The sequence below is a fragment of the Macaca thibetana genome, chromosome 2 (genome assembly GCF_024542745.1).
Source record: "Macaca thibetana thibetana isolate TM-01 chromosome 2, ASM2454274v1, whole genome shotgun sequence".
Classification (NCBI taxonomy): Eukaryota; Metazoa; Chordata; class Mammalia; order Primates; family Cercopithecidae; genus Macaca; species Macaca thibetana.
Window position 1 is genome coordinate 186,617,893 of NC_065579.1, and position 72,089 is coordinate 186,689,981.

The 72,089-nt window shown below is 34.6% G+C and overlaps 1 protein-coding gene and 1 long non-coding RNA gene across 3 annotated transcripts; one reads left to right on the forward strand and one right to left on the reverse strand.

Moving 5' to 3' along the window:
- Window positions 1–6,742: 6,742 nt before the first annotated feature.
- Window positions 6,743–8,197, reverse strand: LOC126947903 (60S ribosomal protein L21-like). The gene has a single exon (XM_050779008.1). The coding sequence runs from the start codon at window positions 8,161–8,163 to the stop codon at window positions 7,678–7,680; it is 486 nt and encodes a 161-aa protein (XP_050634965.1). The 5' UTR covers window positions 8,164–8,197; the 3' UTR covers window positions 6,743–7,677.
- A 5,975-nt stretch (window positions 8,198–14,172) lies between these two features.
- LOC126947904 (uncharacterized) lies at window positions 14,173–16,597 on the forward strand. 2 transcript variants are annotated; one of them, XR_007723244.1, is made up of 3 exons: window positions 14,173–14,371; window positions 14,562–14,699; window positions 15,176–16,597. It is a non-coding gene; the product is annotated as an uncharacterized LOC126947904 (long non-coding RNA). The 2 variants fall into 2 exon arrangements; XR_007723245.1 differs by having other exon boundaries at window positions 14,173–14,304.
- Window positions 16,598–72,089: the final 55,492 nt, after the last annotated feature.

Here is a 72,089-nt window from a genome sequence, read left to right on the forward strand (position 1 = left end):
GAACAAAAAATAGTAAATGATTACTGGACAATGTTTGTAGTTTGTATATATGCAAACACTCACATACACATAAACAGACACATATACACATACATAAACACAAATTTAAATACAGTGCTTGATGCTTACGACTTTCCAATTTTAGGACAGTCAGGGTCATAGCCTGGTTTAGTTTTATAGAATAAACAAATACATATATGCTTACATATATACATGCATTATAGAAAAATAGAATATATAGAGACAGTAGATAGTAGAATAGATATCAAAAACATTCTCATATTAACAATCATTAATAACTCTTAGTACATATTTTGCATGGAAAGAAGTATTTTCCCCCATTATAAAAATGTATTTACTTACTTTTTTATTCTTTTTACTTTTAGAGACATGGTCCTTCTCTCTCACCCAGGCTAAAGGGCAGGGGTGTAATTATAGCTCAGGTAACCTTGAACTCCTGGGCTCAAGCAATCTTCCAGCCTCGGCCTCTCTAGCAGCTAAGACTACACCTTACTTGGCTAGTTCATTGTTATGCTTTGTAGAGACAGGGTCTCTCTATGAGGCCTAGGCTCATTTCAAACTCCTGGCCTCAAGCACTCTTGCTGCCCCAGCCTCCCAAAGTGCTGGGATTACAGGCGTGAGCTACTACACCCAGCTTTTCTCACTTTTTTTTTCTTTAGACGGAGCCTTGCCCCGTCACTAAGGCTGGAGTGCAACGGTACAATCTAGGCTCACTGCAACCTGTGCCTCCCAGGTTCAAGCAATTCTCCTGCCTCAGTCTCCAGAGTAGCTGGGATTACAGGCGCGCGCACCACCACGACCCGCTAATTTTTTGTGTCTTTAGTAGAGACAGGGTTTCACCATGTTGGCCAGACTGGTCTCAAACTCCTTACCTCGTGATCAGCCCGCCTCAGCATCCCAAAGTGCTGGGATTACAGGAGTGAACCAACTTGCCTGGCCTCACCTGTTTTAAAATAATATAGAAACAAACATTAGAAATGGTTATAGTGTCTTAAATTAATAAAAACCTGCATAATAAATCTAAAATGCTCTGTTTTATCATTGATTGGAATTATCAGTCACTTTTGATATATTAAGAAACCTAAGTTGATTTCTGCTCTCCCCTACATTTATTTTCTGCATATTTAGAGACCAGAACTGATTGACAGGTGTGCAGGTACACTGACAAACACTGTGATCTTTGTGGAATAAGTTTTTGAAACCCAGGAGGTATGACTATGCAAATACTAGCAGATGGCTATGTGACTGTAAATGTGATTGTTCTACTAAAGCTTGACATAATAATACATTTAATTGATTTTAAATATATTAATTTTTTTCTAGAAAGTTTATATTAAGAAATGTTTTATCCATTGCAGATTTTTTCTTACCTGTTAGTCAAGCTGATGGGCATTCTGAAATCTTGGCAGAACATTTTATAGTTGAAAGATTTCAATCTCTGAAAGGATTACAAAGCAGATGGCAAAGTAAAGGAACTAGTCAACTATCTGAGTGCTATGTTTATGTAGCCATCTGCTGGATATTCATTCCCCTGGGTTTCAAAATTTACTTGGAGGCTAGAAAGTGTGTCTACAGATTCAAATTGTTCTTGGTCTAAGCACTATATATGTATACATATGTAAAAAATGTATACATGAAAACGTTTTTCTGCTATGTAGCTGGTCCCCAATTTTAAATGGTTTCATAAGACATTTTACTAAATATTTTAAATAGATCTATCTCCAATGTCTCATTTTTCAACTGAAAAGGTAAACTAGAAGGTACTGATATTTAACCTTAGTCCAGTTAACTTTTCTGTGATGTATTTAAGACTATATTGGAATAGTAATGCTTTATAGATGAATATATTATTAAATGCATATTTTATAGATGAATAAATTTAAATAGCATAATAAAATAATTTACACTGAAAAATTAAGCCAAGAAGTATTAGAAACATAATTCAAAAATTATGTTTTTTGATTTGCTATATTTTTGTTTTTTATTTTCTTTTCTTATTGAGTAATATCCAAATTATCAACTATGCTTTTGACTTTGACATTATTTATATTGAAAAATCTTTATTCAAATACATATATTCTGGGAAATAAAAAATCCTTAATTGTTCATTTTCCTTTGTACTAAAGTCATACTCAAAACTGTGACTCTTGTTAAAATTATACAAATTTGTATTTATGATAATTAAGTAACAGTTATTTGTTATCACTGTATTGAGCTTTTTAAAAGTATACTTTAATTTCTAGGGTGCATGTGCACAACGTGCAGGTTTGTTACATAGGCATACATATGCCATGTTGGCTTGCTGCACCCATAAACTCTTCATTTACATTAGGTATTTCTCCTAACGCTATCCCTCCCCCAGCCGCTCACCTCCCGACAGGCCCTGGTATGTGATGTTCCCTGCTCCATGTCCATGTGTTCTCATTGCTCAATTCCAACTTATGAGTGAGAACATGAGGTGTTTGGTTTTCTGTTCCTGTGTTAGTTTGCTGAGAATGATGGTTTCCAGCTTCATCCATGTCCCTGCAAAGGACATGAACTCATCCATTTTTATGGCTGCATAGTACTCCATGGTGTATATGTGCCACATTTTCTTTATCCCGTCTATCATTGATGGACATTTGGGTTGTTTCCAAGTCTCTGTTACTGTGAATAGTGCTGCAATAAACATACGTGTGCATATGTCTTTATAGCAGAATGATTTATAATCCTTTGGGTATATACCCAGTAATGGGATTGCTGGATCAAATGGTATTTCCAGTTCTAGATCCTTGAGGAATTGCCACACTGTCTTCCACAATGGTTGAACTAATTTGCACTCCCACCTACAGTGTAAAAGCATTCCTATTTGTCCACATCCTCTCCCGCATCTGTTGTTCCCTGATTTTTTAATGATCGCCATTCTAACTGGCATGAGATGATCTCTCATTGTGGTTCTGATAAGGATACAAAATCAATGTGCAAAAATCACAAGTATTTCTATACACTAATAACAGACAAATAGCCAAATCTTGAGTGAACTCCCATTCACAATTGCTGCAAAGATAATAAAATACCTAGGAATGAAACTTACAAGGGATGTGAAGGATCTCTTCAAGGAGAACTACAAACCACTGCTCAACAAAATAAAAGAGGACACAAACAAATGGAAGAACATTCCATTCTCATGGATAGGAAGAATCAATATCATGAAAATCCCATACTGCCCAAGGTAATTTCCAGATTCAATGCCATCCCCATCAAGCTACCCATGACTTTCTTCACAGAATTGGAACAAACTTCTCTAAAGTTCATATGGAACCAAAAAAGAGCCTGCATAGCCAACACAATCCTACATTGAGATTTTAAATATATAAGTTTGCCTCCTTTACCATGGAGAATCTGATGCTATTAATGTAAGATTGGAAAGTTATTTTGAATTCTACAAATTACTTTAAAAGTGTTATAGCTCAAATTATCATCTAACTAAATCAAAACAGGGTTTTGTAGGATATGCTGTATTTTAAGACAGACAATTTCCACAACAATAAATATCTAGAACAACAAACTCTCACAGAAGAAAATTAGACATGTGCTCTGTGCTATTCGTAATAGTAACTCCTCCAACTCTCCAATATCGTGGTCAATTGAGATGCCCAGAGAATCACCCAGACCTTACTTATTTCCATGGTACATTTGAGATGAGTTGTATGCAGAATTATCCTGAGTAAAATGAACACCTAAAATTAATAACTGATATAAAAGTACTAGTTTATGAATTGCAAACAGCCTGCTCCTCTGTAGGCTAAATTGAATAATACCATCCTAGAAAAATTTTACTTAGATACTTTGTATTAACAATTCTTGATGTATGCAATGTCTAAGCCTATTTTTCTGATAGAAAATAATCTCACTGAAGCTCCTGGAATGCTTTCACAGATTTTTTTTCCAGGGTAAGGATATCTCTGAGGATCAAAATCCCCTAGCTTAGCCATTTGTGCCAAATAATTAATGTCTTCTGATCCTTGGTAAAGAATTAGTTCCATTTGGTGGCTTAGGGAATCCAAAAATAATTAATCCAAATAATATTATTTGTCTGAATATGAAGCTGTCTGATCTCATAACATAATACAGCTGGGGAAAATAGAATTGTTTATTTGCCATGGTGATTGGTTGCAGGGGACAGTAAATATGTTAACATGTAGCAAACATAGATGTTTTTTTTTATTCCTGCTGTACTTGAAATGCAGGAAATGAATGTGCTTTAAAATAAATTATCTTATTGTTCATTAAGCTGTGAAGTAAGAAAGACATGTAGTTATTATTCTAAATTAGATACCTGGTGTGCCAATTCAGAAGACTCCACTGGTTTTTAGTATTCTTTGATTAACACATTTAATCAGAGTTTCAGAAATGTTGAGAAATATTTTCTAAGAAATTTGCTTTTCACATTATATAGAAGCTTCAGTGTGTTTCAAATGTCTTTGTAAGACATTTTATATAATTTATTTATAGATATATCCTAAGTCAACTCAAGCGACTTACTTGTTCAATCATTATGCTAGAAAAGTGGAACTAGAAATTAGCAATTTTTAACCTAAGCTAAATTTCATGCAATTGCATTTAAATGTTTAAGAGTATGTTTTGAAAATTCCTATTATAGAGATTAATATTTCTATTCATTTATAATAAGAAATAAAATAATTTATATGGGAGCACTAAGCCAGAAGATGTAAGGTCCATATATTGCCTTAATTCCTTTGTTTATTTACTTTTTAATTTATGTGACACCTAGGATAGATTTCTTTCAGTAACTCCAAATTTGTTATAATTTACTCAGGGCCTGGCTACATTATTAATATTATATGATAATATTGTCAATAGTGTGTTGATATTTTAATATTGAATATAATATCATTAATATTAACATGCCTTCTTTCTTGACTCCTATGAGACTTTTACAGATGCACAGTCAACTAGTTTTCCAACCTTCAGTGTAAGTCTGGAAATACAGTATGTCTTTAATAAAGTATTTATGGAACTGAATTGTTCGAGATAGGTAATAAAGGAGACCTTTCTCTCAAGAATTTCAAAATTCCACAAATGCTCAAGTAATTAAATCAAAGAGAATAAACAAACATAATAAAACAGGTTTGGTTTCACAGCATGGCCATTATTGTGTCTAATCTTTGGCAAGGGGACAGTCTAGACTCCAGGTACTCTAAGCAAGCCACATTGTGCCAGCAGTACCCATGAAATGGAAAGTCCCTCCATCCTAATTCATTCTACTTATGCCCACCAACTGTTGAAATGCTCAGGGACCCTACAGAGATCTCTTCAAAGTTTTTTTTTATTATTATTTTGTAATTTTTAAGCTTCCCTGAATATATAGTGATTCTTGAATATCAAAGTAACTGTTATAATTGAAAGATGACACTCTGGATATGTAACTTATTTGAGAAGACAAATAAGGCAAAGGGAGTAAGTTATTTAGTGCCATAAGCACCAGACACTACCTCATTAATTTCCAATACTCCATTTGAGGAAGCAAACAGGATTCAGGATAGAAGTAAATTACTGATCCATTAAAATGTTTAACTCGATATTAAAATAGAAAGAAATGTCTGTATATTATGTACACATTCCTGGAACTTAGCGCCTGATGATTTGCTATTCATTTGGAATTCTAATTCTTGTATAGTCATTTTTATACTTATTCTTTTAACCAAAAATATATATTGAGGAAGAAAAGACATGCCTATGAGTTTTAAATGATCTGATTAAATTTGTTCGGTATTAGTGAATGTCATGCGTTTGCTTTTTATATTATTCATCTGAAATGTATACAGTAGTATATGCCTTTTCAAAGATGATTTAGAAACCAGAACTGTTTATAATTCCATTATGTGAATTTCTCCATTATCAAATGCCCATTTATAGAAATTTCTTTTCAGAGATAATTGAACCTGACTCTGATATGTGACATTTTCATTTCTGAGATGATATAACCTTTATCCTTTACACTAAGGTAGGTTGAATGTGATATATGTGACAGCCTTATTTCTTATCTGAGATAAAATAGAAAAGTACAAGTTCAATTTCTAGGTGACTGTGTATTAAAGAATATTGCACTCTGTTGGGGAGCAGAGAAATTAGTTATTGAATACAATAAAAAAAGGCCCATCTGGCCTTGTTTTTTGAATTTTGGTGCACATGTTAACAAGTGAAAGTTTTACTAAAAGCACATAGTATAAAATAAATTTTAGCTACAGATAAGCTGAAATTAACATTTTTAAAAGTTCTTACTAACAGAGGTAATTTCAGGTTTGGGGATATTCCCTTTAAAAAATAATAAAGAATTTAAGTTACCCAAATTAAATATGAGTGTGACTATTTGTAATGAAACGATGTATCATGAAAAATTATACATTTTTTAAAGTTTTATAAATACCACGAACCTCATGAAATCCATAAAAATAATATATTTGTTTTACTTAATAAGTTTACATATTTTTAAAAGATTTTTTGCTATTTTAATTAAATGTTATTAGAGGTATTATTTTCCAAGTAGAGGAAAAAAGCATAGCTTATATTGTCATCCAGAATAATTGATCAAACTGTATTTTTTCTTAGTAAATCAGAAAATTGTTTTTAAATAACACTTTATTAGTAATTGAATACAAATTGCTAAGATTTATGCAAATTTAAAAAATATTCTCCAAAGTTGTTTTCATGTGTGTAATATTTGTAAAGTTTTCCATAGCCTACTTTTTGACCTCCTCTATTTCAAGCCTCATTGCTCTTTCACAAACTTCCATCTTTATTCCTGTGTAGTAACATTAGCGATTTTATATTTTGCTGAGTAGTAAAAACTAACTTGTCCGAAATTCATCCTCTATAGATTCAACTTCAAGGAAAGGGAACGGTTACTTATAGTGCTCCAAGAAAATCATCTAGTCCTTGTCAAACATGACACATTGATGCTGGTACGTCCATCCCACACTTTATATCCAATTACACCAGAAGATGGAGAGAGGTAGTAAATTCTACCACTACTATGTCAGGTTGTCCACAAGGCTCCAACCCCTGAGCACAACATGAGAAGGGTGGTGCTATTGCCCACCACAACAGTGAGTTATCAGGACACAGGTCAGACCATATTGTTCTTATATCCATAACCTGCACTCAACAGGTAGAATGGTGATGATTTCTGGGTCTGATTTGCTGGATTTTTATGGTAAAGCCAAGAGTAGGTCACCTGCTACTGATTCTATGTCCATAGTTTCTCTAGTGAACACCACTCCAGGTGGCCAAGTGTTTGTGTGTGCTGCTTGGCCATCTGTCCTTGTTGGCACAATATTCACTGAGAAACTAATAATAAAGGACACCCTTTGTTGTAATACAGTTGATTATTCAACAAGTTATGAAAGATACGTTGTTCATTTTTCATGTCTTCTTTTTAGATCCTGCCTATTAATTTAACATTGTCTTGGATGGCTTGAAAATAGAGCAAATCCTTCAAAGTTAGTAGTAAATCACAGTTTTGCATACAAAATAAACTTTGTTTTATGAGGAGTCCATTATTTTTGTAAAAAATATTATAATCTGAAGTAATTGTTAGGTAATTTTTTTTCAGCCCAGAGGTCTTTTGTTTTATTATTTTATTTTTTTTAACACCTAGTATGCCATGAATTCATAGGGAATAGTTTCCAGCAGCTCAGGCTTCTTCCCATTGGTTCTCACAAAGTGTGCTTCTCTGGGTGGAGCAGGCTGGCACTTCAGTTGAACCCAGGTACCTTTCTCTTCAGCTTCTTTCTTTATCTGATCATTTTCCTTCACGTGTTTCAGGAAGCTGTCTCGGCTCTTAGAGTGCCTAATGTGCTCAATACCCACATTAATTCTCTTGGCAAGAATCTTGCCCTTAACTTGTTTGTTTACAACAATGCCAACAGCATGCTGGGTAACAATGTAGACTCTTCCAGTTTTGCTATGGTAACACTTGTGGGGCATTCCTTTTTGAACAGTACCCATTCCCTTGATGTCTACGATATCACCTTTCTTATAGATTCGCATATATGTGGCCAAAGGAACAACTCCATGTTTTCTAAAAGGCCTAGAGAACATATATCGGGTGCCTCTCCTCTTTCCCTTTGTGTTCATCATTTTGGCGAATTACTGGAAGATGGCGGTTCTGGCCCGTTAGGTAATATTTTTTAAGTAAATATTGACTCCCAAATGAACTGTTTCGACCAGGGAAGGGATTCAAATATTATTATTTTTCGGGCACCCATGATAGATACAGTACTTATAAACAAATTTCCTGCTTTCTTGAACTTAAATTTCCTGGAGGGATACAGAAATTAAATAAACATACAATATATTTTGATGTAAAGATAAACGAAGCAGTAAATGGAAGAATAGGTTAGACCAGTTAGCGAAGTTTTTATGAACTGATGATAATACTGAAGGTAACGTTCATGTTTTAAGGTGAATGATCAAATGGTAAATATAAAATTAACAGTTCCAGTTAAAGTTGCTAGTTTTTCCACTGGCAAAGATAGTGTTTCATGAAGTAAACTCTGTTTCCCTAAATTGATTTTAATTGCATATTCAAATCAGCAGCTTTCAAATATAGAAATGTATTTTGGGAAAATACCTTTAACATCAAGAATAGAAAGTATAATTGAATATATGATTTCTTACTATACACACAGCATTTCCATAAAATTTCTAATGTAATTTTAAAATATCTGTAAAAGAAAAAGTGAAAATATCAAAATGATCTTAGAAGGAATTTTCAAGTCTGTAATAGAAGAGTTCTATTATTTGGTCTTTTTCTGTTTTATTTCAAAGTGGCCTAATGCATTCAACTAGTTTCTGGATACTCTATGTCTTTCTCATATCATTGCTCTACAGCTACTGCTGAGAAGTAGCATTACAATATCAGCTTGCACTGAGAGGCTATTCACACCACTGGAAACTATGAAAATTTGGAATTAGTGACAGGTGTTTCTAAAAACTCTTTTGAATTGCCATGTTTACTTATTTGGTAATGTTTTCCAAAGACAGTGCCCTTAGTTTTCATAATATATTAAAATAAGTATTAAATGATTTGTTAGACCCATGCTATCCACTGAAATACAATCTACCAAATGCTAATATCCATTAACATTGGGGAATGAGTATGGGAAAATACGTTTCTAATGTGCACGAAAAATACAATCTTAGGGCCCCACAGTTGCTATGCCAAAGGGAAAGTTAAGTCTGAGAGATGAGTCACCAATACTTCTTACTTTTGTTCCCAGATAGCTGTCATTTCACCTGCTTATTTCATCTTATGTAAAATGTAGATTTATTGGGCGTGAGACAATGCTTAATTGACTTTTTCTTCTACTCCCTCTTTTAACATATTTACTTTATCTTAGGTAATATGTAACTTTACTTAGCAGGAGACAATGCATAATTGACCTTTTCTTCTACTCTGCTTTTTCATGTGTAAAAAAAAAAAAGGTAGATTTAATGAGGCTAAGCAGGGTCTCACAAGAATGTAACCATTTGTTTCACTGCCTACCCTCCCTCTGTTTTTCTTCCCTCCTGCTTGCTCTTTCTCCTTTAAATGCTGAAGTTCCCACAACCTGCTTTGGAAAAAGCACAGGTCACAGACACCCCTGTGATATGGTTTGGCTGTGTCCCTACGCAAATCTCATCTGGATTCCCACATGTTTTGGGAGGGACTTGGTGGAGGTAATTGAATGATAGGGGCAGGTCTTTCTCATGCTGTTCTTGTGATAGTGAATAATTCTCATGAGATCTGATGGCTTTATAAGGCAGAGTTTTCCTGCACAAATTCTCTTTTTGCCTGCTGCCATCCACTTAAGATGTGACTTGCTCCTCCTTGCCTTCCACCATGATTGTGAGGCTTCCCCAGCCACGAGGAACTGTAAGTCCATTAAACCTATTTCCTTTTGAATCTGCCCAGCCTTGGGTATGTCTTTATTAGCAGCGTGAAAATGGACTAATACACCTTGTGATTTGTGCTTTTTTTTTTTCCCCCAGGGGTGTTCTCAACATTAGCTAAATAAACCTCTAATTGCTTGAGACTTGCTGCAGACACTTTCTGTTTTACACTAGTAAGTTGAAATTGCAATTTCAGAAATGAGATGGTCTGAGAAAATAGTGATGCTGTTAACTTAGTAATTGGCACAAAAGGATTTTTTTTTTGGTAATATATACATACTAAAACTCAGCTTTTAATATTATGATTCACTTACATCAAAAACAGGTAGTACCTAATGGTTCAGAAATACGTCACTTACATGTACTTGCTTGGGTTTACATTATTAATTTCATGTTTTTATATATCTATTATAGAAGAAAGGAAATAGCAATAATTATAACTGAAGAAGAGTAATTCTTAGAAGAAACTGTTCACTTACCAAAAAGTTGTTTTCTCTAAAAAAGTGAATTTGGGCAATGTAAGGAATATCAATCTATTTAAATGCCCCTAGTAAGTGATAAAAGAAGACAACAACACAGTGAAGTCTATGGTCTTAAATAAACAGAATATAAAAGCATGGCCAGTGATGTACATCCAGAGTCACTGATAAGATTATTACAACCTCAGATCACAAACATATCTAAAGTCTTACTTCACCCAGAATTATAGTACTTTATTAGGTTGGTGTAAAAGTCGTTGTAGTTTTTGCCATTAAAAGTAATGACAACAACTTATATATTGCCCAATATCAATGGAAAATTTCTGAAAAGTGAGAAGAGTTTGTAAGCCACTCAAATTTCATAAATGCAGCATTATTCAAGTAAGGGTGTTGCTACATATATAATAATTATCTGAAATTTGTGAATTTTGTAGATAACATTGTAGAATGATTAGTATGTAAAAAGCGTAGCAGAATCTCACAACAAGCAATGCTTACTTATTTAATTGTGGCATTTCAGTGTCCCATAAATCAAAAGATAAGCCTTCAGTGTTCCTGAGATCATGAAGTTTGTCAAGTGAGTAAATTGAATTAGCATGATCAACATGCATGGTCCAGAAGTTACACATTTCAGCTTAGATATTAAATTCGAATGGGTCAGATCAGCGTCAACTTATAATTTTACAGATTCATAGATTCAACTACAGGAAGAAAAACCTTGACAGACTATGCAGTTCAAAACTGATTAGGATAATATTTAGGAAGTCTCACAGAAGTTCTTAGGATCTGACATCAAGTGTGCATGAGTACTTACCTCCAGGACAAAGAGATTTTTAATTGATTTTGAAAATTAGAAAATTAGACATATATTTGTGACCTTATGGTCTGTCCATTTTTCTGTGATGCTTGGTTTTGTTGAAGGAAGTATTGGCTTTTTGACCTAGACCAACCTTCTTATATTTCATCATATGCTTGTCAGAAAAAATTTGTCAGGCTCTGCAACTGTTTATCTTTCTCTCAGGCTGTATTGCAGATGCTCTAATTCCCTGGGAGAATATGTATTCATTTCTTTTTTGCTATCAATCTATGTCTAATAAATGCTATCTTTCTAGAAGATGCTATGCTGGGCATTTTGTGACTTTCACTTAGCATGAAACATTGTAATGCACTGTTCAGGACAGTATTCCTTTGCATACCCTGGCAGAAATATTATTTTCAGTTCTAAGTATGCTAGATTCCTTAATAAAAAACTTTTTAAAGCAGTGTGTTTAAATTAGAGTAAGATAAGCTGTTTAAATGCTTAATATGTAAGAAACAAACTTTGGACTTAAAAGAAAACCTTGAAGTAAATTGAAATTTTATTTTAAGTGTTTTTTTTAGCAAGCCAAAATGGATTTGATTGACTAGTCCTACATTTCACAGTGAATACCTTAGGGACATGAATTCGTTTATTACTTGTGAGATTTTATTTTTACTTTCTGACAGCTCTCACTCCCTTGCTTTTCAAAGCTACAATTAAGACTCATTTCTATTAGCACACATGTCCTCTTGTCAGCCTTGTATTTTACTTTTCCCATATATATGATTTATCTAGTAATAAACTGCTACAAAGACTGGCATGAACATCTGTATGTCTGAATATATTGGTCAGTTGATTTATTATTATCCTACTGTACTAATGATCAAATGGATTATGTGCGGAACCAAGTTAAAACAGTTTCTGGCCAGCCATCCTTTCACATGATATTTTTATGAAAAGCTTCCCTCTTTATGGTGGCCGTAAATGTATATGAAGTGGTCTATGAGCTGGCCCTTGACTGATTATACTAGCATTCTTTCCTTTAAAAAATATTCAAATGCATATAATTAATATTTACTGCATTTCAACCCCATCATTGGAAAGGTCTCTAGTCTGGTACAAAACAGAAATGACTTTAAAAAAATGGTTCCAGTGCTTTGATGGTTGATAAAGAATAATTCAAGGACTAACTTCAAAATACAGTTACAAACTCCTCAAACTCAGAATTTCACATTAGCACCAAAATTTAAATGACACTTTTTCCCTCCAAAAGAACTCAAGCAGTTTTTACAAAGATTATAGAGGTGAGTCTTATTCAAACTCCCAGGATCTCTGTAGATATGAGTTTTCTTATTATTCCTATTTTGCAGGTAGTTGAGTTTGTTGTAGCTTGGATGGTTAAATGAAGTCTTACAGGTATCTTAGGAATATTTAAGAAATAGTTATATAATGGAGTTTAGTTTTTCAAGCCTCAGTTTTGCCTTTCCTCTACACTCCTTATTTCTTTTTGAGGAATTGAGTAGGTCTGGTTGCAAAGACATTAAAAAATAGGATGTTTCTATTACAATACAGATTTCCTGATTGTGATGTATTGTTTAACCTTATTCAGTAAAATGCAACATCTTATGGGACTTCTGTGAAACAAGTATCTGTGCCAAGAATAGTTTTTAGAAAAAAAGTAAAAAGTAAGAATAAAACAAAATGAAAACAGATTTGAAAGCTAGTGTCACAGCCTGGATGTAGAAAATTAAAAGTCAGCTCCTTTCATTGGTAAAGAAAAATAGCAATTTATCTTACCATGAATTGAATAGTCCAGAAGGTTGGCTTCCAAATAGTGGGATTATAAATCTTAGCAAAATAGTCACAGAAACTGAAAGGGACCACAAATGACTTAAATGTCATTTATATATAGTTTGTGACTCCTGTGAACTCTAATTAAAGATGCAGACAGCCTCTCGGACACAAGTGGCTTTTTAGTAACTTTACATATTTGAATTCACCTCTTTGACAAAGATAGACAATCAGTTAGTATGGTGATGAGCAATGTTTATCCAGTTCTCCATCTGTATTACTCTATACAAATAATTCCATGAAGAAATAGAGTAGTTAGAGGTGGAGCGAAGCAATCTTGGGCTGCAATGACACTAGAAGACTAGTCTGCTCCAGCTTCTAATTTCAAGGAGATAAAATAATAATAATAATAAAAGTATTACCTGAGGAAGATATGTAGCAATTTGAAGTCACTAATTTTAAACTGAGCCTTTAGTAAAAATAGTTTTACTTTTTCCACCTAACTGATATGGTTTGGATCTATGTCCCCACCCAAATCTCATGTTCAATTATGATTACTAATGTTGGAGGTGAGGCTTGATGGGATGTGACTGGGACTTGAGGGTGGATCCATTCGGTTTAGCACCATCCCCTTGGCGCTGTTCTCATAATAGAGTTCTTATGAGATCTGGTTGTTTTAAAGTGTGTGGCACTTCTCTGTCTCTCTCTTAGTCCCGACCCTCTCATGTAGATGCCTATTCCTGCTTTGCCTTTTGCCATGAGTAAAATACCCCTGAAGCCTCCCCAGAAACAGATGCTGCCACACTTGCTGTACAGCTTGTGGAACCATGAGCCAATTAAACCTCTTTGTTTATAAATTATCCAGTCTTAGGTATTTATAGCAGTGCAAGAATGGATTAGTACACTAATGGAGGGATTCTTACTTATATAACTTTTGAGTGAGAGAGATAACTCACTTGTGTACTTACAAAGTTAAAATATTTATTTTTCGCAGTTTTTAAAATAGTGTGTAAAGGTATATAAAAATGATTAAAATTTAAGACAAAAATAAAATAATTTTAGTTAACCAAACCAAATTCAAAAACATATATTTGGAAATAATACCAGTTTTTACTTTGTTTTGTTCTTTGCTTTATTCCCAGAATACAGAAGAGGCACATATTCAATATATTTTTGTGAATGAAAGAACAAGGATGGAATGCTGAAATCGGCACATATTTCTTTCTTCTTTTTTGTTTTCATATTTTATGTTCTATGGTACATGTGCACAACGTGCAGGTTTGTTACATATGTATACATGTGCCATGTTGGTGTGCTGTACCCATTAACTCGTCATTTACATTAGGTATATCTCCTAGTGCTATCCCTCCCCCTTCACCCTACCCCACGACAGGCCCCGTGTGTGATGTTCCCCTTCCTGGAAATCGACACATATTTCTAAACAATGAAATACTGCCTGTAGTGGGCTAAGTGTTGTGCATGATCCTCATTATGCTTGTTTTGAGAAATACTAAAAATTACTTTTTTTTTTTCAGAAAGAAACAACAGATGTGTAGGAAATGCAATACCTGGGAAAACTGAACTGAAATTTCCATTATATGAATTCTAAAAGCCTTGAAAATTAGTTTATTTAAATAATCCAACTACAAGGAACTTATGCACTTGCAAAATAGGTATAATCAACAATATTCATTCAATTTTTATTAAATAAGTAATATTATTTTAAATTTACTTTGTTTCGAAACAGGGGAGAAGTCTTATTTCATTTTCAGGTTTGTTAATATCCTCAATATCCACATGATGTCTTATGATATGAATGAACATTTTAAGGCGTTTTTAAATGTAAAAATTTGTCATTAGATTCAATATGGGGGTCATATTTTGTTAAATTGAAATGGAAAAAAATTATTTTACCACATATGTGTCATGAAATGATGATAAAATATAGAATTCTGTGCAGATTTTATAAAAAGATGCTTTTACCTTGTGACCTAACTACATTTTCTTGAGTATTTTTTAATTATATTTTTATGAATTCATTAAAGCAAATGTTCAAATGTATACAAGCACATTTTCTGGATTTAGGATGTCCTATACTGAGTGAATTAATGGACCATAATTTTGTTGTTCATTCTCACTGTGCCTTCAGACTTAGACTTGACACTTGCTTTGGATATTGACCATTGTTCGTCTCAACACCAGAAAAAGTTTGGGAGAGCACTTGTATGTTCCTGCTTGCTTGCTTGTGCCTCTGCCACCCTGAGGTCATGCTCAGGCTAGCCTGCTGAAGGGTAAGAAATGCATGGAGCAGAGTCAAATTGTCCCAATTGTCCCAGCTAACGTCAGCTGCCAGATCCACCGACAGCCAGACGTGTGAGCAATCAGGCAAGATTAGTTCCTAGCTAACCACCCTAGATAAGTAAATGATTTATTATTATACGCCACTTTGGTCTTCCAAGAATTGTTTTTGTTGTTGTTCTTGTTATTTGGTTTTATAGTGTCAATGGATAATGAATATCAAAATATTCACACACAGAAAATGATGGTGTTAATTTTATTTGGAAACTTCTTCCTTCTTTCAGGGACCCTGTAACCTTATACCATTAAATCATGAGAACGGCATTTTTTTCTAAAGAACCTGGCAATAATTGATTCAAGCATGATTCAACTCCATTAAATTAACTTGAAAAGATCACAATAGCAGTTAGAGAATTGGCAGTGTCCTTTCTGTGTCCTGATAGTGAACCAAAATTTGACCTCATCAGCTGTTCTATTGATATCCCAGATGAATTATCTGAAGTATTTTCCCTATGGATTTCTCTTCAGTTTGTTTTCTAAGAGGTTTTAGGAATTCATTAGCAATGATTAAAGAAAAATCTGCCTATTTTCACTTACAATGTCTGACTTTATCCTAGCAATTTATGACCCCTTAAACTTAGAATTCATTGAAAAAGGCATAAGTAAAAGCTTGATTTCTCCTTTCTTCCCAAGGTTATACCATATGAAACATATTTTGTAACAGTATACTAGATCACTACAATGCCCTCCTAAAATGTATACGTATCTATCTGAGTTTCATCCTTAATACCATATTCTAATCTTTAAATTTAAAAATATATGTCAATTATCCTCAAAGGGTTCGATTCAATGCAGTGGCCCAGAAATGGGATATAAATTTTGAATAATATTTAGAGTTATTAAAATATGAACCTTTGAATTTGCACACACACACACACACCTGTTCTACGCATTGTGGTATGTATTTTGTATAGGTCTATAAGTAAGGTTGGCTAAATAATGGCTCCCAAATATATCTACATAGTAATCCCTCGAACCAGAGAATGTTACCTTTATGGTACAAAAAGGACTTTGCAAATGTGATTAAGGAATTTGAAAGGCAAATATTATGCATTATTCAGGTAGACCTGATATAGTCACAAGCCTCCTTATAAGAGGGGTGCTGGAGGAATCAGAGGCAAAGACCAAGGTGATAGAATGACTGAAGTAGAGGTTGGAGTTCCAACCTCTTCAAAGTTGTTGCAACCACTCTGAAGGTGGAATAAGAAGCTACAGAAAAGGCCGGGCGCCGTGGCTCAAGCCTGTAATCCCAGCACTTTGGGAGGCCGAGGCGGGCGGATCACAAGGTCAGGAGATCGAGACCACAGTGAAACCCCGTCTCTACTAAAAATACAAAAAATTAGCCGGGCGCGGTGGCGGGCGCCTGTAGTCCCAGCTACTCAGGAGGCTGAGGCAGGAGAATGGCGGGAACCCGGGAGGCGGAGCTTGCAGTGAGCCGAGATTGCGCCACTGCACTCCAGCCTGGGCAACAGCGTGAGACTCCGTCTCAAAAAAAAAAAAAAAAAAAAAAAAAAAAAAAAAAAAAAAAAAGAAGCTACAGAAAAATACTTATGGCCGCCAGAAGCAGAAAAGTGGCAAAAAAAATAAATTCTCTCATCAGAGCCTCTAGAAGACACCAGACTTTTTAACACCTGAACTTTAGTTGAATAATACCAGTTTTGTACTCCTGACCTTCAGAATGGTAAGAGAATACATTTGTGTTGGTTTAGACCCTTAAGTTTGCAATAATTTAATTTGTTGCAGCAGCAATAGGAACAAACACATGGTGTGGAGAGTTTGTAAATGTATCACCTGCTGTTCTAAGGTAGTGTTTAATCTTTTTTTAAAATTTTTTTTCAGGCCTTAGTTGTCTCTGGGTCTAACATTCTAGTACTGAGCTTTCAAGTGTTTAGACATGAAACTCATTTCTTTTTAGTCTTTATAATATAAACTGATAAATACGACTCAGCATATTCTGACCTGACCTGATCAGAGATTCATAAATTTGAGTCGAATCCCAACATAGTTTTTGAAGCTGCAAATATTATTGTTTAGAGTTCTTCATGAATTAGGGTCAGAGAGAGAAGTCAGCCTCCGTAGTTCTCTGGTAGTAACCTTAGAATTTAGGTTTGTCACAGGTTATCTTAGTTGAGAGATCACTGACCTATTTATTCATGATTCTCATCAAATTGTTTTTTCTATGTGCAAATGTTCTATTTATTCCATGTTTGTCATGAATTTGTCATTAATTCTACAAGTTTTCTACACACTGTATGAAGCATCATTTTTTAATGACTTTAATCTTTCTCCAAATTGCTCCCTTTGATTTTACTATGCTATTATCTAGGAAAGAAGCCTGTGTTCTTCAACGTAAAATCTTTTATGCAACTTGACCATTTTTCTACTTAGTCTTTTCTTTACTAAACCATAGCTAAAAGTTTCTTAAACTGAATTCATAAGCTTATGTCTTTCCATATACCTGTAGAGTCCTTTGTATTTCACACACACACACACACACACACACACACACACACGCAAGTTCCAACTTTATGTTTTCATTGTTAAGTACAGTGATGTTTGGACAAAACTATGCATTTGGCAAAATGTGCCTGTATTGATTTTGCATTATTTTATTAAGACATTATGTTTTTCTCTTCTAAATCTCAGGTCTCCTTTAACACCGATCATTGGCTTCATTTCAGAGTGATCCTATTGTTTGAATCAACTTTGTGTAAAGATATGAGTTTATCTCTAATAAATTATTCTGTTGGCCAAAAACCACAAGGGATCTCCAAGGAAGTCATTAGATTTTAAAGAAAAGCATTGTCATAAACTGCTTTCAAGTTGAAATAAAAATAACTTCACAACGAATCACATGTGTGAAGCAGGGTGTTTTGGATACATTTCCTCTGTCTCAAAGCCTGAAACCTCTTCAAAAGTTCATGTAACTGAACCTATTCTCTTTGTGGTAGCCTAAAATACTTTGTATGTCTGTGGGAATTCTCCAAGAATTAGCTGCATGTATATAGTGAAAGGATTTTCAGTGCACTTAACGATTAATTCAAAGTCACTGCATGAAAATGCCTTTAGGTGAAAACAAAACATTGTCCTTTATCGTGTGTGTAATACTGAGCATGTACTCAGAGTTGGCCTACTTATGAACTTACTTTACATGTTGCTCCTTGAATTATCTCTTAGTGCTTTGTTAATTTTCTCATTCAATGAATGCAGACAAGTGTATCAGGGTTTTTCAAAAAATTCCATTAGGAATTACAAATAAAAATTTCAAATACAGGTCAAAATTGAAAACTAGTATTTTTCACTTTGCAACTTTCAAATTCTTTATAACTTCTAACAAGATACTACAGAACTTTTTGTTAACAAGAGTGCCAATATCAACACATAGTAAGTTTGATGATATAGTAGGAAAATTCTTCTTGACAAATTCCAGTTCTTAAAACAAAGACACCGTAACTAATTATTTATCCTTCTGGGACTTCCCAGATCCTGAGCTCCTAATATGATGTCTTGTCCCACCAAAAAATATTAACCTAAAATCCAAGTATTTATGTTTAACACAAATTATATGCAGGGTTGGCATTTTATGAAGCTCGGTATCTTCCCTTTCATGAATTAACACCCAGTAACTTTTGGTTTTCAATTCCTCTTGGCCATTATTTTACGGAAATAAGTGCAGTCTGTTAAGAGCTTTGTTTACAGTCTCATGGTTTGGTAAGCAAAGGTTGTTACAACAGAGAACAGCTTTATATAAAGACAAAGAAGAAAGAGAAAATTGTAGATACAGGAAGAGGCTAGTTTTTATTGTTACTCTTGTGGTGGTGGTGGTTGTAATTGAAGCAGTATCAAGCTGATTCAAAAAAGGGGAGAAGAAGATTTACGGCTAGAAATAAATTCTAGAGATTACTCTTCTTATTCGTCTTCTGTTCTCTTTTGACCAAAATTCCTAGAGGATATGATCTTGCTGGTTACCAAGCTGTTCTAGCTAAATGTGTGGTTAGGTGAAATTAGAGATGAATAAATGTAAGGCCAATGATAAGAGTGAGTTAAAGAAGTGTACTATTATGGATAGAGATTATTGAGAAGGACACTATATTTTTCTTGTTACAGGATAATGTTTTTGAATTTACCAATATGCTAGTCTTCTGCCATATTGAATGATTCTAAAATAGATACACATTCAAAACACATCAAAATGTGTACTTAGACTTTTGGCACAATAATGATTTAATAATATAAATAAGTATTCTAAACCTTATGGCCTCATGGCCTTAAAACTTTAGAAGTAAGCAACTATTCCTTTTTCAGATATCATGTAATCAAGCAACTTTACAAAATAAGTTACATTTTTACCTATGAAACGTTTGTGCTAACGATTATTCTTCACTACTCACGCCAAATTTGAACATCTAGTGCACTCAGAATTTGAGTTGTACACATCGAATACACTAAATAGATTACTTCTTCAAAGAATCCATTAAAACCATAGATCACACACAATATACACATTAGTAACAAAGGCACCTATGGGGCCAACTGTGTTTACCTGTATTGGAATAAATTACAATGTTTGGCAAATATTATCTAAAGAAATATCCCTAATGATATCCTTTAAGAGTATACTGTTAAAAACAAGTTAACATGAAAAATAAATGAGCTAGAAAAGCTATTATTTTAAATTACTTCGGTTTTCAAATGCTACATAAGAAATACTGGCCTAACAATTAATATGCATATGTTTCTTTTTTCACATAGTTTTAAAAGAACAGAAATTTGCATTTAATGTGCATAACTAAAGTTGGACATTTTAACTATTTTGATGTTTTCAATAGAATCCTATAAACATGACAGAAAAGAAGCAATTTAATGTTTTAATTCAGAGCACAATCTTTGGCACCAACCTATTTAAGTTCAAGTCCTGACACTGCCACTTTCTACCAGGGTGTCTTTGTAATATTGGATAATAAAATAACTTGAGCCAAAATGTATTACAAGAAAGAAATTTGACATAAAGTACTTAGAACAGTGATGTACACTAAACTCTATGAAAGTGTTTGTTATTATTTTTGTTGGTACTTTTTTTGTAACATTTCCATGCTTAGTTTTCAGTTTTATATTCAATTTGTAAAAATTTGCAACTTAAAACACCCCAAAATATTACCTGTGTTGCTGAGATGTGCTGTTAACATTAGCTTGGTAACTATTCTCCAAACTCAAATAGTATCCATTCAGATTGTAATGTGTCGCCATTGGTTCACTAGGGAGCTGTTTGAAAAGAACAAGAGAAATACCACTGTTCACGAACCTTTGCTCATAATTGTAAACAGCAGCACCCTAGTATAGCTCTGTCTGTTAAGGAACCAGGGCTGAATTACCTGTTACATGAACAGACCGTGAATTCAAGCTCACTAATCCATTCTAATGAGGGCTCTATCCTCATTAGTTAAAACAAAAAGGAATAAGATATAACAGCACCCACAGATCTAAATAGCATTTTAAATTCTTTATAAATCTAATTTTTATCAATGTGTATGTTAAATCTAGATTGACTTGCTGAACATAACAAAAAGATACATGAGTATGACATGGATTATAAATCCTGAAAGCCCATTTGTTTTGCTTCTCCTCCCTTTTTAATAGCCTTTATAGGATTTCTACAGTCGTGTCTTTCTTATTGCTACCGTACATATATTAAACTTTCATGAATCACATGCCAAAGAGGCACTGCTTTGTAATTTAAGTAAGGCTTTAGAATGAAGAGTGGCATATTAGTATAATTGTTCTGTGTAATGCAGTGCAGGGTAATTGGTAAAACTCACTCAAAGATTTTCATATAATCCAATCAAGATTTATTAGGTTTGTGCAAAAGTCATCGCAGCTTTTGCCGTTACTTTCAAGGGCAAAAAAATGCAATCGCTGTTGCACCAACCTAATACTAAAATACTATTAGTCCATTTACACTGTCCTTTATATTATACCTCATGCCTACAGAGTTTTAAACTTATACTTCTTCCTCTCTTTCTACTAAAGCATTCTAAAATCAGGTGGCCTATTTGTTTGTTCAAAGTTTTGACAACCAACTAATGTTTTACAGAGAATCTTCTACTAGTCCTCTCTGCAAATGAGGAAAAAAACATAAAATTAATAAGTAAAACATTTTTATAGCACTATTTTTAAAGCTATATATTTAGTTCACAGAACTGTCGTATTATCAGATTATACCTATGCTTTTGTTGGTATAGTAAATGTGACAAGTGATAGTAGACAATTTTTTCGATAATGTTCTTCACAGACAAGAAAGAAAAATCAAAATAAAAAATCTCTGACAATTATCTAGGTCAGTTTACTCATTTTTTTACTTATAAGACTGTGATATCTAACTGCTGTAGGTGAAGTAGAAAATTAATAAGTTTTCGCATATTGTAAATGTTCTCAATTGGTATGCTGAAGTTCACTGCTGTTTCAAAACCTTTTCCAGCTGACCTACGGATTTTGACAAACTAGAGTTTAAACTGAGGAAGACAAAAAACGCATTTGTAGAGAAACTTTAATATTATTTCAGGTATGAATCTAGTCATGCACAGTCACCTCAATTTGGGTCCAAACAAATAGCGCATTTTTAGTAATAGAAACGAGAACATTGCCTCATGTGCACATATTGAGTGTGTAATCAGGTTAGTAAAAATTCAAGCAGTTACTCAATGCTGAAGTGACTGAATAAAGAGTGTAGTATCTCTGCACAGCAAAGGAAACAGTCAGCAGAGTTAGAGGCAGCTTACAGGATGGGAGAAAAGAGTTTCAAATGATACTACTTATAAGGAGTTAATATCCAAAATGTATAAGGAACTCAAACAATTTAATAGCAAGAAAACAACCTGATTTTTTTTAAAAATGGAAAAATGACTCAAATAGACATTTTTTCAAAATAAGACATACCAGTTGTCAACAAGTATATTTAAAAATGCTCAATATCACTAATTATCAAGGAAATACAAATTGAAACCACAATGAAGTATCACCTCACACTTGTTAGAATGGCTACTATCAAAAAGACAAAAGATAAGTGTTTACAAGCACGTGGAGAAGAGAAAACCTATTTACACTGTTCGTGAGAACGCAAATTATTTCAGCCCTTATGAAAAGCAGTATGGAAGTTCCTCACAATATTAAAATTAGAACTACCATATTAACTCAGCAATCACACTTCTGGGTATATATCTAAAGGAAATGAAATCGATATGTTAGCTGAGTATGGTGGCTGAAAACCATAAGTCCAGAACTTCGGGTGGCTGAGGTGGAAGAATTGCTTGATGCCAGGAGTTTGAGACCAGCCTGGGAAGCATAGCAAGATTCTGTCTCTAGAAAAATAAAAATTCAAAAATAGTCAAGCAGGGTGGCATGAACCTGTAGTGTTAGCTGCTAGGAAGGTTGAGGCTCAAGCATCCCCTAAGACCAGGAATTTGAGGCTACAGGGAGCTATGTTCATACTACTGCACCCCAACCTGGGTAACAGAGTGAGACCCTGTCTCTAAAAAAAATTATGTCAGAAAGAGATCTGCATTCTCACATTCAAATATTCATTGCAGCATTATTCGCAATAACCAGGATATGGAATCAATCTAAATGTTCATCAACTGATGAATGGATTTTTGAAATGTGTCATTTATATGCAACATTTCAAAATGTTCCTTATATTTGGCTTTTAAAAGGAAGGAAATGTTGTCACTTGTGACAACATGGATGAACCTGAAGGACGCTGTGTTAAATGAAATAACCCTGGCACAAAAAGACAAGTATTCCTTGATTTCGCTCCTATGTGGAATCTAAAACAGTTTAATTCACAGAAGTAGAAACTAGAATGGTGGTTACCAGGGGTTGGTGAAGAGGGGACTGTAGAGATGGCAATCAAAAGACAAAGTTTCAGTTACCCAGGAGGACTAAGCTCTGGAGACCTATTTTACTGAGTGGTGACTATAGTTAACACACACTTGAAAATTTTAAATGTCCTCACCACAAAAAATAACTACATGAGGGGATCAATGTGTTAGCTTGATTTAAACCATTTCTCAATGTAGATGTATATCAAAACATTATATTATGCACATAAACATATACAACTTTTATTTGCCCATTAAAAAAATAAAACAGTGAAAAATCTGTAGATATATTTATGGAAGCCGAAAGATGAGTTATTTAATTATAATAATTTTTGTCTTTTTGTAAATAAATTTGTTCAATAATACTCCATTCATACAATGATGTTAACATTTCATAGGATATCATTTCTATAAATGATTTGAGTATCATTGCTCTACTCCATGCATGTGCATATGTATGTGCATGTCTTAAGGCAACCACAAAATAGTTCTACACATAATACTCAAATACATACATATAGACTAATTGCCATTCATATATTAGGGTGCTAAAACACACAGATACAAAGGAAGATAGGCAAAAAGTTACGCACAGGTCATCCTTTGCATCTCAGAAAGCACAGCACGATTAAGGCATTCACACTGCTCTGTAGATATAGGTGTAGACAATAACAATATTCTAGGTGTGTATTACAGGGATTATAGTTTCTTCAAAACATTGGCTAAGTTTATTCTCTAGACTGGGTGAAGAGATATATGAATATGTGTCATTCATTGACATATGTAAGGGTCTAACTGCCAGATGAAAACAGAAAATTAAATGTTAATTCTTGCTTTTCTAATTTTAAAGTAAATAAATGAACAAACCTGGCTGTCATCCAGGAATAATATAAGCTATAAATACAAGTGGAAGCAGAATCTGGAAAAAGCAGTTTAACTTCCCATTCTCTATTACCACCCTCACTATACACACACATAAGCATTTGCACACAGAATGATGAGCAAACAAAACCCACAAACATATACACATAGCTGTATAAAGAGCCTCTAACCTTTGCAACCTGAAAAAGTTGGAAGAAAAAGGGGAAAAGATGCTCAAATCACTGTCAACAGGCATGCAGTTTCTGCCCCAACCCCGAGATTAAATCCGCTTCCTAGATAACCAGCCCTCCAGGAAATTTGGGGAATTAAGGAAAGAAAAGACCTATATCCTGTTTCCTTTCTGGAATTCTGGGCAGTGGCAGCCTCTCAGGCTTTCCCTATATTACGATGGCATGAAATCAACAAGCAGACATGGCTGTGTGGCAGACTAGTGTGTCAGAGTGGCAATGTATGACTTTCAAGAAGCACTATCGAGTTTCTGGTAATCCTCTGAGAAGAAGAGTGAGTGACCATATTTTCAGATGTTACCAAGGGTAACATACAGAAAAAACTGCTCAAGTAGCTGGCATATTTGAGTTGCACTGTGATTGTGCAAGAGTAGGCCCCAAGAGATGCAGAATGAAAATTAAAATGTATGATAAGATGAGGATGAACATATTTCAGTGTTAATTGTATAGTAAGGTAAGGAGAGATGAGAATTACATACAATTTAATTGTGTGTTTTTTTTTCTTTTTTATCTCAGGTGATGTAAGTTTGGAAAGATATTGCCCAAAGACCAGACACATGTATCTGAATGTATAACACCAACCCAGGGAAAAGGACAGAGGGGAAAATAAATTTAGAATTTCTTACTGCAGATTAAATGTTTCAAACTGAAAGGAAATACCGTTTTTTGTTTTGTTTTTGTACTACCTATGTTAATTACATTTAATTTTAAAACACAGATGAGAAACCAAAATGAGGTAATTTTTTATATTTTAAGTTTATTTATGGAAAACTGGAATTCGGAGAAAAAGTCAGAAAACCAATATTCATATCTTTTAATAAAAGAGCCTACTCAGCAATAAACCTTTAGAAGTATAATCAAAAAATTTAAACACAGATGTGTCATTAATTATGTTATACATTCTGCTGTTTAGCTTATAAAATGTAAGCAAAACAATATTAATGGGACACTAAAAACTACAAATAAATAACATGAAAATATGTTTAAAAATAAAATTATCTGATTAGAATTAATTTGTAGGGACTGTATAATATGAAAAAAACATTTTAAATGTCTAGAAGCTATTTTATTGAGTTCAGTTCTAAATTTTCAGATTCCCCTTTTGGTTACTTTTTATTAGAGGGGGGCACATAATCAACCATTATTTTATCTGATTAATTGTTTTACTTGTCATTGATCACATTGCTAATTATTTTCATTTCAACAAGTTTAGGGCATTTAGTTAAAGACCAGTTGCACAGCAAGATTTAAAACTCTAGACAGCATACCTTAGAGCACCGTGAAAAGAGCATTACCTCCAGAGTTTTGTCATTCACTGCTAAACAAGGAGCCCAGCATGCCTGGATTATGTCAAGAGAAGAGAACCCAACCCAATATGACACATTAAGAACCACATATAAGGAGACAACTGAAATATCTATGTTTTCCATGATAATTTTCATCATGTTAATAATTCCAAGATATATTTAGATCTATAAGCATAATATTCTTCTTTGAGAAGCTAATATTTAAACTCAATGATATGCCACATAGTTTAACCATAGTCAATAGGCACAATAGAACTTTTCTATCATGATTCAAGAACCCATTTAATTTCTTCTTCCAGAAAGCCAGAAGACTGGTTGTCCAGAGTTCAGATCATTAAGTAGTGACTTGGGAAGATGTTATAGAAAATCCAAATGTACACATTAATAATGAGACTAAGTATATGTTTCAGTCTCTTGCAGTAATAAGCCATATTTGTTTATAACAGATTCTATGATTGGTTTATTTCCAGATGAATGGAACAGCCACCATCACTTCAATGAAAGGGAAGTCTGCAAACTCCACGTGTGGAAGAATGAAAAGTCATGAGAGATAAGGGAAAATATTTGGTGAAGGTAGTAGAAGGTATTCTAAAATTTAGCCTATTATAATAGAACCTTAATTTTTGTCCACTTTCCCAGAAGATTTAGAATAGCATTAGCAGCACCTTTTTTACAGCAACACATCTTCATGAACTCATGGATGATGTTTGTAGTAAAGTGACTACTTCTAATGCTAGCAAATAAGCAGATACATTTCAAGGACACAAAATCTAACATCTTCTTCAACAAATTTTTTTTCTGAGATTAAGAGGATTATGACCAGAATATTTTCATAACCCATTATATAGCTGTTGGTATTACTCTATTTTCACACTGCTATAAGGAACTGCCTGAGAGTAAATAATTTATAAAGAAAAGAGGTTTAATTGATTCACAGTTTCACATGGCTGGGAAGGCCCCAGGAAATTTACAATCATGGCAGAAGAGAAAATAGGCATGTCTTACATGGAGGCAGGTAAGGCAGGGGTGGGTGGAACCTGCCACTTATAAAACCATCAGAGCTCGTGAGAACCCATTCACTATCATAAGAATAGCATGGGGGAAACTGCCCCCATGATCCAATCACCACCCACCAGGTCCCTCCCTCCACAGGTGGGGATTGCAATTCAGATTTCGATTTGAGGTAACATTTGAGTGAGGACATGGCCAAACAATATCACTGTTTATACAGTCAATCTGCAGGTTTCTGGAGGGTCACTTACTTTAGACCCAGATTTTGTGCCTTTCTCCTAGAACCTTTAACCACTCCCTGGAATCATCTTTCTGTCTATCCTGTCTTCCAAAATACTTATTTTGTTACATATTGTGGGTTACTGGGGAAATATAAGCTGGACATATTTTCTTTCATTCCGCACCAATTGTGGCCAATTTATCCGATTTTACTAGGTGAACATCTTATTTTTACCAGATATCTCCTGGATTTTAGAGTTTGATACATTGCAGAGGTTTTCGTCATCTTAATTTGACCTAAAATCTTGTGGCTTTCTAATAGAATCCTTGAACCCAATGAACCCATCCTTATGTCTTATAATAGAATACTTTATAAAAATATCAGTCAGTGTGGTTTGTGTAGTATAATATGATGCCAAAATACTTCTCTTTCATAAACTTATAAATAAAAATGTTTTCAGAATTACCCATCATAGGAGGTTCATGGAGAAACCTTATTAAAGACCTACTCAATTTCAAGATAATTAAGTATATTCAATACATGAAGCCTAGTTAAATTATATAAAAGTAATTCAGTTTCAGAATATATTGGAATCCACTGTCTGTACTAGCCAATGGATCCTAAGAATGATTTTAATTTTATTTTGATGGATAGATTTGAATAGCCCTCTCTTTAAACTCTGCTTGGAGAAGTTTCTTAATATCAGAGAAGTAAAAAACTGAAGACCTCTTATCAAATCAATGTGTATCTACAAGGAAACTAATTACTTGCTACTCTTCTTGTTTAAAATTGAGGGAAAAACATATGATGGGGCTGACTCATTGATGTTCAAGGGTATTTGGTTCTACCATGTGAATTTGTATAACACTTGATATCCATATCAATTGTAACATTAAGTAAATGAAAACATACTGTCAGAGTAAAATCTTTGCTTCAGGTGGCACTAAATAGAATATACTGAGGTTTCAAACCATTGGCAAACAATATTGATTGTTTTGCTCATAGCCCATAGGAATTATACAAATTATACTCTTCTGCAGTAAACCTTCTTACCAGAGAATAATCTATTACAAGGACAGCACAAAATTTTCTTAAAAAGTGTTTATAATGTGTCTGAGACCTCCTCTGACTTCTACTTTAGTAGGATAATCAAGTAACTTAGTCAATAATTTGAGACGATAATTCAGATTTCTAAGGGTTTTGCTCCTATTATCTTACCCATGTTGTTGAAACATGAATGAGGCTAATTTTATACAGAAGCAATTGTTTTTATTAGTCTTAGAGGACAGGTTTACCAGTAATGGTTATTGCTTAACTGATAATGACATTAGTTAATTTTGAGTGCTAATTTTCTAGCATGCATTCTACAATTTCATGTATTTATTTTAGTTATTCCAAATCAATGATTTTTCATGCTAATTTAAATTTTTAACTAGGTCAGTTACAGTACTTTTTTTTTTTTTTTTTTGAGACGGAATTTCGCTGTGTCACCCAGGCTGGAGGGCAGTGGCGCAATATCTGCTCACTGCAAGCTCTGCCTCCCAGGTTCATGCAATTCTCCTGCCTCAGCCTCCTGAGTAGCTGAGACCACAGGCACCCGCCACCACGACCAGATAATTTTTTGTATTTTTAGTAGAGACGAGGTTTCACCGTGTTAATCAGGATGGTCTCGATCTCCTGACCTTGTGTTCCACCGGCCTCGGCCTCCCAAAGTGCTGGGATTACAAGCGTGAGCCACTGCGCCCGGCCTACAGTACATTTTTTTAAACTTTTATTTTAAGTTCACAGATACATGTGCAGGTTTGTTATTAGGTTGTTGCAAAAGTAACTGCAGTTTTTGCCATTATTTTTAACTCCTATTACTTCTGTGCCAACCTAACACATAGACAAATTTGTGTCATGGGTTTTGTTGTGAAGACTATTTTATCACCCAGGTACTAAGCCTAGTACCAATTTGTTATTTTTCCTGATCCACTCCCTCCTCCCACTCACCACCTTTCAAAGTTCCAGTGTTTGTTGTTTCCCTCTGTGTCCAGGTGTTCTCATCATTTAGCTTAAACTTATAAGTGAAATTATGCAGTATTTGGTTTTCTGTTCCTACATTAGTTTGCTAGGGTTAATGACTTTCAGCTCTATCCATGTTCCTGCAAAGGACATGATCTAGATTTTTATGGCTCCATAGTATTCCACGGTGTATATGTACCACATTTTCTTTATCTAGTCTAACATTAGTGGCCATTTAGGTTGATTCTATGTCTTTGCTATTGTGAATAGTGTGGCAATGAATATGCACATGCATGTGTCTTTTTAATAGAATGGTTTATATTCCTGTATTATTCTGTTTTCACTCTGCTGATAAAGACATACCTGAGACTAGGCAATTTACAAAAGAAAGAGATTTAATGCACTCATAGTTCCACGTGGCTGGGGAGGTCACACAATCATGGCAGAAGGTGAAAGGAATGTCTCACATGGCAGCAGACAAGAGAAGAGAACTTGTGCAAAGAAATTCCTCCTTATGAAACCATCAGATCTCGTGAGACTTATTCATTATCATGAGAACAGTACAAGAAATATCCACCCCCATAATTAAATTACCTCCAACCGGGTCCCTCCCACAACACATGGGAATTGTCGGAGTTACAATTCAAGATGAGATTTCAGTGGGAACAGAGTCAAACCATAAAATTTGCCCCAGCCTCTCCCAAATCTCATGTCCTCACATTTCAAAACCAACCATGCCTTCCTAATGGTCATCCAAAGACTTAACACATTTCAGCATTAACTCAGAAGTCCACAATCCAATATCTCATCTAAGACAAGGCAAATCCCTTCCACCTATAAGCCTGTAAAATCAAAAGCAAGTTAGTTACTTCCTAGATACATTAGGGGTACAGGCATTGGGAAAATACAGCTGTTCCAAATGGGAGAAATTGGCCAAAATAAAGGGGCTATAGGCCCCATAAATGTTTGAAATCCATCAGGGCACTCAAATCTTAAAGCTCCAAAATGATCTCCTATGACTCCATGTCTCACATCCTGGTCACGCAAAAGGCCACAACCAGCTGCTTTCGTGGGCTAGCACTGAGTGTCTATGGCTTTTCCAGGCACACAATGCAAGCTGGATCTACCATTCTGGGGTCTGGAGAAGAGTGGCCCTTTTCTCACAGCTCCACTAGGCAGTGCCCCAGTAGAGCCTCTCTGTGGGCCCTTCAACCCCACATTTCACTTCTACACTGTTTAAGCAGAAGTTCTCCCTAAGGGCCCCACACATGGCAAACTTCTGCCTGTCCATCCAGGAATTTCCATACATCCTCTGAAATCTAGGAGAAAGTTCCCAAATCTCAATTCTTGACTTCCATGCACCTGCAGGTTAAACAACACATGCAAGCTGCCAAGGCTTGGGGCTTGCACCCTCTGAAGTCATAACTCGAGCTGTACCTTGGCATGGCTGTACCTGTTCAGTCATGGCTGGAGCAGCTGGATCGCAGGGCACCAAATTGCTAGGCTGCACACAGCACAGGACCCTGGGCCCAGCCCTTGAAACCATTTTTCCTCCTAGGCCTTCAGGCATGTGATAGGAAGGGCTGCTGTAAAGATCTCTGATATGCCCTGGAGAAAGTTTCCCCATTCAGCTTCTCATTACTTATGCAAATTTATGCAGCCAACTTGAATTTCTCCTCAGAAAATGGGATTTTCTTTTTTATCACTTGGGTAGGCTGCAAATTGTCTGAACTTTTGTGTTCTGTTTCTCTTTTAAAACTGAGTGCCTTTAACCGCACCCAGGTTACCTCTTGAATGCTCGCTGTTTAGAAATTTCTTCCACCAGATATCCTAAATCATCTCTCTCAAGTGGAAAGTTCCACAGATCTCTAGGGCAGGGGCAAAATGCCACCAGTCTCTTCGCTAAAACATAACAAGAGTCACCTTTGCTGCAGTTCCCAAGAAATTCCTCGTCTCTATCTGAGACCCTCAGTCTGGATTTAATCATCATATAATTTTCAATATTTTATTTAAAGCCATTCAAAAAGTCTCCGAGAAGTTCCAAACTTTCCCACATTTTACTGTCTTATTCTGAGCTCTCCAAACTGTTTCAAACTCTGCCTGTTACCCAGTTCCAAAGTTGTTTCCATATGTTGGGCTATCTTTTTAGAAGCACCCCAGTCTACTGGTACCAATTTACAGTATTATTCTGTTTTCATGTTGCTGATAAAGACATATCTGAGACTGGGCAATTTACAAAAGAAAAAGATTTAATGGACTCACAGTTCCATGTGGCTGGAGAGGCCTCACAGTCATGGCAGAAGATTAAAGGCATGTCGCACATGGAAGCAGACAAGAAAAGAGAATTTGTGCAGGGGAACTGCCTCTTATAAAATCATCAGAACTTATGAGACGTATTCACTATCATGAAAAACAGCACAGGAAAGATCTGCCTGTATAATTCAAATATCTCCTACTGGGTCCCTGTCACAACACATGGAAATTATGGGGGCTGTAATTCAAGATGAGATTTGGGTAGGGACACAGACCAACCATATCACTTCCTTTGGATATATACACAGTAATGTGATTGTTGGGTTTAATACTATTTTTGTCTTTCGGTCTTTGAGGAATTTCCACACTGTCTTCCACAACGGTTGAAATAATGTACACTCCCACCTATGGTGTATAAGCATTCCTTTCTCTCCACAACCTCATCAGCATCTGTTATGTTTTGACTTTTTAATAATAGCCATTCTGACTGTTGTGATATATTGCATCTTAAACAATTGACAAAACTTCCTTAAGCTTAGAAGTCTATTTCTAATGTTAATACTTGGTACACTGTTTTTCTTATTAGCTAGACTATATTTTTTTTAATATGATATTGGAAAGAATTTTATAAAAGCCTTTTTAAGCTGTTTATCAAGTATTATTTCCATATCTAATAATTCTTGAATATTGTGAAGGACTGATTATATCTTGCTAGTCTTTACTATTTATTCATTTCTCCACATCAAATGACTCAGTAGAAGATGAATTAAATGATAAAGGTGAAGCTATCCTAAGTAACACATATCCAATAGATTTCTGAACTCAATTGTGAATTTAAATCTATCCTTCTAATTTTAGGCGAAATCTTTGGTGTTGGCATGAATTTCAGCCTGAGAACAATATTTAAACTTTAATTGTCCAAGGCTAGTTTTAATTTTATTATTCTGCAAGAAAAAATGCAAAACGTTCTTGAGTGGGATTTCCTGAATGGAGGGGAATTGCTCCAGAAAGTTGAAGGTGTGGTAGGATACTGAAGAGGTACAGAAAAAAACACAGGAATATGATGGGGCTGATTTTGTGACATATTTGTTGTAGAGTTTGGAGGAAAGAAAAAAATCCAACAATAATTTGAAATTTTTCAGTTTAACAAATAGATTGATGGAATTGCCATCAACTAAGGTAAGAAACAATGTGAATACAGCATATCTGGCATGTTATGTTTGAGTTGCTGCTTAGACCTTAAAGTGTATGTTCAGAAAAGACCACTGAATAATTAAGTCAAGAGTTGATAATAAAGGTATGAAGATCATGGGCACATAAATGTATTTACTGACATGAGACCAGATATATCACAAAGAGATTGAGTATACATAGAAAATAGGACTAAGGAATAAGCCCTGGACAACCCAATATTAAAAGTTTGTAATCATGCCATGCATATGCAGCTAACCATTTTCTGCATATTACTTCTCTGCAAGGAATGTCTTTGCATTTTCCCTTTGCTGATTAAGGTCATTTTTGAAAGTTAATCTCTCTCTCTCCCTTTTTCCTAACCAAGCCAGTACTATTATCTCCATATTTTCAGCCTTATTACAAACATATCTAACAGTAAAGAGTGAGCACTTAGTTTTTCTGTTGATATGTTATAGTTATTTCTTATTCATCAATTTTTGCAGCTTGGGGTGGATATTTGTAAGGCATCATAAAGCAGGAAATTTTTGTATAATCATATAAGAAAAAAATAATTTTTAAGAAGCAGTCACAATTAGTAAAGAAAAATTTTATCTCCTCGATTTCATGTTGAAGATTTAAAATTATCCTATCACCAAAATAAAAATATATCGTTGACTCTCCAGAATGAGATAACAATTTGTTATACCTTTGATGTTTGTAAGGACTTTATAAACACATGACTGTCATCCAGTTCAAAGACTGGAAATAGAGGCGCAAATTCATGTCACTTTAGTGCCAGCACTGGTAGGAAGTAGTGTGTGGTTATATGAGGATTACAACAAAAACAAGATGGACAGCACTGGTGGCCCAGAAAAGGGTCAGGTGGTTACAGTCAAAAGGAAAATGCAATTTGGAAGATTTACTGCTTAGAGTATTAAAGGGACTGTGGTGTTCCAACTATCATAGGAATGCCCCTCTCAGCTACCAAGACATAAGAGAAGAGTTAGAAGCAAGCATATTAACTATTTGGTTGCTTCATTCCAGTAAGCCAATTCTGCTGTAAGTTTCTTGGTGTCATGAGTGCTAAATATTATTGAGAGAAGGGAAAGTAAGTGGAACAGTTTTAAGAGTTTTATGCTCTTAGATTTATAGCTACCATTCTTTAAAACTTTGAATTTAAAAATAACTTTGGCCATGCACGGTGGCTCACACCTGTAATCCCAGCATTTTGGGAGGCTGAAGCGGGCAGATCACGAGGTCAGGAGATCGAGACCATCCTGGCTCGGTGGTTTCACATGGTGAAACCCCATCTCTACTAAAAAAAAAAAAAAAAAAAAAAAAAAGCCAGGCTTGGTGGAGGGCGCCTGCAGTCCCAGCTACTTGGGAGGCTGAGGCAGGAAAATGGAGTGAACCCGGGAGGGGGAGCTTGCAGTGAGCGGAGATTGCGCCACTGCACTCCAGCCTGGGCGACAGAGTGAGACTCTGTCTCAAATAATAATAATAATAATAATAATAATAATAATAATTTTAAGAGTATCTAGATGCTTGTTTTAGGGCTAATTATGCATACTGCTGAAAAAATGACATATTGATTTAATCTGTAATTAAACATAATATATGCATAAGATTTCTTCCTCAAATTTGCTAATAGTTTTAATATTCTTGATAGTTTATATGATAAATTTATTACCTGAAACTCTAATTATGTCTTTTAAACTTTTATTTATAAGTGTCTTATGTCTGCTAACTTTCATTTGTTTTAAACAATTCTTTGCAATGACTCATGCCTGTAATCCCAGCACTTTGGGAGGCCGAGGCGGGCAGATCACTTGAGGCCAGTAGTTTGAGACCAGCCTGCCCAACATGGTGAAATCCCGTCTCCAGTAAAAATACAAAAATTAGCTGGGCGTGGTGGCGGCGCCTGTAGTCCCAGCTACTCGGGAGGTTGAGGCAGGAGAATGGGGTGAATCCGGGAGGCGGAGCTTGCAGTGAACAGAGATCACGCCACCTGCACTACAGCCTGGACGGCAGAGCGAGACTCTGTCTCAAAAAATAATAATAAAAAATAAATAAATAATAATTTTAAGAGTATCTAGATGCTTGTTTTAGAGATAGTTATGCACAGTGCTGAAAATAAATCGTACAGATAATAATGAGACTTGTTGCCATAGGAAATACAGGGAAAGTGACAGTTGCTTTTTAGAAGCAGTTGCTATTCTTCTAATAGAAGATAAAATAACAAAGTATTTCTACTCCAAATATTTAGAAATAAATTGAAGATAATGTCATAAGTAAAATTTAAATGTCACCAATAGAAATTATTTATAATTACAATGTAAAAATATATTAAGAATATTTTATGAGTGATATTAAAAATAAAAAGTATTACAATCTTGCTATAAGTAAAAATACAATATTACTGATACACAGACACACACACACACAAATATATATAAAAAACAATTTTTTTCTAATCTGAGAATTATTTTTAGGACAATCACTAAATATAGTTAAATCAAATTGAGGTTGCATTATACTAATTTTGATTTGAAATAAGGTTTGATTACTTATTTTTAAAATATCAATATATTTTAAAATATCTTATTGTCAATCTTCTAATTTCTATTCACCAAATAAATAAATTTTTATCTATCAATATGTAAATATTAGACTTTAGCTTGAACATTTATGTTATACTAACCTATAATATAAAATTATGTTCATTTAAAATAATTTTTGGTATGATGTAATGTTGTGATTAATTTTTCAAAGAATTGTTCAAACATTATTATAGCACAATTTTCTATAGATTCAAGTAATTATTTTTATAAAAAGAATGTTTTTAATTGAAGAATCCCGTAAAATAGTATTACATTTTAAGACTGAAGATATAGTTTTCCTATTTTCTTTACAGAAAACACTACGCTTCTTGCTCTCATAATTTAGAGTTATCTCAACAGGGTTTACATTTGTATAGATTAGTGGGATGGAAAAAGGCTTGTTCTGCCTTGGAGAATATCTTGAACATGGGCATATAAAGGGATTATTATTGTCATTTCATTATGCACAGTCTTATCACATAAAAACTTATACTTTAAAAGTGTTACTCAATTTAAATCACTATTTAAACCATGAATCAAGAATATGAGATTTAATGTTTTCTCATAAAGTAGGAATGTACATTTGATATCCATTGTAATAATGAGTCTTTGTAAATTCTGTGTACTTGTGAGTGTATTATATACCTTAGAACTATTTACTGGTCTTAAAATGACCAATTGACATCAGCAAGATGGTGGAATAGAGGATCCTTCACCAAGACTCTTTCCACAAAAATATTCAAGGACAAGAAAACTATGCTGAGTTTACCAGAACTCAGGGAAGAGATGGCAGAACCTCCAGGCCCACAGAATTGAGAGAAGTCATGACTGGTAAGAAAAATGATAGTTTCAGACTGTCCCTTCCCCTTCAAGCTAGCATAATGTCACATGTAGAAAATTTCTCTAGGCCTAATGCTTCCAAGGTGAGAGGAGGGAATTAAAAGTTCATGTTTAATATTTCCATTGGTATGCAAAAATTCACAGAAAGTCCACTCTGGTTCTGTACCACGGGAACCACTGGGAGTGCCCGGAGGGCTGAACCACCTGGGGTTAAACACCAAACATTGACTGGTGCACAAATCTTGATGTCTAATATGTACTCTAATCAGTGGTGATATCACTCAAAAGAGACTCCTCAGGGCCATAATTGTGCAAGGGGCACAAGTTGTGAGAAGGACTGAATTCCTAACCAGATTTTGCACAAAGCCCAGGAGCTTATGTTGATACCTCTCCTGATGCAAAAACAACTAAGAAGTTGGTATTAACTTCTGGTTTCTGCTTAAGTCTTCCTCAGACTAGAAAACAATGACATAGCAGCAATATAGTTCAGAAGCTAATTTCGGATGCTCATTATAAGTCTCCTCCAAACCAAAAAACAATTACAGGGAAGCAATTAAGGTCCAAAGCAGAATTTAGGATTCAATGTTAACTACAAGTCTTCCCCAGACCAGGAAACAATGGCAGTGCAATCAGTTAGCTCCGGTGCAGTACTTTGGTTCTCATGACCACCAAAAGTTCTTCCCAGGATGACAAGAAACAGGTCAGCATTTATATTCCAATCATAAGTAGTAAAAATCTAATACCATCATAAAACACCTGCAAAAACTGGAAAAGGTAGATGTCTCCTCAGATACGCAGGTATCAATATAAAGATAAAAAGATTGTAAAAATTCAGGAAAATATGACAGAAAAAGAAACAAAGAATGTCGAGCAATGGAACCAGTAAAATAGATCTACAAGAGGTTACAGAATTCAGAATAATCTTTAAAAAGTTGAAAATCACAAGAAAATGTAAATTGAAAATCTAAAACATCCAAGGAACCATTTGATAAATTGGACAATGAAATACAAACAGTTAAAATACAGAAATCTTAGACACAAAAAATAAAATAACTGAATTGAAAAACTCGTTAGAAAGCTTCAACTACGTAATTGAACAAACAGGTATGAATTAACATTCTTGAAGACAGAACATATGAAATTAGCAAATCAGAGGAGCAGAAAGGAAAAAAATGAATTAATAAAAATTAAGAAGTCCTATGATAATTGTGCAACACCCTCAAGCTAACTAACTCCACATGATAGGAATTCCCAAAGGAGATAGGCAAGAAAAAGGCCTAGAAACCATATTTAAGAAAAAAATAGCTAAAAATGTCTAATTCTGGAGAGATATACCACCATGTAAGTACAGGAAGGTGGGGGGCCACCAACCAAATACAGCTCAAAGATAAAAATCCTCAAGGCAAATTATAATCAAATCAGCAAAAATGAAAAACATGAAATAAATCAGCAAGAGAAAAAAATACATTACATTCAGTGGAACCCCAATACAGCTTTCAGCAGATTTCTCAGCAGAAATCCTGCAGTCCAGGAATGAGTGGGCTTCTTTGTCCAAAATGCTGAAATAAAAATACTGGCAACCAAGAATACCATACCTAGCAAAGATATTCTTTAGACACGAGAGATAAATAAATGGCAAGCCTCATGATAACCACAAAGCAAGAATTCATAATAAAATCACTAAAACTAAATAGCACAGGATCAAAATATACTACTAAAGAAAATTACTTAACTACAAAGGAATGGAGTGGGAGAAGAAAAAGGAAGGAATGATACATAAAACAACCAGAAAACCACAAAATTGCAGTAGTAAATCCTTACATATCAATAATAACTTTAAACATAAATGGACTACATTCTTCAATTAAAAGACATATATGAGCTAAACAGATAGTAAAATGAGACCCAGCACCATGGCTGACTAGAAATGTCTAGCATTTATCATCCCTCACAAGAAAGGAACAGGCAATAAATAAACAGCTATGACTTGACTAGAGTATCAGAGGAATAGTGCTGGATTGCAGTGGAAGAGTGAAAATGTACCTGTGGTTATTGGAAGTCTAAGAGAGCAGCATGGAGGAGCTTAGCTTCTGCACCTGTGTCTCTCACCCAGATTGGGTCGCTTGAAGTCAGGAGGGACATTCCATTGCAGGCAAAAGGTAAACAGAAGACCCCCACAAGCCTCCAATACCCCTACAAATACTTACAATACTTAAAACAGAAGAGTCTCACAGTCCCCATTGACCTGAACCCAGTTTGGAGAATTGCCAGGGACTACACAATATTTTCTGGGATTAATAGCACAGGTGTGCACTCCCTGTCCCACCTCCAGGGAGCCAGTCTGCTTTAGCATGGCCCCATCTTAAATCTTGAGCCATCACTGGAGTGCATGCTGCTCTGGGGGCCAGTAGCCAACACACCTTTACAGCACTAGGGCTTCATTTTTATTATGTCAGACCAACATGGGTTTCTGAATGCCCCAACTCCAGCCATGTGGAGCTTGAGCCCAGGATTGGCTGCAACTTTGGTCCTGCACAGCAAAGAAACCAATCCCTGCTATGAATACCAATCACTGCTATAATTTTGGCAAATAATATTCCATGCAAATGAAGATGTATATATATAAGCCAATCACTGCTATAATTTTGGCAAATAATATTCCATGCAAATGAAGATGTATATATATAAACCAATCACTGCTATAATTTTGGCAAATAATATTCCATGCAAATGAAGACATAGATAAACAAATTCAGTAGGTTTGCAGGACACAAAATTAATATACAGAAATTAGTAATACTTCTATACATGAAAAACCAACAAACTAAAAAGGAAATCATTAAGGCAACCCAATTTATTATAGCCACAAAAAATAAAATAAAAGATCTAGGAATAAAGTTAACCAAGGAGTTGAAAGACCTCTACAAGGAAAAGAAAAAAAAAAAAAAAAAAACTGATGAAAGAAAAAAAAGGATATAAACAAATGAAAAGACATTTCTTGCTCATGGATCAGAAAAATTAATATTGTTAAAATGACAATACTACCCAAGTGATCTGTAGATTCAACAAAATCTCAATCAAAATACCAATGATATTCTTCACAAGAATAGATAAAATAATTCTATAATTTGTATGGAACCAAAAAAGACACAGAATACCCAAAGCTATCCTGAGTAAAAAGAACAAAGCTGAAGGTATCAAACTACAAGACTTCAAAATATATTAAATGCTGTAGTAATAAAAACAGCATGACATTGGCATAAAAATTGACACATAGACTGATGAAACAAAAGGCACATAACATAATCTAATTAATTAATTGATTATATAAATTTATATTTATAGTCAACTAATTTTAACAAAGGTACCAATCGTATTTGTGAGGAAATGACAGTCTCTTCAATAAATAATGTTAGAAAAACTGGGTATCCATATGCAGAAGAGTGAAACTAGACCCCCCACCTCCCAATCTATACAAAAATCTAATCAAAATTAATGAACGAACTAAACATAAGATCTCAAATGATTAAACTACTATAAAACTACTAGAAACAAATATAGGGGAAGCACTTATGAAGTTTGTTCTAGGCAAAGATTTTATCAATATGATCTGAAGGCCGGGCCCGGTGGCTCACTCCTGTAATGCCAGCACTTTGGGAGGCCGAGGTGAGCGGATCACCTGAGGTCAGGAGTTTGAGATCAGCCTCAACATGGAGAAACCTTGTCTCTACTAAAAACACAAAATTAGCCAGGTGTGGTGGTGCACGTCTGTAATCCCAGCTACTCGGGAGGCTGAGGCAGGATAATTGCTTGAACCTGGGAGGCAGAGATTGCAATGAGCTGAGATCGTGCCATTGCATGCCAGCCTGGGCAACAAGAGCGAAACTCCGTCCAAAAAAAAAAAAAAAGAAACAAAACGTAAAAGCACAGGCAGTAAAAGCAAAAACGAACAAATTGAATTGTAGCAAACTAAAAAACTTTTGCACAGAAAAGAAAACCTCAACACTGTGAAAAGACAGCCTACACACTGGGATAAAATATTTTCAAACTTGTCTTCTGATCAGGGCTAAAATTCAGAATATACAAATGATTCAAAGATCTCAATAGGAAAGAAACAAATAATTCAATATAAAAATGGCCAAATGATATGAAGAGACATTTCTCAAAAGACGACATACAAATGGCCAACAGCCATATGAAAAAATGCTCAACACAACTAATCAGGAAAATGAAAATCAAAGCCACAATGAGATAGCATCTCATCTCAGTTAGGATGGCTATTTTATATATATATAAAATATAGCCTACCAACCAAAAAACATCCAGGACCAGATGGATTCACAGCAGAAATCTACTGGAGGTACAAGTAGGAGTTGGTACCATTCCTTCTGAAACTATTGCAATCAATAGAAAAAGAGGGAATCCTCCCTAACTCATTTTATGAGGTCAACATCATCCTGATGCCAAAGCCTGGCAGAGACACAACAAAAAAAGAGAATTTTAGACCAATATCTCTGATAAACATCGATGCAAAAATCCTCAATAAAATACTGGCAAACCGAATCCAGTAGCACATCAAAAAGCTTATCCACCATGATTAAGTGGGCTTCATCAATGGGATGCAAGCCTGGTTCAACATATGCAAATCAATAAACGTAATCCAGCATATGAACAGAACCAAAGACAAAAACATGATTATTTCAAGAGATGCAGAAAAGGCCTTTGACAAAATTCAACAGCCCTTCATGCTAAAAACTCTCAATAAATTTGGTACTGATGGAACATATCTAAAAATAATAAGAGCTCTTTATGACAAATCCACAGCCAATGTCATACTGAATGGGCAAAAACTGGAAGCATTCCCTTTGAAAACTGGCACAAGACAGGGATGCCCTCTCTCACCACTCCTATTCAACATAGTGTTGGAAGTTCTGGCCAGGGCAATCAGGCAAGAGAAAGAAATAAAGGGTATTCAGTTAGGAAAAGAAGAAGTCAAATTGTCCCTGTTTGCAGATGACATGATTGTATATTTAGAAAACCCCATCATCTCAGCCCAAAATCTCCTTAAGCTGATAAGCAACTTCAGCAAAGTCTCAGGATACAAAATCAATGTGCAAAAATCACAAGCATTCTTATACACCAGTAACAAAAAAACAGAGAGCCAAATCATGAATGAACTTCCATTCACAATTGCTTCAAAGAGAATAAAATACCTAGGAATCCAACTTACAAGGGATGTAAAGGACCTCTTCAAGGAGAACTACAAACCACTTCCATTCACAATTGCTTCAAAGAGAATAAAATACCTAGGAATCCAACTTACAAGGGATGTAAAGGACCTCTTCAAGGAGAACTACAAACCACTGCTCAGTGAAATAAAAGAGGACACAAACAAATGGAAGAACATTCCATGCTCATGGATAGGAAGAATCAATATCGTGAAAATGGCCATACCGCACAAGGTAATCTATAGATTCAATGCCATCCCCATTAAGTTACCAATGACTTTCTTCACAGAATTGCAAAAAACTGCTCTAAAGTTCATATGGAACCACAAAAGACCACGCATTGCCAAGACAATCCTAAGTCCAAAGAACAAAGCTGGAGGCATCACACTACCTGACTTCAAGCTGTACTACAAGGCTACAGTAACCAAAACAGCATGGTACTGGTACCAAAACAGAGATACAGATATAGACCAATGGAACAGAACAGAGCCCTCAGAAATAATACCACCCATCTACAGCCATCTGATCTTTGACAAACCTGAGAAAAACAAGAAATGGGGAAAGGATTCCCTATTTAATAAATGGTGCTGGAAAAATTGGCTAGCCATAAGTAGAAAGCTGAAACTGGATCCTTTCCTTACTCCTTATACGAAAATTAATTCAAGATGGATTAGAGACTTAAATGTTAGACCGAAAACCATAAAAACCCTAGAAGAAAACCTAGGTAATACCATTCAGGACATAGGCATGGGCAAGGACTTCGTGTCTAAAACACCAAAAGCAACGGCAACAAAAGCCATAATTGACAAATGGGATCTCATTAAACTAAAGAGCTTCTGCACAGCAAAAGAAACTACCATCAGAGTGAACAGGCAACCTACAGAATGGGAGAAAATTTTTGCAATCTACTCATCTGACAAAGGACTAATATCCAGAACCTACAAAGAACTCAAACAAATTTACAAGAAAAAAACAAACAACCCCATCAAAAAGTGGGCAAAGGATATGAATAGACGTTTCTCAAAAGAAGATATGCATACAGCCAACAGGCACATGAAAAAATGTTCGTCATCACTGGCCATCAGAGAAATGCAAATCAAAAGCACAATGAGATACCATCTCACACCAGTTAGAATGGCAATCATTAAAAAGTCAGGAAACAACAGGTGCTGGAGAGGATGTGGAGAAATAGGAACACTTTTACACTGTTGGTGGGATTGTAAACTGGTTCAGCCATTGTGGAAAACAGTATGGCGATTCCTCAAGGATCTAGAACTAGAAGTACCATATGACCCAGCCATCCCATTACTGGGTATATACCCAAAGGATTATAAATCATGCTGCTATAAAGACACATGCACACGTATGTTTACTGCGGCACTATTCACAATAGCAAAGGCTTGGAATCAACCCAAATGTCCATCAGTGACAGACTGGATTAAGAAAATGTGGCACATATACACCATGGAATACTATGCAGCCATAAAAAAAAGGATGAGTTTGTGTCCTTTGTAGGGACATGGATGCAGCTGGAAACCATCATTCTTAGCAAACTATCACAAGAACAGAAAACAAAACACCACATGTTCTCACTCATAGGTGAGAATTGAACAATGAGATCACTTGGACTCTGGAAGGGGAACATCACACACCAGGCCTCTTATGGGGAGGGGGGAGGGGGGAGAGATGGCATTGGGAGTTATACCTGATGTAAATGACGAGTTGATGGGTGCTGATGAGTTGATGGGTGCAGCACACCAACATGGCACAAGTATATATATGTAACGAACCTGCACATTGTGCAAATGTACCCTAGAACTTAAAGTATAATAATAATAATAATAATAAATTATTGGTAGAATGTAAGAAAAAAAAGAAATCAACAAAAGAAGGAACTTTGCAAACTATATGTATTCATGGAAATTAAACATGCTTTTGAAATATGAATGGGGAAATGAAGAAATAACAATTTTCTTGAAATTTTCTTGAGGTAAATGAAAATGGAAACACAACAGAATAAAACTTACGGCATACAGCAAGAGTGATCCTAACAGGGAAGTATATAGCAACAAACACCTACATCAACAGAATAGAAAGACTTCAAGTAAACAATCTAACAATACACCTTAAGGAGCTAAAAATGCAAGAACAAACTAAACCCAGAATTATTAGAAGGAAAGAAATAATAAAGATCAGAGAAAAGCAAAAGAATTTGAGACTACAAAATACAAAACGATCAACAAAGCAAAAAGTTGCTTTATTTGAGATTTTAAAAAAATGATAAACATGTAGCTAGAATAACCCAGAAAAAAAAGGCACAAATAAATAAAATCAGGAATGCAAAAGAATATATTACAACTGATACCACAGAAATCAAAGGAACGTTGAATACTATTATGAACAACTATGTGTCAACAAATAGGAAAACATAGAAGAGATATATAAATACTTGGACACATACAACCTATCAAGATTGAACCATGAACTAAAATCTTGAACAAACCAACAACAAATAACAAGATGGAAGCAGTAATAAGTCTCTCATTAAGCAAAAGCCAATGATCTGATGACTTCACTGCCAAATTCTACCAATCGTTTAAAGAACTAATATCAATTCTACTCAACTAGTTTTTAAAAAATTGAAGAATAGAAAATTCCAAACTCATTGTATGAGGCCAGCATTATCCTGATATCAATACCAAACAAAAACACAAAAAAGAGAAAATTACAGATCAATATCCCTGGTGAGCATAGATGAAAAAAATTATCAACAAAATACTAGCAAATCAAATTCAAGAACACATTAAAATATTTTTATTCTGATCAAATTAGATTCATTCCAGGGATTAAATGATGGCTCAACATATGCAAATCAATAAACATGGTATATTACATTAACAGAATTGATAACCAAAACTGTATGAGGTTTCATAGATAAAGCAAAACCATTTGACAAAATCTGACATTTCTTTGTGATAATAACCCTCAACAAACCAGGTATAGAAGTAACTTACCTCAAGACAATAAAAGTATATATCAGAAACCCACAGCTTCCATCATACAGAATAGGGAAAAATTAAAGTCTTTCCTTTATGATCCGGAAAAAATTATCTTGGTTCACAAACACAATGATCCTATAGTTAGAAAATCTAAAGACTGCACCAAAGGACTGTTAGAACTGATAAATAGATTCAGTAAACGTGCGGGATATAAAATTAACATGCAAAAATCAATAGCATTTCTAAATGTTAACAGTGAACAATCAGAAAAAGAAATAAAAAATACAATCTCATTTATAATTACTGTTAAAAATACATAGGAGTAAATTTAATCAAAGAAGGAAAATGCTTCTACAATAAAAGCTATAAAGCAGTGACCAAAGAAATTGAAGAGTGCACAAAAAATTGAAAATATATCCATGTTCATAGATTTGAATAATTAATATTGTTAAATTGTCCATATTAAAGTGATCTAAACATTCTATGATTTTCCTATCAAAATACCAATGACATTCTTTACAGAAATAAAAAATAAAATTCCTAAATTTGATATGGTACCACAGAAGACCCCAAAGAGCCAAAGAAATCCTAGCCAAAAAAAAAAAAAAGAAAAATTATAGTAAAAGGCGTCACATTTTCTGACTTTCAAATGTACAAAAAAGCTATAGTAAGAAAAATAGTATGGTGCTGGCAAAAAACAAAGACAAATAAACCAGTGGAACAGAATAGAGAACCCAGAAATACATTCACATGTTTATAGCCAAACTTTTTTAACAGAGCCGCCAAGAACATACCATGGGGAAAGGATACTTTCTTCATTAAATGGTGCTGTGAAAATTGAATATCCAGATACAGAAGGGGTCTACAAAAATTAGATCTTCGTCTCTCATCTTATGGGAAAAACAACTCAGAATGGAATGAAGCCTTAAATCCAACACCTGAAAATATAAAACTACTAGTAGGGAACATAGAGGAAATTCTACTGGACATTGGTCTGGGCAATTATTTTGGGGATAAATCTCAAAGCATAGGCAACAAAAGCAAAAATAGGCAAATGGAATTACATCAGCTAAAATGCACTGAACAGCAAAGGAAACGGTTAACAGACTGAAGAGACAACCTATGGAATCAAAGAAAATATTTGCCAACTCTACATCTGACAAGGAGTTAATATCCAGCATATATAAACTCAAACTACTCGATATCTATATCTATATCTACATAAAATTTTAAAATAAACAATTGACCTGAGTAGAAATTTTATAAAAGAAGATATATAAATGACCACGAAGTATAAGAAAAATTGCTCAAGATCATAATCATCAAGGGAATACAAATCAAAATGAGACATCATCTCACTCCAGTTCAAATGACTATTATTATTATCAAAAGGACAAACAATAACAAATGCTGGCAAAGACATGGGAAAAGGGAAACACTGGTACACAGTTGGTAGGAATGTAAATTAGCACAGCCATTGCAACACAGTGTATTGAAATTGCTCCAAAAACTAAACATATATATACCCTATGATCCAGCAATCCTACTACTGGGTGTGTGTATATATATATATATATATATATATTTATATATAAAAAAGGATATCTGTACATTGGAAAGATATTTTCACTCTCATATTTATTGTGGCACCATTTTCAATAGCCAAAGGAGTGAATCAACCTAAATGTTCATTAACAGATGCATGGACACAGAAATGGTGGTATATATAGACAACGGAATCTTACACAGCCATAAAAGAGAATGAAATTTTGTCATTTGCAGAAACATTGGTAAAATTGGTGACAATTATGCTAAATGAAATAGGATGGTTACCCGTGGCTTGGAAGATTTTGGGGTCTAAAGAGCTGGATTACATAGAAAAAGTAAGTTCTAGTGTTGAATAGCACAGTAGAATAATTAGAGTTAACAATATTGTATTGCATATTTTAAAATAGCTAGAAAGGAAGATTTGAAATGTTTCCAACACAAAAAATAGTAAATGTTTGAGATGATGCATACCCTAAATACCCTGGTTTGACTATTACACATTGTATACGTGTGTCAAAGATTACAGTTACCCCATAAATATGTACAACTGTTATTTATGAATAAAAAATGACTTTTGCTGGAAATCCACCTCAGAAGATTCAATGAGAAGTAAGGGCTGATAATTGGTATAATTTAGTAGGACACCAATAAGATTTTATTGTGGGCCGGGCGCGGTGGCTCAAGCCTGTAATCCCAGCACTTTGGGAGGCCGAGACGGGCGGATCACGAGGTCAGGAGATCGAGACCATCCTGGGCTAACCCGGTGAAACCCCGTCTCTAGTAAAAAATACAAAAAAATAGCCGGGCGAGGTGGCGGGTGCCTGTAGTCCCAGCTACTCGGGAGGCTGAGGCAGGAGAATGGCGGGAACCTGGGAGGCGTAGCTTGCAGTGAGCCGAGATCCGGCCACTGCACTCCAGTCTCGGCGACAGAGCAAGACTCCGTCTCAAAAAAAAAAAAAAAAAAAAAAAAAAAAAAAAGATTTTATTGTGCAGTGAACTTTAAGGACTTCTGCCTAGAGTGTGAGTAGGTCGTGGCACAAGATTTCTTAAATTAGTTTCTGATCTGCCTCTGATAAGATCAGAAAGCGAGGAAAACAGAGAGAGCAATTAGTATTAGTTGAGGGAAGAAAGGAGCTTTCTTTCCTTTGGCAAAAACATACCCCTCCCCTTTTTTTTCCTTATTCTGGAAACAAATGGTGAGACTGAGGAAAATCATTTGGGAGCCAAGCTCAATTTTAGGTCACTCCCTTCCTGTCTATGTAGGTAAACACTGTGACTGTGAAAGCTGTCAGAATCAAAATAGAGTCACCTGTGTTTCACACCCTGACAAATGGAGCCAGAAAATGCCATGAAGAGAGGGTTCTCATGCACACATACCTGATAAGAGAACTATCTCAAAAGCTCAGTGAAAAATACAAACTTGCACAAAGGCCACCATAACCTTACCAAAAAAAAAAAAAAGTTACTTCCAGGAGGACTTTTACCCAGCAACTGAATGTCCAACTTTGAACTAACACACCCTTGTTATTGATTGTAGTAGGCAAAGATACTTGTGCCAAAACAACTTATGTAACTGCTATGGTTTAAATATAAGTCCCCTCTAAAACTCATGTTGAAATTTAATACCCAATGCAGCAGTCTTGAATAGTTAGAGCCTTTAGGAGGTGATTAAGTCATGTGGGGACTGCCTTCATGAATGGATGCATTCATCTATGAGTTAAGAGATTAATGTATTAATGGATTACCATGAGAGTAGGAATAGGGGTTTATAAACTGAGAAAGAGAGACCTGAACAAACTCGTTCTGCCATCTCACCATCTAAGGCCCTGCACCAACTCAGGGCACTGAGAATCTGCAGTAGCAAGATAGCTCTCATCTGATGTGTCCCCTCCTTTACCTTGGACTGCTTAGCCTGCACAACGGAAAGAAATAAATTCATTTTCTTTATAAATTACCTGGTTTCTGGTGTTATGTTAGAAGCAATAGAAAACGAAGATAGTCACCATCCTCATTTTTTCTTTAGGCCAGGTGCGGTGGCTCAAGCCTGTAATCCCAGCGCTTTGGGAGGCTGAGGCAGGCTGATCACGAGGTCGGGAGATTGAGACCATCCAGGTTAACACGGTGAAACCCCGTCTCTACTGAAAATATGAAAACAAAATATTGGTGGCGGGCGTCTGTAGTCCCACCTACTCCCGAGGCTGAGGCAGGATAATGGCATGAACCTGGGAGGCGGAGCTTGCAGTGAGCCAAGATCACGCAGCTGCACTCCAGCCTGGGACAGAGGGAGACTCCATCTCAAAAAAAAAAAAAAAAAAAAAAAAAAAAAAGCCCTTGTCTTCTTTGCCTCTGTTGCATGTTTCCATTTCAATGTCCATTTTCAAATATATATAAAAAGTTTAGGTTTGATGTGATCTAGTAATTACAATACCTCTTGGTTACTTTGGGGTACTGTAGACAATGGGTTGCCACACTTGGTTTATATACTCTCCATTTTCGTTACAATTGCATTTAAATCCACTCTTTGAGTCTTTCTGCCTTTAGCCAGAAAAGTAATAAAGGTTTGGCATCTACAATAAACCGTGCTTGTCTTTACAGAGAGTAGTAATATGTTTGTTTTAAGGTATTATAACAATTGTTGAGCCTATTTATTTAATGTGTAATTTGAGGCTGCAAAATGTCAAGATATAAGGGCACAATCAGAAATATGCAATTATTATATATGTCACCGTGAGACTACATTGGTTTTTAATGTGAGTGCTTCACATTCATTACTTTATGCAGATGCTCTGACAAGACTCATCAGTATGTTTATATGTAATATTAGATTTACATTTGTGTATGCTGAGTTTGAAAGGTTTGAAACGCAGTTGATGGGTGTGTACGGGTTCAGAAAACAATGTCCCAAAGTTTGGCACTTTGGCATATTGAGGGCTTTGAACTAAAGGAGAAGCAAAGTCTGCCCACTCTTCTCTTGACTTCCTCTCACCCATCTTCTTCCCTTGCAGAGCAGGGAAATGATCTTCCAAAACTTCCCTTATCTGCCTAAAGATAGATTCTTCGAAAAGGAGCACTTTTGTCTCCTCCATGGAATCTCATCAACCAGGGAAGATTAACAAAATCATAGGAAACGTAACTAAAGGTAAGTATGTTTCCCAGATAGACATCTTCCAAAGCTAGTATCTATTCTTTTGACAGTTCTTCCTTGAAATAACATTTAATACCTGGGAGATTTTATCTACACAACAAGGCAACATTTGTCAGCCATACAAATCCCCCTGTCACCCTCCCATAATTTGTTGCCACCTCTTTCCAGAAGTTCCAAGTCCCTCTCCCCATGCTATAAGAATGCTGGCCATCTGGCCCTTCTTTGAGTCTTGTATTTTGTGAGGTTCCCTTGCGTATGTTCATAATAAATGTGAATGCTTTTTCTCCTGTTAATGCGCCAACATAAGTTTATTCCAGAGACCATAATTATCAAACTTTCAAAGAGTAGAGGAAACATTTAAAACCCCCTTACACATCTATCGACAAATACCATCAGTACCAACTATATAAAACTCCTCTACACATATATCAACAAATACCATCAGTACCAACTATATAAAACTCCTCTACACATATATCAACAAATACCATCAGTACCAAACAATATAAAACTCTTCTAGTATATATCAACAAATACCATCAGTACCAACTAAATATCTGATCATATTGTGTCATTAAAGACAAAGCCCTGACATTATTTTAATAAATTAATCTTGCTATTAGGTCGATAATGTTATTATACTTTTGACTTAATATCTCCTAGTTTTAGGAAGATGATGTATTTATATTGTGGCCTCAAGAATAACTGCAGTGGAGTGGGCTATAGTTTCTCTCACTAAATTTTTTTGTAAGTTACCCCTAAGGGAAAGAGGCCCACCAAAATTCTGTAGGAGTTGTTTCTGAACAAGAAAAATGGAAGACGTGGAGATGAACCTTCTAATTTTTTTTTTTTTTTTTTTTTTTTTTTTTTTTTTTTTTGAGGAAGAATGAGGTGCCCAGTTAGTTGTGTGCACATACGTGTATATGCAGGGGTACTCATCACATAGCCTCTGGCCTGTCTATCTCCTATCAGATTGACTCTGGGAGGGTCATAAACTATAGCTAATGGGCAGGAAAGGAGAGAAGCAGTTGTATGGAGAAAGGGAGAGGGATGGTGATGACTGTGATTCTAACCTGCCAAAATCTTGATTTATTTGTGAAAGGGGCCCGATGCCAACGCCTGTCTCCAGCTGGTACACTTGCACAGCCTGAGCTTAGGTGCCATTTCTGTGAATGAGGATAAATTCGACAATTGAATCATTTAAATGGAAATGCTGAATACAGAAATGAAATGTTTCATTTAGAATCTAAAAGTATTTAGTATCTAAATAGTCTCAAACGCTTTTATTTAAAAGACTGACAAAATGGCCGGGTGCGGCGGTCCATGCCTGTAATCCCAGCACTTTGGGAGGCCAAGATGGGTGGATCATGAAGTCAGGAGATCGAGACTATCCTGGCTAACACCGTGAAACCCCATTTCTACTAAAAATACAAAAAAAAAAAAAAAAATTAGCCCGGCGTGGTGGCAGCGCCTGTGGTTCCAGCTACTCGGGAGGCTGAGGCAGGAGAATGGCGGGAACCCAGGGGGCGGAGCTTGCAGTGAGCCAAGATGGCGCCGCTCACTCCAGCCTGGGCCACAGAGCGAGACTCCGTCTCAAAAAAAAAAAACAAAAAAAAAAAACCACTGACAAAATAAGTTATGTGTCTGAAGAAGTTTTATCTAGTTAAGAGAGAAAAACACCCCATACTGAATATATTTTGAAAGGATCGTGGAAAACAAAAATTTTATATGCTTTGATTATGTCATTCATAGTTCAATATATTTATTATTTATATTATAAATTTTATGTATGAAGATAAACTTTATATATGAATATCTTTTATCTTTTAATAATAAAATGTTATATACATATCAAGTATGGAAACTTCATGAGGACTAGATACTTCCACTGTTCCATTCAATGCTAGAACACTAGCATCTGAAATAATGAGTAACACATGTTGGTCACTTAATAAATATTTTTGAATGATTAAATAAGGTAACCAAATAATATCTATTAACAGGCTACTTAGCATATCTTTCTCCCTTAAAATCGAAACATTCTCCATCCAGAAAATTCATATTTACTGCAAAACATGATATAACATATAGAATCATCTTTTTTTCTTTTTTCTTTTTGAGACGGAGTCTCACGTTGGTACCATGCTGCAGTGCAGTTGTGTGATCTTGGCTCACTGCAACCTCTGCATCCTGGGTTCAAGCGATTCTCCTGCCTCAGCCTCCCGCGTAGTTGGGACTACAGGCACGTGCCACCAGGCACAGCTAATTTTTGTATTTTTTAGTAGAGACAGGGTTTCACCATGTTGGCCAGGATGGTCTCCATCTCTTGACCTCGTGATCTGCCCACCTTGGCCTCCCAAAGTGCTGGGATTACAGGCGTGAGACACCGCACCCAGGCTGTAGTAATACTTCTTAAAATTTTGCTTTAAGTTGTTTATTCTACCTTAACAAATATTTCTTCTTTGGAGTATCCAAATTATTTTTACAAGTCATACAGGTCTATAACTAAACCTACAATATAGCATTAACTGACTATTTTGGACTAAACTTATTGCTCTGATAGCTTTGGTTTTTGTTTGTTTGTTTTGTTTTGTTTTTCCTCCAATACTACATATTTGCTCCAAATCGTGTAATGCACTATAATGCTTTATTATTCTGTAATTATTACAGAATACATTTTCATGTACTATATTATGTCACAAGACCTTTGAACGTTTTGGGTGCGTCTCGTAATTTTTGAATATTTTGCAATCTATAACAAATACTACTTTTTTTAAAACATATATCCAGTCAACTTCTTGTGATTTCACAGTGCAGCTTTGGAGAGCCAACAGCCTCCCATGTCAAACATCCTTGCCTCTCTCTCTCCTTCTGGCATCACTTCTGGACTGCCTAATAGCTGTCAGGAGAAACTCGGGAGCTTGATTGACCTTCATGCACAGGATTATGCTAGGCCCAGACTCTCCATATTCCACCAGTAAAATTCTGAGATTTGCTGCACAAAGAATTCGCAGCAGGATTGAGCCAGTTGCTCATATTAATAATTTGTTTATTAGCCCACTCTTTATTGATTATTCTTTCTTCATCATCTCAAATATCATTTTATATTCTCACTTTTAGCTTCTCATATCGCTTCCCAAAAGAGCCAGCTGCCATGAAGTCTTTCACTGAGGATCTGCTTCCTAGGGATTCCAGAGTAGGCAGGATCCCTTCCAGTTTCCATGTGACTGGCTCCTTCTTTTCCTTCCAATTTTAGCTGAAATGTTATGGTACGCTGAGCAGCATCCCACCAAAGATGTCCATGTTCTGATTTCCGTAATCTGTGAATATGTTACCTTACATGGTAAAGCGGAATTTCTAGGTATGATAAAATTACACTTTTTTTGATAGGCAGATTCTCCTGGGTTAGCCAAATGGACCTCATTTAATCACAATGTTATAAGAAAAATGTTAGATAAATTCAGTTTAGTAGAGTTTATTTGGGCAAACAAGCTGCTACGGTTTGGATGTTTGTTCTCTCTAAATCTCGTGTTAAAAGGTGATTCCCAATGTTGCAGGTGAAGCCTTGTGGTAGGTGATTGGATCATGGGGATGCATCCCCACGAATGGCTTAGTGCCAACCCTTTGGTGATAAGTGAGTTCTCCTGAGATCTGGTTCTTTAAAAGCGTGTGGCTTTAAGCCCCGCATGCACCCTGCACACATATACCTATGTATCAAGCCTACACGTTAGGCACTTGTATCCTGGAACTTAAAGTTAAAAAAATTATAATAATAAAATAAAATTTTAAAATGTCCTCAAAGGAAAAAAATCAAGTGTGTGACTCCTCTCCACCTCCTTGTCTCATCATGTGAGACTCTTTATCCCCCTTTGTCTTTTGCCATAATTGTGAGCTTCCTGGGACCCTCACTAGAAGCAGATGCTAGCACCATGCTTTCTGTAAAGCCTACAGAACCATGAGCCAATTAAACCTGTTTTCTTTATGAATTACCCATCCTCAGGTATTTCTTTGTACCCCTGCAAGAAGAGGCTAATACAGAAGCATTCATGAATTGAGCAGCATGCTAAACCAGTGGAGGTTCAGTGCTCTGCAAGCAAGCTTTTATGGAAGAAAAGTGGAATAATCACCTGATTCGCATCAGCTAGGCTTTTGTCTTATTTGGGCATGATGTTATGAGTTGGCTGTTTGTAATTGCCTGAAACCTGACTAATAATTACTGGCTGAAATCCGCTGTTTTATACTTCTGAGTTACATTGCAGTTTGCTACATAGGGACTCAAGGTATAGAGGCGGACTCAAATCACATTTAAGTTAATTTAACAACAAGGATCCTTACTAACAGTCAGAGAGAATGGATGAAATAATAGAAGCAGATGTCAGTGGGAAGAAAATATGTTATTGTTCAAAATTACTGGGTTTGAAGGAGGAGGCAGGGACCACAAAGCAAAGAAGGAAACTTCTAGAAGCTGGAAAAGGTAAGGAAACAAATTCTCCCCTAGATCCTCCTGTAGAGGAATACAGACCTGTAGACCCATTTTTAAGGCTTCTGATCACCAGAACTATAAGATTATACATTTATGTTGTGTTAAGCCACTGAATTTGTAGTAATGAGTTACAGCAGCAATGAGAAATTAATACAGACATCATTTCCTCAAAAGTGTTCCCAAATCGCCTTATTTGTGGGAAATTTCCCTTAACAGACATATGAAAAATATATCATTTTGTTTTCTCACATAATATGTACTCCACATTAAATAAAAAAACAAAGATTTCACATGCCTATAATACTTTTTATTATCCTTGTAGTATTATTTTTACTTAATAATATGAGAAAATATGTTTTCATCTCCAACTTATGTGTTGACATTTGGAGTATTTTTTCCAATGTGGTGTCCTACCACTAACCCTGAAATTTTTTGTGACAATTATTCTCTGTCTATTTCAGCAGAAACCCACATTTTTTATTCCTTTCTCAATCCACGAGACTGACATATCCTTTACAGATCATAGATTTGTAACTTCTCAGGCATACAATGATTTTGCATTTGGTTATCTAACTAATTTAGAGACTATCGTCATCATGATAAATACATCCTGAACATTTCATTATAATTCTTTTATTACATGTTTCTAACCCCTTGAAAATAGAACACTTTGATATGTTCTCGTCTCCAAATGTACATAAAACATCCTTAATCTCATGACTTAAAACCCAAAAGACAACAACAGAAAAACACAACACAAAAACCCTGAAACACCAAAATAAAGCAAACGATTGCTACCTGCTCATCATACTTTCTACTATGCACAAAGCTACCTACTTTTTCTTGAGCAGAGGCTGAAATTTGTGGTTTCTATTAAGTAGTCACTCTTTGATATTTCATGCATCTACAGTGGGAAATTCAAGTGTTTTTAAATGTACTTGTGTATATCTCTCTTCATGATTGATTTTGGATGTGGTGCTATTAGCTATAGTTTATACTATTTTTCTTTATCCCAAATTTGTAGCTTATTTTACTATATTTGGTTTATTGTATAATCTCATGATTAACAGAAAACCCAAACATTGTTTTAAAATAAGATCTCTGAAGGACAAAGAAGACTCTGAGGGCTGGATGTGAACCAGAAAAATACATAGGACATTACATATCTGCTTTCAGGATTAATTGCTAGAAAGCTGCCTCAGGGTTGCTGCTTCTCAAACTGTTAATCAATCAAGGCATCCATTCAATCATTCATTTCACAAGGATTTATTGAATGCCTATGATACTGAAGACACTGTATTAATAACGAGAATACAGAAACAAAAAACCACACATAGTTCTCGCAGACATTAAGCAAACTAGTAAGGCATAAATAATAAAAACCAAGCAAAACAAAAACAAAAACAAAATTAACAAGAATCAGAAAACAAATGAAACAAAAAAACAATTAAGTGCTCAAAGAAAACAATAATAGGATTTAAGACAAAATAAGAGGGAAATGTGCTCTTTTATCTAGATCAAACAGTGAGAATCTCTTCAAAGAAACTGACATATAAATTGAGAGTGAAAACTAAAGAAAAAAAATGGATAAAGCTCTATGGAAAAAGAAGGAGGGGGCTTCCCAGAGAGACGGAATATTATATGTAACTTGCTTCAGTTAGGAAAATGTGAGCGTATTCACGAAACACAAGTAAGCTAGGACAAAATGTAGAAAGAATAGGAGAGGGCAATATTAGATATAGTTTGACAGTTAGGATGTGTCCAGGATTTGTACATTTTTTCAGTCATAGACATCTGAGTCATCTCAGTATTACAATGTGGTGTCATGTTTTAAGCAGCAAGTGAAGCAACCTAATTAATATTCTTAGAGATTCCTGTGGCCATTGTGCGAATATAGATTCAATGCCAAATATTCCCAAAATATTTTTTGTCAAATATTTTAGAGATTTGAAAACAGTATTTATTTCATCACTGGCGTTCTTTTTTTCATGATATTTTCTTTTATTTATGTTGTTGCTTTTTTACACTTAAATATCACAGATACTTAGAAACTTGCCATTCCTTTCACATATTAAAATATTTCCAATAATTATATCTATATCTGATCACTGCCTGTATCCTTCCTCAGCCTCACAACAAAGGTAATTAATGACCTACTCTTTTTTAACAATAAATTCAAACTTTTATTAGAGTCTCTCAATTTTGTTTTTAACAAGCCAGCTTCTAATATCCTTTATTCCCCAGCCAACTTTCTTCTGGCACCAACCCTCCTTTCCTCTCCATTCTTTTTATTATCATTATTTCAATAGGTTTTGGGAGAACAGGTGGTGTTTGGTTAGATGAATAAGTTCTTTAGTGGTGATTTCTGAGATTTTGATGCACCCATCACCCCAGCACCCGATTTGTAGTCTTTTACCCCTCCTCTCCCACCTACTCTTTCATCTGAGTTCCCATAGTCTAATGTATCATTTTGATGCCTTTTCATCCTCATAGCTTAGCTCTCATGTATGAATGAGAACATACAATATTTGGTTTTCCATTCCTGAGTTACTTTATTTAGAATAGGGTCTCCAATTCCATGCAGGTTTCTGTGAATGCCATTATTTCATTCCTTTTTATTCATATTTACGGCTGAGTAGTATTCCATGCTGTATGCACATATATATCTCACTATATATATGCCATATATCTCATATATACCATATGTATGCCATATATAATATATATCATAATTATATACACTAGATATCACATATATGCCATATATGCAATATATAATATATATTATATAGATGATAGATATGACATATATATGATATATATGCAATATATAATATATATTATATAGATGATAGATATGACATATATATGATATATATTATATACACATATAATTTTCTTTATCCACTAATTAAATGATCGGTGTTTGGGATGTTTCTGTATTTTTGCAGTTGTGAATTGTGCTACTATAAACATGCATATGCAAGTATCTTTTTGTAGAAAGACATTTTTTCTTCTGAGCAAATAACCAGTAGTGGGACTGCTGCGTCGAATGGTAGGTCTATTAGTTCTTTAAGGAATCTCCACACTGTTTTCCATAGTGGTACCTTATACAAAAATCACTTCAAGATGCACCAAAGACTTAAATCTAAGACCTGAAACCCTAAAAATTCTAGAAGATAATATCGGAAAAGCCCTTCTAGACATTGACTTAGACAAAGACTTCATGACCAAGAACTGAAAAGCAAATGCAGTAAAAACAAGTATTAATAGATGGGACTTAATTAAACTAAAAAGCCTCAGCTGAGTAAACAGACGACCCACATATTGGGAGAAAATCTTCACAATCTATATGTCTGACAAAGGACTAATTTCCAGAATCTACAAGGAACTCAAATAAATCAGGAAAAAACAAAAACAAAAACAAAAAAACAGTCCTATCAAAAAGTGGACTAAAGACATGAATAGATAATTCCCAAAAGAAGATTTACAAATGGCCAACAAACATATGAAAAAATGCTCAACATCATTAATTATCAGGGAAATTCAAATTAACACCACTATGTGATACCATCTTACTCCTGCAAGAATGGCCTTAATAAAAAAATAAATAAAATTACAGATGTTGGCTTGGATGTGGTGAAAACGGAACACTTTTACACTGTTGGTGGGAGTGTAAACTACTCCTTGGCATTCTTATTGCCAATAAAATTAGTAATCTAAAATTTAAAGTTGTTACTACTAATATTTTCCATAGTGTTAATAGTTTTTTTAAAAAAATTGCATGAGAGTAAGGCTATTAAAGTCTTTGACTTGTGTTTAGTTTCCTTCATAAAATGTTACCTAACCCAAAAGAAAAGAGCATGCAAAACAGAATTCTCAGTTAGACTGTCTCTCCTCTTAGGAAATTATATAGTAACTCTCAGTAGAGAGCATTCTCAGTAGAAATCACTTTTTCTTTTTTATAACGCTTTTCCTTTTAAAAAAATTTAGTGAGGTAATATTTAATTATGCTTTAGTGATGGGTAATACATTTCTTTCACAGAAAAAAGAGATCAGTTTTTTGAATATTTTGATCATCATGTTGCACCCCATCACATGATATAAGACTAAATAAATAAAAGTCCATAAATAGGCTCTTTAATTGAGAAGCTAATACTATCCACATCTAATACACACACCTTTAAAGAAGTAGCCATAAAAGGACAAATAGTAATAGAAACCCAGATGAATAGATGTATCCAATATAATGACAGAATTTTGCCAAAAATTTGATATAGGTAATGAGCATAATCCAGTTTAAGATCAATAATCAAAGATCTGCCAGTAAATAGTAATCAACCCAAGGGACAATACACTCTATTCAAATAGAAATGTTAACCATGATTCTTTTGCTACAGTACACATTAGCAGTAGAAATACTACCAGCAACAGTAACACTAATATGAAGAGCAGCGTAGCATCAGGAGGAGGAAGAGAATAAAGTGGAAAAGAAAGATGAAAGTGGGAACAAATTGAAATAATAGCAACAGAAGTATAGTTAGTTGTAGTCATAATTAAAGTAAAATTTTGGCACAAATAGAATTCTAGCCAAATGCAATAGCTCATTGGTCTTTAGTAGCTTGGGTACTACTGGGTAATATCTTTAATTCTTTCTGTTGACTTCACTTTGGTTTCATTAATCTGGATAATTCAAAACAGGTCTTTCTAAGAAGGATCGCCCTGGTCACTTGTAAATTCAGTCAGAATTACTCTCAGTGACAGCCTCAGTGGTTTTATTCAGGTTGGAGGCAATGAAGTTTAAATGAGTGATTAATTCATTAAAAATTGTGTCATGGAATACAGTAACAGGCCGAGTACATTTCTCACCTATAAAACTAATTAATCTGAACTAGATTTGTCTTGTAAACACTTGAGTCATAAAACAGGATTGACTTATAGAATTAAAGCAGATGGCGTTCTTGTTTGCCTAATGATCTTTTTAGTGGAGTGACTTATTAATAGAGGACTATGAAACACAACTGCAACAGAACTTTGCTGTGTTTAGACAAAATAATATGGAGATTTGTGTAATTTTCTCGGTTCAGCTTAATAGACTCTTTTATGCTAAAACATATTAGGTAACCATGGACATATGTATTCTTTCCACTTTGCATTAACTGGGTAAGCGCTATATGAAAATATAGGGTTGATTATCTAAGTAAGTAGATTACATCCCCGTTTTGCAGTGTTTGTCCAAGATATTATGCACTGTTGCTCAAAGTATTAAATTCCAGGTGTGAAAGCTAAACAAATATCTATATAGCTCTCATTGTGTTTTTTTTTAAAAAAGTGTTCATTATGTTCATCATAATCTAATTCTATGTTTAGAGCTCTTTGAGTTGCCTCGTATTAATTTGAGAATGCTAGTCTATCAATTTTTGCTAGCATACTTTTATGGCAGTTTCCTGTTCTTGCTTTTGTTCATAAAAGTCACAACACTTTAATTAAATCTCTGTGTTAATGGGTTTAGGACCAGTTGCCACCTTAATAAATCAGAACTACCAAATCTGTTCAGTTTACTCAAACTGCAATCAATGCTAATTTTCTTTTGGTTCAGCAACTTCATTTACTTTTGTATTGGAAGTTCAATTATTTGCCATTACAGTTTCAATGTATTAAGATAAATGTGATATAGCATCTAAATTGTAACTTACAGAAGCTCAATTTTTATTATTTGGTGCATTGGAACCTATTTAGAAAGTAATCTTAGAAAGTAAGGATAAATGTTATTATTTCAAATTTTGTTTATTTTGCCTAGAAATTAATTTTGCAAATATATACACACATTCACTGACAACACATACATTTTAAATGATAAAATAGCAAAATTACTTAGCAACATTTGAAGTACTTCATATCTATTAAAGCACTCTTCCATAGCATGTATATTGTTAACATGGATGTTATTCTATATTTCCTTTCAAATTAATTATTTCTTAGTGTTTTAGACTTTAAACAACACAAAAAGTCATAGAACAGTAACCAATTTTATCATTTTTAACAATGTTCAGGATTGATTGACATATCTATTATATATAAAGAATAAATTTGGTCTTTACTTTTTTTCTTAAGAATAATCTGCATTTTATTTGCCACATTTGTTATTACTAAATGCTTATACTAAATAAGAAATTTAAAACTTCAATTTTTTTTAGCAATAAAAATAATACACAGTAAGCCTATCAAAAATTTAGAGCATTATGATAGGAAATATTTTAAAGGTTGCCTCTGTGTGTGTGTGTGTGTGTGTGTGTGTGTGTGTATAGCGTATTATTTGTGAGTCGCAACACTCCTTGAATGTTTTCAATGTATTTACACAAAAAATGAGGTATATTTTCTTGAAAAAGGGCTGAAGAAGATATGCTGGCAATACCTTCAAATCAATAAAATCTTTTTTAAAATGTGTGCTTAATATTCTGATGAAATTTTACCGCAGTTACTAAAATAATTTGGTGAAGAGATTTCTTTCTTATAGAGAATAATTTTTCAAATTATTTTTCCCTACAACTTCTCTATGTTTCTTACATTTCTAAGAAAAAAAAAATTCAACCTCTTGAGATTCTGATTCAAAGAAAATATGAAATTGTAGTTTCTGTTAAGAAACCAGACCTTTGATTCGAGAAGTGCAGGCAATTCTGAAAGGAATACTTGAGAAGATTTTTTTAAATGCTGTGATACTCTGTATTGCCCTCCAATATTTTCACATTTATTTTAATATCTTCAAGATTGTTATACTTCTAACATTTATCAATTTAATCAAACTTTCATATTCTGTGATTCACAACTCTAACACTACCAGACTTGTGTTTCCAGTAGGATAAATGGCTAAAATAATAAATATATGAACTCAAGGACACGTAAATATGAACTCTCAATTTCTATTCTAATTCATTTCTAACAGACCTACTATATCTGACATTGAACTGAAGGTCAGAGAACTCAGAAAGAAAATTACTAATATGATTTTTTAAGAGACGAATAACATTTGGGCACTTTAACTGCTGATCAGCTAAAGGTTCACTGCTTAATAATAATTAATGCACGTATCTTAGAGCTCTCCCTTGGATTCTGTTTAAATGCAAAGTAATGTAAAAATATCTGTCAGACTCTAGGTAATGTTAAAAAAAATTACTTATGTGTTTATTTACCTTCAAGCCAGTTTTGTACACATCTTATTTTAGAGTTTGTCAAAAGACATGAAAAACCTGAATATGACATGGAGTTTGCAGCTGTTTGTTGTTAGTTCGTTTTAAAATTTAATATTTCTAAATAATTAAAGTATTTATTTTATTAATCTTAATGTTTTCTGTATACAAAAAAAGTTCTGTTTTTGCCTTTTAAGGGACATTTTAAAATCTCCGGGAATTTTATAAGTACTCAACTAAAAGATAAGCTTGTTTTATTTTGAAGAAAATGTCCATTGATAATTATCTGGGAGATTATGATTACACTTGAAAATATTCAGCAAGATAGCTAGATGTAAGGTAAAGCATAAATAAAGAATGCCCATGGTTAATTAAATTGCATTTCTCGACAAAATGGAATGTATGCCAATCAGATATGAGGCTCCTACTCTATCTCCCTGCTAAGCATTTAAGACTTAGAAAAAATAAAGGAATAAGTTGGATTTAGCATTATTATGGATGTGAACCACATCACTAGGAGATAATACCATATTATTTTTCTGGAATGACAATGAGGACATTCACCTTAAGAGGCTCCCTTTGATGCAGTATTTAAAATCGCAAGTGAGGGATGTGTTAGGAATAAAATGAAACCACAGGTGGTGTTTTGGTTCTCAAGTCCCTGGTGCTTCAAATAGAGGGAGTGAATTAACAGATGAAATACAGAATCTGTATGACGTCTGGAATGAACCGTTCAAATATTTAATTTGCCTGTTTAGATCTTATTAATAACAAAACATTATATCACAATAACAAGCAGGGTTCAAATAATTACCAGCTAGTGAATCATCATTTGCCTGCTATTATTTTAATTTGCGTTCTGTTTTTTAGGAGATGTAAACTGTTTTGTTTTGAGAATTTCCCAGTGAACCTACTTGTTTAAAATACTTTTTTCTCACAGTTTCTTTAGACTGTTTTATTTACTTTTTTTTTTTTTACATCCATCAAGCCCTTTTCTATACAGTAAAACTTAACTTCAAAAGTGATTATATTTGTTTCTGTTTTCCTCACCATATAAGCTAATGTAGCTCAATAGCTAATAAGAGCTGTAGGCTTGCATGGCTTTTCAAAAAGTACCTCACAGTCAATAACCAATAGTGTAGTGGCTGGCAAGGATTGCCAGTTTGACTTTTTTTTTTTTTTTTTTTGAGACGGAGTCTCGCTCTGTCGCCCAGGCTGGAGTGCAGTGGCGCGATCTCGGCTCACTGCAAGCTCCTCCTCCCGGGTTCACGCCATTCTCCTGCCTCAGCCTCCCGAGTAGCTGGGACTACAGGCGCCCACAACCGCGCCCGGCTAATTTTTTGTATTTTTAGTAGAGACGGGGTTTCACCGTGGTCTCGATCTCCTGACCTTATGATCCGCCCGCCTCGGCCTCCCAAAGTGCTGGGATTACAGGCGTGAGCCATCGTGCCCGGCCTCCCAGTTTGACTTTCACAATACAACTGCCAAAGAGCTAAAGTCAAATTACTACACTATTGATGCTTAGAAATTATCGAAGGATGCTTGTGTAATTGTAGTCTGATTATCTTACTGAGCAATTAGGAACACAGGTTTGGCTTGTTTTTTTTTCCTGTGAGAGAGCTGTGATATAGAATTCTAGGGATAAATAAAACGAACAAAGAAAATCTTTAGTGAGCTAGAAATAAAAAAAATATATCTTTTATAAAGAAATAAAATTAATATAAACCTAAAAAATATAAACACAAAAACTGTAATAAAGAAGTTCCAGCTAACTGTTTAAAAGATTGCAAAAGTCATCATTAAATAGCATACACCTGAGGGTTGTTTTTCATGAAAAGGTAACATATTAAAGCTTTTTGAGATAAAAATCGTTACTAAAATCAGAAACCATTATGATTTCCTAAGACTTTGATTTTCTAAACTCACAAAAATGTGTCTTCTGAGACAAGGATACAAATTTCAAGGAGTATTTTTTACTAGTGGTTCAGTAAAGTAATGGCTGCAAACTTATGAAAGCACTGTGTCTTTATTAAAACATCTAATTTATACAGCATTTGAATCTCTTCTCGCTTGTGGCTCTTTGGGTCTTTGGCAAATATTTTAAACATAACATTTTAAATAATTTTATGTGTTTATTTATTTATATATTTATTTATTTATTTTAGAGACAAGATCTCAGTCTGTTACCCATGCTGGAGCGCAGTGGCACAATCCTAGCTCACTGCAGCCTCAAACTCTTGCACCAGCCACCACACCTGGCTATTTAATTTTTGAGTATGGTCTCGCTATGTTGCTCAGGCTGTTTTCACACTTCTGGCCTCAAATGATCCTCCTGCCTCAGGATCCCAATATTTTTAATAATTTAAAATCATGTTTGTACTTTTGAATAATTTAACTATGTGGATCATTTAAATAAGAACAGGTATTACAAAATATATCATTGCTAATTTTGTTGAATAGCTGTGTTTTCATTTCTTCTGTAAAGAAGAACCATAGCAGAGATCCAGTCCGGGAGTATAGTATCAAATACAGAAACGAGCTATTGGACCAACAGGAGAACACTTGTTCTCTCTAAAAAGGGTTATCCATAACCCAGGTGTAACCCATTGCTGTTCTATGAAATGTGGGGCCAGTGGTGTCAAATATTCTATTTTTTCAACTGAGACTAGAAACCCAAGTTCAATGTCAAGTTTCCTAAGAGTTAAATATAAGCAACAAATTCAAATGTTTTTGAACATTCTATGCAAACCAAGAATTTATGGGTGAAGTCTCTATTTGGCATTGGGATACTGTCAAACTCTATATGATATTGTCATAAGATATAGATAAGGTGGTTTGAAAGTTTAAAAGAGATCATACCTGTTTTTTGAACACTAAAAAATATTTTCAGAAGAGTAGATTTGAGTATGAAAATTATCTTCTATTTTATCTAAACATAATATTTGGGGCAAAATCCATAGTTCTGTTATTTAGTTAGTTGTAAAACTATTACAGCATGAATATTTATGAATTGTTATTTTGAGGTGTCCTAGTTTGAGCACTGATTATTCTATTAAGCCTTTATACTCATTCAAATTTCTCACATGCTGCTTCTATTTACTAAATGTTATCCTGGCCTCACAAGTTCTAATGAATTTTTAATTGTGAAGTGATGATATGGATTTGTGCTAACACTCAAAAGCCATCCATCATCAAATATATTTTACATACCGATTCCATTCAGCTCCCAATCACCTGAAACTTACCTACTCCTTTGACAACTTACCATTTGCCTTGTTTGAAATAAAATAAAATATACATTATTTTGCTTTGGATTCCTTCCTTATTATGGTTCTTACATGCAATTTCTCATTTACATACAGTAACAGCTTAACTGGATTGTTATCTTAGTTTCTCCTGGGAAACTCTCTCTGCATATAAAACTCTACATTTTAGGCTCCCCCATGTTGATCCTGTTTATTTGCAAACATGTATCTGTTTATTATTCATTTAAAAACTGCTTGTTCATATGTTTGCATATTCTCATCTCTTAAGCTAAAATAATTTTTGCAAATTATTTAAATATATTTAAGATTCTGTCACTTTCCCAATTAAAAAAGTGCTGTTAGCCTACCTAAAAGATACCATAAGCTTAGTTATGAATATAATTTTCCCACTTCTACATTTGAATAGTCTGTTTTATAAATGAGTATAGCCAGTAGTGAAAACCACCAGAGAATATATGTGCTGTAAAACTAAGGTCAAACTTTTCTTTTTATTAGTACAGTGTATTAGATCACATGACTTTCACAGTTTAATTTAGAACATTATTAGAGAAAAAGAAAAAAAGTGATTTTAGAAAAGGTAAAAGGTGGGAAAATATTAAAATGAGAATGGTTGCAGGGCATTGAAAGAGGCATAGTAGAGATTCCAAAATTCAATAAATTGCTCTGCATTCTGGAGTTAGATGACTTGGACTTTTAATGTAAATTTCAGTACCAATGAATATCAAGTACATAGACATAATTTCAATTAAAATTAATAACTTTTAATATAATCTTTAATCCTAAAAATGTATCACTGAGTTTCAAATATATAACTAGAATGTAAAATAAAATTTTCCTATGTTTATATGGATATGCAGTTAGCTAGGACCGTTATTCAAGGACTGAACTAGAGACAGGAAATTCTCTATAGAGAAATAATTCTGAAAATAGGTACAACAGCATTAGAAAAGAAAGAAGCAGTTTCAATCTCTTATTTTATCTCTATTTTCAGTTCTTGCTTCAAAACGTATTTGGTGGAAACCTGAGTTGCTGTTTTTCAATAAAATATTCCTTATTAGTTGACCACATGGTCCAACCTGGATAATCATTTATAATCCCCACACCAAAGCTAGATTTTTGACTAGGTTGCTTCTTAGTCTCTATAACTTCTCACCCATATGCCAAAATGCTGGAAATTCTAACAGTCTAATATTCATTTCTCTAATATAAGGCTTTGCCTACTGTTAGAAAGCAAATTAAGCCACATTGGTCACTATCTTTGGTGTCAATTCCTACAGCTTGAGTTACGATTCCCCAAACATGTGTCTAATTCACTATCATTTCACAGAATAATACTGAAAGCATTCAGAAGAATATTGAAAGCATTCAGTAGAGATAATAATTCTAGTATATCAGAAAAATACAGGTTTGGGGGGAAAATTATGCATTTGAATTTTGACTAATATGTCTCCTATTTATGTGCAATTTATTTACCACTGTCTGTAAAACTAGAACAGCTACACCACCTTGCAGGGGCATTGTGGTGTTGAAATAATACGAATACTTATCATAGGATATGTCAAAATTCAGTGATGTCTCTGAATATTGACTCCATGTGACATGATGAAAAAGGCTAGGCCGCATGGAGTTGAATGGCAGATATGCAGAGGTAAAGGGAGGTATGCAGAGAAGGAAAGAGCCAAATCTAACAATTGAAACAGGTAGCATATAACATCAGATATCAGATCATTTCTCTGTCCTTTCCCACCTTCAGTATTTTATTGAACTACAAATGCAAATCTGTCATTGTCTGATATCCTCCAGGAATATCTTTTCTTTACTTATTGAAGTAATTCTGTCTTAAATTTTGAATCTTTCATAAATATTTGTGAAATGAAAGAATACAGAGAGAAGATATATGACTAATTTCCTAAGTATCTGTTTCCAGAGAGAATGAAGGCAGAATGCCACATGAACAAATTAATTAAGAGATGTGTTTGCGTACTTTTTCATGCCCTTGCTCATGAGTGTCTTCAAAATTCCTTTGTATTAATAAATTCGGTAACTGACCTCTCAGACAGAAGAGAGAAAAACTACTGACTTTTTGGCGACAAATACAGTATACAAGGTAAGAAACTAAGAATTACAATTGATTCTTTTTTGATAAGCTAGATGCGTTAGTGATTTCCTTAAAGTTCCTAAACTGTAGTAACTTAGTAGGTCAGAGAGATATTAAAAAAAAGATAATGGGTAATATTGCAATACACATATTATATAACTGTATGTATAATAAACACTTAATAAAATAATATTAACTGAGTATTTACAACATATCAATTATATTTTAAGTGTTTACATGAATTAACTGACTTGATCTCCTGGTAATTCTATGAAAACACTTTTATAATTGTCCCTTTTTTTTCAGAGTAAGAAATTATGGCATAGGCAGATAAAATAAATTGCCTAAGATCACAAAGAGAGGAAAAGGTGGAACACAGGATTCAAATCCAGGCAGACCAACTTCAGAAATTGTATTCTTAACAGTGGCACTATACCTTTTATTCTCAATATGTCATCGGGGGTTTAAAAATTTGTTATTAGAGCCAGGCATAGTAGATCATGCTTGTAATTCCAGCACTTTGGGAGGCCGAGATGAGGAGATCACTTGAGCCCAGGAGTTCAAGACCAGCTTGAGCAACATTGCAAGACCCCACATCTACTAAAAGTAATAATAATAATAATAAATAGCCAGGCATGGAGACGTGCACCTATAGCCCCAGCTACTTGGGAGGCTGAGGCAGACGGACCACTTGAGTCTAGGACTTTGAGAGTTTGAAGTTGCAGTGAGCTGTGATCATGTCACTGCCTGTTAAAAAATGGTAGACATACTTACTTTATTTCCAGGTATTTTTTCTCCAAATAAAAGGTTTTACTATTTTATTTATATATATATACACATATACATATATATACACATATATATCAGTTTTAGACACAAGCTTATACATGCCCACTTGAGTTTACTGCATATCTTGCCTAAGATAAAAGTCAGCTTAAAAAAAGATGTTCTACTTTTTATATTTGCTCCACATTGACTTAATCATATGACGTGTTTTTGTGGTAAAACTTAAGTAATTGTAGTTATCTTTTCAGCTTAAAGTATCCATTAAATGTATACATTTAAACATAAATAGCAAAAATATAAATACTCCAAATACTCTGTGTGCTTAGTATCTGAAAATCAAAATAGGAGCAGATAGATTCTTTGGAATTGAATAAGTCAATACAGTCTTTGAATTTTCCATTGAAGTAGATTGGTCATGGAATTAATATGTTCTCTACTTACAGATCAGTTATTGATATGATAGTTCTCCATTGTTTTTATCTTCCATTAAACCAATTTTATGTGGCTTCTGCCCATCATTCTAGCAAAAGTAATTTCATATCTCAAATATAATAGAGAATTCTTAGGCATTAATATATTTAACTACTGGGAACTCTTACATATGCTTCAATAAAGTTTTCTTATTTGGAGTCCCTCCATTAACTTCCCTTGTGTCTTCAGCATCTGTTGTCATCTCACCCTCCTCTATCTACCTTGATATATTTCATTTAATCAAAGCCAAGCCCTTGGCTATTTTTTCTTCTTATTGTCTCTCTCTCTAGGAAGACTTTCATCTATGCGTATGAAACAATTATTACCTCTCTGCCAAAAACATATCCATTGAGTTTTAGAAAAGTGTATTGAATGTCCTATATAATATTTCTACTTGTGTATGTTTAAAATATTGAATAATCATGGCAATCTTCTTTTTTATTAGTTGGACTTTGCCAAAAACAGACCCTAAGGCAGGGGTTTGAGAGCAGGTAGTTGATCTGGAGGCGACTTCGGGAAGTGAAGTGAGGAACTGGAGAGAGTGAGATGAGGAAGAAAAGAAATGTGAACCATCTGGTCCTGCAGTGAACCCTGGGCTCAGTTTCTGGTGGTCTTATAAGAAACCTTACAGAGGGCATCAGAATAGCACCAGTTCAGGATGAGGTATTGAAAATGGAACAGAATGAAATTTCTGAAATCAAATTTTAATTCTGTCTTTTCAAAAAAAAATAAATAAAGGGTTAAAAAATTAAGGACCGTTAATGTTGATTTTTTTTTTAAATCTGGTTGGCCGATGAAGAGTGTACCATTTTTGCTGGGAAGGAGGTCATTTCTTGTTATGGCCCTGTGGAGTCTAAGGCTCCTTTTCATTTTGAAAAGGTACCTTATGGCAATTTCCCTGTCTAGACATTGCATGATAATGTCCTTGTCATAAATGACTGTGATAAGGGCCATCATTTTTGCTTTTGTAGAATAATAATATTCATAGTAGATTGATCAGTTAATAACAAAACATTGAACATTTTAAGTATGATTACTTCTATCACGTAATAGGTTGCTCAAGCTTTTATTGTGAGAGACTATTTCACCATGTCTCTCTTTTGCACATCCATTAATAAATTATAAATTAAGCATTATAGTTATTTAGAAATCAAAACGGTTCCTTAAAGCTACTTTTTGTTCTTCATTTCCCTAGAAGGCTGCTCCAAGAAACAAACAAGCAAACAATGACTTCTCCATGGTAATTCTTATTGATGCTAATCCCTCAAAGCACAATTTCGATGCCAAAATAAGCAGAACTTTTAAAAAGGCAAGCGTTGTATTATCAGAGCTGAAACATAAAAAATCTGATATGAGTAGACTGGAACTCTACTAAAATGAGCTAGGGCAAATATAAAATTTTTAACTTCTGTTTGCCATTTTAAACATGGAAGTAATTTAAAATAAAAGAAAGGATAAATTATTTTTAAATATTGGGGAGAAATTCAGTATATTTATTCAACATAAAAACACTATAGAAAGTGTTTTTAAAACTACATGTTCATAGCTTTCTCTTAACTAATATCATATTTTATTGGATGCTTGATATACTCCTGATGTAATTAAAACAAAAGGATCAAAAACAGTCCATGCACATTTCTAGTTTCTTACCTGTTCTCTGCTATTACATGCAATAATAATAACTCAGGATACAGAGAAGTCTTAGATTCTTAATAAAGAAGTGCAGCAAGTATGTATTCAGGCAAAACATACAGTGTCAGCATAGACATTTTCCATTATAAGATGAATTGCTTAATGCAGTATTTACATGTCTGGTATTTAAAAATTCCTATGTGTAGCCATTTTTTCTGTGATGTTAATGTTATTAGCAAAACTTAGTAAAATAAGACACAAGTCATGAGTATGTGTATATTAGGAGAATGAATACATGGTACTATATAAGTGAGCTATATGTGATAATTATTGGCTACACATTTGAATTATTAGTTTTTGTTTGCTAATGTCTTTTCCCATGAAAACTAACGAAACATAATCATTATAGTTATAGAATCAGAATGGTATAGTGTTATGGTTTTAATGTGTATGTCCCTTCCAAAGTTTACATTGAAATTTAAGTCTCAATGCAACAGTATTGGGAAGTAAGAACATTGAGAAGTGATTGAGTCATGAAGCTAAAGCTCTCGGGAATGGGATTAAGTGTGTTTAGGTTAATAAAAGAGCTTGATGAAAGGAGTTTGCCCCTTTTTGCCCTTCTCCCTTTCTCTGTGTGAGGACGCAGTGTTCCTACCCTCCGGAGGATGCCTCTCACTTAAGGCAACACCCTGGAAGCCAAGACTGAATCCTCATCAAACAATAAACCTGCTGGCACCCTGATCTAGACTTCCCAGCCTTTAGAATGTGAGAAATAAATGTCTATTCTTCACAAATTACCCAGTCTCTAGTATGTATTTATAGCAACACAAAACGGACTAATGTAGAAAGACTGGGAGCTTGGTAAGAAAAAGACTGGGAGCCAGACACACCTTTACTCTAGGCATATCTACACATATGTTCCTAATAGAAAGCTGTGACAACCATGAAAGTGTTTTGCTCATACCTCCATTCAAGGAAGAGTGTGCTGTTCAGCTGCAAAGAAAAAGTATGCCCTAGCCAATAGCTTCCAGAAGCAATGTCTTACGCATCTGCCTCAGCTTTAGCACTATGACTATAAACTTAGCTGAAAGCCCTCAGGACTACCACTGTCTCTCTCTTCCCATTGTAGGATTGATTTAATGGACAATCTTTGCTGTAAAACTGTGTTTAGTTGACTAAGACGTTTTCAGGTATTCTTCATCATCTGCGGTACCACGAGCCAACTCATTCCCGCCTCTTTCTTTTCACTGGTTTCATATCTGCATTCTGTTCCGAAGCCTTTTTCTAACCAATTAGGCCTCCTTCCTCTTTTTACCTATGCAAGTGTTACTCTCTAATAAACTAGCACTGTGAGGCCTGTCCTACGTTTCTCAAAGAACCCAACTGATAGAAAAGCGTCTCTCCATTCTTGAGACATTCAACAGTTTCTGTAAGTGGCATGCCCACATGCCATATCACAATATCATACCCACACTCTATAAATATTTGTGAGTAAAAATCTTGTTAAACCATTTCTGGCTTCAATATTGACATTAAAGTGTTTGGAAGGCATCACTTTAACTCAAGAAAATCCTGTACAAACTGAAAATTAATGATACTTTTTTGGACTCACAAGAGAACTTACTTTGCAAAGCAAACCACTTCTCTGAAATCTGGAGATATAGGAGAATGCATAGAATCATGACTCAGATGAGCTTACCTGAAGCAGAAGTGATAAACTGGAGTGATAAACGGGTAAAAACACATACATGGTCACTTAGACACATTGCTGGAAGCTGAGTGTGGAAAAACATGACAGTAAGAAACTGCTGGCCAGGCGCGGCAGCTCACGCCTTTAATCCCAGCACTTTGGGAGGCCAAGGCGGCGGATCATGAGGTCAGAACTTCGAGACCAGCCTGATCAACATGATGAAACCCCGTCTCTACTAAAAATGCAAAAATTAGCCGGGCGTGGAGCTGTGCATCTGTAATCCCAGCTACTCAGGAGGCTGAATCAGGAGAATTACTTGGACCCGGGAGACGGAGGTTACATTGAGTGGAGACTGCGCCTCTGCACTCCAGCCTGGGCAATAGGACAAGACTCCATCTCAAAAAAAAAAAAAAAAAGAGAAAAAAAAAGAAAGAAACTGCTAGGGATTGCAGTCTCAGGGTATTCAATACTTTCATGGGTTTTGCTACCTGAAGCTCTATCAAGTTCTGACAGTGACGATCTGGAAAAAAATTACCTTGTATCTCTAGCAGGGTGAGAAGAGTAATTATTGTGAAATACATGTACAGCCTTAACATAGCAAAGACCTACTATCACAGGGAAAGTCTTTACTAAAGTCTAACCTCAGAGCCACAAGATAAAGGCATTCCTCTCTTGCTGTTTCCCACCCCACCCCCAATCTTTCTTTCTCACCAAAGGAAGAGGAAGCTATTTCAAATAAAACATGTTTACAAGTCACAGATTAAAGACAAAAGACTACCAAATACTTACATATAATTGCAAGATTGTAAAACATCTTTCTGCCACACCTTACCACTACCATGACAGGGTTCCACCATAATAATAGTCAATTCTTAGAAGAGGAGAAGGAGATGCAAGTCCTAGACTCTCTCTAATGAAGAGTAATTACAGAAGGCCAAAGTGAAGCGCAAATACAGATACAAGCACTTTAGCAGAATTTGAAGCCTTTGACATTTATAACTATAAAAAACATTAAACCCATATGTAACTCACAGCTAGATTAACAAATACTCATGATAAAGAACTTTTTATTGATTTTTTCCTACGTAACATGTCTGCCTTTCAAAGAAAAATTACAAGAAACATTAAAAGGCAAGAAAAAAAAACACACAATCTGAAGAAACAAACCAAACTTCACAACAGGATTCAAACACGACATGTGATATAAATATTGATTTAATAGACAAGCAATTTAAAATAACTATGATTACTGTGTTAAGAGCACTGAAGGAATATATAGACAACATGAAGAATGGTTGAAAATGTAAGCAAAGACATTGAAATTATAAGAAATTATCAAAATAAAATGCTAGAAATCCAAAATACTATAATGGAAATAAAGAACAGTATTAATTGGGCTCATCAGTAGACTCAACACAACCAAGAAAAGAATCAGTGAGATTTAAAATAGGTCCATAGAAACTTCCCAAACTGCAAGGAAAAAGAAAGTAAAATGATAACACAGGACAGAACACTCAAGAATAATCAGACAATTTCAGATGACACAACATATAGATAATTAAACAATTAGAAGCATAACAAAAATACAGCAAAAAAAAAAAAAAAAAAAATTGGCAGTAGAATGGCAAAAAATCTTCCAAACAGCTAAGAAACACCAAATTTCAGATTCAAGAAGGCCAAAGAACACCAAATTAGACAAATGCCAGAAAATGTACATCTAAACACATCATATTCAAACTATAGAAAACCAAAGATCCCAGCCCAAGGTGGTCAATTAGAAG

What these genes read in the sequence shown, in the direction of transcription:
- LOC126947903 (XM_050779008.1), bottom strand. Translation starts at nt 8,163, where the DNA reads ATGATGAACACAAAGGGAAAGAGGAGAGGCACCCGATATATGTTCTCT.